The sequence below is a fragment of the Euphorbia lathyris genome, chromosome 9, assembly GCF_963576675.1.
Source record: "Euphorbia lathyris chromosome 9, ddEupLath1.1, whole genome shotgun sequence".
NCBI lineage: Eukaryota > Viridiplantae > Streptophyta > Magnoliopsida > Malpighiales > Euphorbiaceae > Euphorbia > Euphorbia lathyris.
In genome coordinates this window covers 62503923-62576011 of record NC_088918.1, presented here as the reverse complement: position 1 = coordinate 62576011, position 72089 = coordinate 62503923, and the positions used below count along the sequence as shown (strand labels likewise).

General features: G+C 34.6%; 2 non-coding genes and 2 pseudogenes across 2 annotated transcripts; all 4 read right to left on the bottom strand.

Moving 5' to 3' along the window:
* Positions 1–29515: 29515 nt before the first annotated feature.
* LOC136207721 (small nucleolar RNA R71) lies at positions 29516–29622 on the bottom strand. The gene has a single exon (XR_010676850.1). It is a non-coding gene; the product is annotated as a small nucleolar RNA R71 (small nucleolar RNA).
* A 14363-nt stretch (positions 29623–43985) lies between these two features.
* On the bottom strand, positions 43986–44092 carry LOC136207658 (small nucleolar RNA R71). Its single transcript, XR_010676788.1, has one exon. It is a non-coding gene; the product is annotated as a small nucleolar RNA R71 (small nucleolar RNA).
* Positions 44093–45034: 942 nt separating this feature from the next.
* LOC136207390 (receptor-like protein 51) lies at positions 45035–46622 on the bottom strand (annotated as a pseudogene).
* Positions 46623–51082: 4460 nt separating this feature from the next.
* LOC136207389 (uncharacterized) lies at positions 51083–59791 on the bottom strand (annotated as a pseudogene).
* Between the last annotated feature and the right edge of the window lie 12298 nt (positions 59792–72089).

The following is a 72089-nucleotide window of genomic DNA, read 5'->3' as shown; positions in this document are numbered from 1 at the left end:
AAATTTTCTTCTGTTTTATTATTTCTGTAATTTTTTTAACGTACTCAAACTTCTTGCATTTGAAACGTTGAAGTTTTCCTTGTGCCAACAATTTTTTTCTTCGTGACCATGCTTCTCATAATGACCACACTGAGGAATTTTCAATTTTCCTTTTGAAAGTTTGGCAAGGAAAACTCCTTCAACCACTTTCTCATTTTCTGGAAGCCATGGTTGAGTTTTCTTTCAAATACTCACAGATCTCTTAAAGATCAATGAAGCTCTGATACCAATTTTTGGGATTTTTAAGAAAAAATATATAAAAATAAGAGTTAATTACAAAATATTACCATGTGGTTTGGCCGATTTGCGAACCGGTACTTGTGGATTTTTTTTTCAAACATTATCGTCGTTACCAAAATCAAGGCAAATTTTTTAACTCTATTAAATCAGATGGGTAATTTTGAAATATAAAGTTTTTGACCATTTTGATCATTTTTGTTGACTTTTCTTTCTTCTCTCTTCTCCTTCTTCATTTCTTCTCCTCTTTTTCTTTTCGTTTAGCACTGGAATTCCCAGCGCAATTCGGGAATTCTAAAAACTCCAGAATAAAAAGAAAAAGAAAAAAAGATGAGAAGAAGAAGAAAGGAAGGGGAATGATAATTGAAAAAATAATTCCCCATATTGTTGTTTTTAACTCATAATTAAAAATAGTTCCACAAAATTTTTTTTATATATAAAAATATTAATATATTAAATAAATTAAAAATATTTATGTATATATATATTTATAATAAACATTCACTAAAAATTTCATTTGAAAGATTAGATATTAGTTTTTTATTTTCATAAATTAATACGAGTCGTGATTAAATATATATTTAGTCTCTGTTTTTTCACATAACATACTATTTAGTCACTCTATTTTGAGCCTCAGAACAGCAGCACAACTGTTGTCCGCAAGACAGTAGTCGCGAGGCTGCTGTCCCAAGACTTGTCACAAACGACAACAACGTCCTGTGCAACTAACAGTCTACTATGGACGGGACAGGCGCGGGCTGACCGTGGCGAGTCCAAATTCGTTTTAATTTGGATTTAGCAGGACATATTTTATGTTTTAATTTTTTATGGGTATTTTGATAAAATTTCGGCTCATATACCGTTTAATTATTAAACATGTTTTAATTAAAATTAGTCAGTATATTTTGTATTTTACTCTAACAATAATATAATTGTTAATTATTTCGGTTTATGCAATTTGTTCTAAAAGTTTGATCTTTATTTGATTTTTCTTGGTTGAGTAAAAAATTCAGTTAATTTTAATTTATAAAAAAACTAACGGTCTAGAGCTTCTAAAATATAGGAGCTACTTCTGCCTACAAGTAATGGTAATTTCATAATCTTGCTAGTTAGAGTAATTGGATGGAATGAGTAATTCAAAATATAAACGAGTAATGTTATACATAGCCACGATATTATTTTTTTGACAGAATGTCTGAAACTGTACAAGCCACAAAATCTTATTTGCAAGTTTTAAAACCACTGTACCGTGTTTATAAAAAGGTTAAACCTCGGTATTTTTTGTATTTTACTCTAACAATAATATAGTTGGTAACTTTTTCGTTCTCTGTAAATTGTCCTAAAAGTTTGATCTTTATTTATTTGATTTTTCTTGGTTCAATCAAAATTTAATTTTAATTTATAAAAAATAGAATATAAAAGTGGCCCAGGACCTCTAAAATATTGGAGCAGCCCTACATGCCGATAATGTTAATTTCATACCCTTATCCTTTAGGGTTTGAACGAGATAAGTAATTCGAAAAATAAACAGGTAATATCCATTTGATAACCTTACCCATTAGAATAATTGGACGAAATGAGTAATTCAAAAAATAAACGGGTAATATGAATTGCATAATAGATATCCTAAAAAATATAAAATTCATAACATATACTAAATATATAATATAAAAATAATTTTTAATATAAAGTAAAAAAATTTAAAAATTATAATTTATATATATATATATATTATTATTTCCTCCCAAAAAAAGGAGAAGAGTTGGCAGTGGCATCATATGCCACTGCCAACGAATGTAGGATTCCTGCTTTTTGCCTCATTATGGTGCCTACGGTGGATAAAACACCGTAATGGAACTGCTTTTTAATTGGGGTTAAATACAACCCATTTGAAAAAAAAAAAATTTTTAACTATATCTAAATTGGAAATTATTTTTTAAATTAACACCATTTAAGGATTTAACCCGAAGAAGAATGAGGAAGAAGAGGAGGAGGAGGAATAAGAATGAGAAAGAAAAGTCAAAAAATATAAAAAAAAAATAAAAAAAAATTCATTTTTTCCAAAATACCCCTATACCACGTCATCAACTTAACTAATTCCATCAATTTGCCTTGATTTTGGTAACGACAACAACCACAAGATTGTGCTTGCAAAAAAATACCATAGACACCGGCACTACAACAAATGAGATTTTTAGTGGCAATAATTTTGTGGGGAAAATCAATTTGCCACTAAATACAAGCAATTTGTGGCGGACACATAGTTTGCCACAATTGATCTTTTTTTAGTGGCTAATTCGTTATTTGCCACATAAAGTAATGTAATTAGTGTCTGATTTAGAAAATTGCCACTTATAATATAAGATATTGTGGAGAATTTTGATTTTGCCACAAACTAAGTACTTTTTATGGCAAATTGATATTGCCCCCACAAAATTAGTATGAATTTAGAAAATTCAACAAAATGAAAAAAGTACCGCCGAAATTTGGCGTTAGACTAAATACAAATATGAAACTTTTCTAATTTAACTAAAAGAAATATATTATTTAATATTTGACAAACCAAATATCGCATAACAAGAATGAAAACCCTAAACATCTAAAATCCCACCTTTCCCATCCTACGACCTTTGCGATTCTGGTTGCTTCTTTCTCCAAAGACCTACCTTTATGATCATGCATCCTTCTTTCTTTGACTAATTGTTTCTACCTAAATCCTACCCAGAAAAAGACCATCTAAACAAAAATCGCATCCCCAAATCATCGTTCCTGGTGTTTGCTCGACTTGTCTACTGGTTTTCTTTCTCTGAAATCATGTCTCCAACCTTAAAGTAGCCACCAATAACTTCAACTCCAACAAAATTGGTCTTTGAAGGAGTAGAGGAGGACTCGAGTCTTGTCTACAGGATCGTTGGGTAATAGTTGATTGGTCTTTTAAGGTTTATTGAACTAATTAGGTAATAGTTGACTTATATTTAGATGTGAATTTCTGTATTCTTTGTTTATTGAAGTTGTGTGCTATTTATTTATTGAAGTTTTGTGCTCTTTGTTTACTTGGGTTCCTTATCTGATAGGCTGCATTCCGTTTGCATTTTACTGATTTCTAACTTTGAATTACTCTGATTGAAACTTTTTTCATTTTAAAGTAAGAACTTGAAATGTTGAAGATGTCTCTTTTATGTAAGAAGTACCCAATCATTTAGGTTAATCAGTTCTCACGTATTTGTTAACTGCATTCCTTATAACATTAATTATATATATGTTGATTGAAACTGATTTGGGTTCTTTGATGCTTTTAGTACTATTTATTTTGTAAATTTTAATCTATGTTGGGTAATTCTTCTCCATTCAAAAGTGAGAACTCATGAAAAGGAAAAAAATTGGGATAACGTACCAAAATAGGTTTATGGTTTTGGGGGAAGTATCAATTTAGGATCCATGTACAAAATAGCACTCATATAGGCTTAACGTTTGAAAATGGTACGAATTTAGGCCTCAATAACGGAACGAGACATGTCATTGATATTACTTTGTTAAGTTCAATGACGTGTCTCGTTCTGTTATTGAGACCTAAATTGGTACTCTTTTTCAAACCTTAAACCTATATTGGTGCTATTTTGTACGTGGAGCATAAATTGATACCTATAGGTCTATTTTGGTACCTTATCCCAAAAAAATTGGAACCTCCAAAATTATCACATGTCAGGTGGGTTAAGATACTAAAACTGGTTGGACAAGTATGACCCATGACTTGGGAGCTTCTTACCAAGCTTTTCCTACTTTAGGAGGCCAATCTTTATTCTTCAAGCTCACTTCTTACCATTCTAAAGAGCCTATTTTTGCTTGGAATGTTGTTCATGCTAAATAGAATGTTGGCTTCACTTATAAAGCTAATGTTAATTTCCATTGATTTTTAATTACCTTTTAATTTATCATATTTATAGCATGATTATAATTTTTGAAGAACTTTGATTCTCCTAAACTAAACATTGCTTGGTTTATGTCCTTTCTTTTATCTACAAGAATCACTTGTTTGCTTCCACCAGTTTCCCGGTATCACAGAGCAAATCAAACAACACTTTCGATACCAAAATATAAGATTTGAAACCCTTTTCTACCGTGCCATTCCACAGCCATATGGTGCCATCTCAACCTTTTTCATGACTCCTACACAACCTCATCAGAAACATACAAGATTGTGTATTAGGCAAGCAGCCAACACCCTTAATTTTCGTATACTGATTCTCAGAAATTAGGCCATTACCAACTCTCACTAGTGTATCATGACATTTTTCCTATATTCTATCATTGATGTATACTGTTACTTTGTCTGGTGGATGTTAGTTGTCATATTTAAAGTGTAAGTTTTGATAGGAAATGAGTCAGATTTAAGAAGTGCCATTGGACAAGTCCTATTGTAATGTCTGACTGGAATTTACACTCCAATTTTTTCCTGTACTTTTGTTGATGTTTCAATGAATTGAAAATCACTCCATTTGATTGCTTGTATTAATTGAAATGGCGTAATCATTTCCTATTACAGGCATGATATTCGTGAGATCAGAGGCAGGAGTAGAAATTCCTTGCAGTCTCTTTTATGTTGATGAGTATGCTTGAGTTTAATGGATACTTCCATTATCAACATTTGTTTGATTTGTATGTATTCCATTGTATTTTCATTTGTTCATTAGAATAACCTTCTACACAAATTAGTGTTCATGTTAGCCTAAGTTTTCTCTAGTTTTGTTTAGCAACTTCAATGATTTCACTGCCTAAGTTCTTATACTTTCTCTAGGCTAGCTTTGCAAATTATCTCTAGTTCTAAACTTTAAAGTAATGTTCTAAAATTTCTCTAGGTCTTCAAGTATTCATATCAGAAATCTTTTCCTGTTTTAAGCCAGTGATTTTTAGTTAAAATGAAAAAATCACATTTTTTCCCACTAAAATAAATGGCTACTTTGTACATATAATTATTGAATTGAATAACATATAATTTCTCTTCCTTGTTGCTTTCTCTTCCTTGTGATTATTGCATGTTGTTAACCCTATTTTTGCAAAGCCCCTTCACTTGTTAATTTAATTTCTCTGATCATCTATGAAGAGGAAGCACTTAGATATTTCTAAGCATTCCTTTGAAACTCACCCCGTGCTCTATTGAATTTTTTTTCTTCTTTTCTTATTTTTGTTCTCATGATTCTCTAAGACCTTTTTTTTAGTTTTTGATCTATGTTCTTGGATTGAATTTTTCTGTTTTATTCCCAAAAATATTGAGAATTTTATGTGGAATTTCTTACTCTTACTTAATTTTATTGGGAATTTTATGTGGAAATTCTTATTCTTATTCAACTTTCTAGCTGTTCTACTAAGCTTGTGCTTGCTGAGTAATTTAAGTATATGTTCAACTCATGCATGAAGTTTTAACAATCAAGAATGAACACCCAGATGACAGTCAATGTATTGTTTATGATAAAAGCATTTGGTGCATGATTTCTCAAACAGGTATTTGTTAAAGTTCCTTTATGTATATTTTCTTGAGAATCTTCTCAAAATATAGTACACAATGAGAAGAATACAATTTTGTTGTAGTAATGTTTTAAATCTGTTGTTTTGTTTGATGATAATTGCATAACTTACATTGCCAGTTATGTTCAATATTACAATATTGTTTTTCCTTGTTTGTTTTATTGCATATAACATCTTGTAGTAATGTTCTGAAGATCTAGAAAAGTTGCATTGATACGTGATGGATAAAATTACACCATTTTAGACGTTAGGGGTAAAATTGCACCATTTTACACATTAGTGGTAAAATTGCTCTTGGCTGCTAATGTTAGGGATAAAATTGCACCATTTTAGACATTAAGGGTAAAATTGCACCATTTAATTATTAGGGGTAAAATTGCACTATTTTAGAGGTTATGGGTAAAATTGCTCTTGGCGGCCAATGTTAGCGATAAAATTGCACTATTTTAGACATTATCGATAAAATTGCTCTTGGCTGCCAAGGCTAGGGATAAAATTGCACAATTTTAGACATTAGGGGTAAAATTGCCTAGCTGCAAACTTTAAGCATTTTTTTTGCACCTTATCCCATCAAAGAATTGTGGTTAATATTGCTCAATGGAACCAACATAAATAAATAGTCCTTGTTTGTTTGAAACTAGTATGAATAGCAAATATATTAATTTGTAAGATACAAGGAAACAACAAAAAAAGTGACCAAATCTCATAAAATGAGTGTAGAGTGATTTGTCATATGATTTGTCCTATGTAAATTATCTGTTGATGATTTGTCATATGATTTGTCCTATGTAAATTATCTGTTGGTGATTTGTCATATGTAAATTAGTTGTTAATGGTTAGTTATAAGCAGGGTGGTCAAGTTTCGAAACCTTACTGGTTTTTCGCAGATAAAAATATTAATGTTTGTTTCATTTGTTTATCAAGATTTGAATAATTCCACCCGTCCAAAATGGATGATGAACAATGGATGGATTACATCTCCGTTAAAGAGAGAATGAAATCCGAATATCGTGATGGTTGAGTAAATGTCCATCTGGCATTGATCCTGAACAATGGAAGTGGTTGGTGAGCTATTGGGGTTCAGATAAATTCAGAGCAAGTTATTTCTGCTCATCTTTTGTATATATGTCATTGAGAGGCTTGACAACCGTGTTATTCAGAGTAAGTTTTTTTGTTGTCAGGCTGGGATGCTTTGTGTACTTTGTCAAATCCATGTGCCGAATATAGAAGCATATATGAAGCACATGAATGATATCAAACGTGTGTAATTTTAAAAAAATGGAAATGAAGAAATTTTCGACTAGGACATTAGGTGGACGAATCAAATCAGTGACAAGGTATGATTAATTATAGAAATTGTGGCGTTGGTACTTATTATTCATATAATTTCACATACACATACAAAATACTATGCTTTCAAGATAGTTATGCCTTTTTTTTATCCACTAAAGTATCTAAATCGTAACAATTAACTTTTGACAAAAGGATTAAGAAAGAAAAGTGAAAATATAGGCGGCTATTGGCCGGGAAGCTAGATGTTCTTGATTATTACCAAGGTAATGTTTCTTGCTTTTAACCATAAACTTTTACATTCAATTTAACAATTTTATCCTTTAATTGTTAATTATTTTATTATTTTCACAGGTTATCCAAACGACCAACTCTTGAGGAATTGAATTTTGCATGTTAATTATAATATATTATTTTGATTGAGTTAGTAACTCAACATTTTGGACGATACAATTTCTCGTTATGTTGATTGTTTGTAATGGATATAACCTATAACTCATAACATTAGAGCTTAATTTCAAAGTTACATTTAATCTTATAACTTATTTCTTATTATATATTTTCTCAAAATTATATTTAGTCTTAGAGCTTATTTCTACAACAATATATTTTCTACAAAATACATACATATTAATGGGAAATGAAGATATCTCTTAAATAGAATATATAATTGAAATGTATATATAAATAAAATATTATAGTGGCAAAATTTGTACCACGAAAGCCTTATATGGAAACAAAATTGGAAACAACCATGATATAATGACAAATGATTTGCCACAAAATATACTCAAATATATCACAAAAGATTCTCTATTATGGCATTATTTCCTGTCACAAAATTATATACTTTTGTGGCAATATTGCACGCCATAAAATACATGTTTTTGTGGCGTTTATACGTGCCACAAAATACATGCTTTTGTGGAGTATAATTATGCCACAAAATCTATAATTTTGTGGCGTACTATTGCGCCATAAAATACATGCTTTTGGGGCGTAAATTTACGCCACAAAAATACATGTTTTTATGGCGTAACATTCTGCCACAAAAGTACATGTTTTTATGGCGTACCACTGCGCCACAAACTACATGCTTTTGTGGCGTGAGATTCTACCACAATACTTCTATATTGTGGCAATATTTTTTGCAACAAAATAACTTGTATAGTGGCGACAATATAAGGCCACTATAGACAATCATTCGTGGCGTTTTTTAATTCCTCACTATATAATATGGTATTGTGGCAATCAATTTTATTCGCCACTAAAGGCTTTAGTGTCGCGTTCCTAGTGGCTAAAATTATTTTCGCCACAAAAACCATCAGTGGCAAATTTCTAACCTTTTGTGGCAAATAATTTCCCCATAAAAAATTGCTTTTCTTGTAGTGCGGTTCGCAAATTGGCCAAACCACATGGTAGTTATTTATAATTAACCCAAAAAATAATAAGAAAAAATGGTGCTAAGGATTTTATTGAATCTGTCAATATTTTACACACTTAAAAAGTATAAATTAATGGCCTTTTTAAAAGCTTATAATGCAACAAGAAAATAGATTTTAGATGAAACAATAAAATCTTATTTGTTATCCACTAATATTTCACTAACAAAATAAAATACTTATTTTCAGGAACAGTAAACTAGACTTGTTAAAAAAAAAAACTTTAAATCAAAAAATCAAAATCTTAACAAAAACCACATATTGTGGGGGAAAGTGTTATGAGATGTTGTGAATGAAAGTGACGTGAGAAAAAACTAATAAGTGTTTAGTAAGTGTGTGATAAAAAAAATTAAAAGTTAAGAAATAATATATACAGTAAAACCTTTGTATAAGAATACTCTATATAGGAATAACCTCTATTTTGTTATAAAAAAACTCGATCCCAACTTGGGCCAATTATAAATAGGAATAACCTCCCAAACGTTATTTGTTATACACTTTTCAAGTCCCACCTTTAGAAACTATGCCTCTATATATATATATATAAAGAATTCAAACTAAATTATAAAATATTAAAATTATCTATGAGTTGGAAACACAAACTACAACTTGAAATTATAAATATTTAGTATTCTCATTGATGTTTACATTTTTTCCCATAAAACTCTTCAAATTATCGATATATTAAAAACCTAAACTCTAAATTGAAATTCTAAATTTTTAATTTGTTCCATTAATGTCTATTGCTATACATTATATATAAACCATGCATGTCTATGATAACAATTTAAAATTTTATATGTTGACAAATTTTATTATACCAAACTCTATTTAGTAATAACCTCCCAATTATTATACAAATCACCCAGTCCCAAGTGTATTCTTATATAGAGGTTTTACTGTATATTGAAAGTTGGAGCCATTTTTATATAAAAAAATATCATATTTTTTGGATAAGTTGTGAAAACTATTTTCCCAAAAATTATGATATCACATTGTACTACTAATTCAAATTTGGGGCTTTGAAATAATGCATGGATAGCACATATTGGGATTCTGAATAAACATTTAGTTTACTTAAGAATGAAAAAGTAGGTCCCTAATAGGAAAATTTTGAATTAATTCCTAAATATGTCAAGTTACATATACTAACAAACAACTCAATAATAATAATAATAGTAATAAATTATTTATCCAACAAGGTTAATATCATTAGAGCACCTTTAGTGGATGTTATAAGAGCACTATATAAGGTCATCTCCAACCCATTACGCTATCTCTATCTCCATTTTCTATTTTCTAAACATCAAATCTTATTTTTTCTCCAACCCACTACACCATTTATTACACTAAAACAATATTCTCCACTCTATTCTATTTTACATAACACTTTTATTACTTTTTACATATATTATTATTATCATCAATAATCTATATTAAAAAAATTAATTCAAAAATTAATTTAAAATAAGAAAATAATATTATTTAATTTTAAATCATTAATAATATATTTAACTATAAAATATAAAATGAAAAAAAATTAAATAATATTTAACTAAATTAAATAATTCATAAAACATAATTTGAATTAAAATAATAAATATAATAAATAAATATATTTATATTAAATTATTAATTTCCACCAAAATAAATTTTGGTGGAAAGCAAAATCAACCAAATTAATTGATTTTGCATTTCTATGCCAAAATGGCATAGAAATTTAGTGGTGGTTGGAGAAGCCAACCACACTAAAAAGGCATTTCCAACCCTCATTTGGTGAGGGTTGGAGATGCTCTAAGAGCATCCATATAATGGGAAGCTTTTAGTTGTAACTTTTTTCTAATTGGTGGTAACTAACCACTATTTAATATGTTATCAATTGTAGTGAGTAACCAAATTTGATAACAAACAAAATTGTCTCTTTAGAGCATCCTTAATGGTTGGGTACTCAAAAACCCTCCACATCATCAAATAACACTATTACAAAACAACCTCCGTATTAAAACACTATCTTCAAAATATATTCTAATGGTTAGATACTTTCTCCTACTTTAATGGGTCTCACACGTCATAACATATTATTATTTTTGTTTTAATCCATTTTTTATATTATTAATGTTTATTAATATTAAATATTATTTTAGTAAATATAAATGATTTGATTAATCTATTTAATTGATTTAAAAAATATTAAATTCGAGTTTTTTGAGATGCCATACGATTTTTTTTATTTAAAAAATATTTAAGTTCTTTTTTTTTGGTAGGATAGGAAAAGAAAAAACAAACAAACAAAAGCTGCTTAACCCGGGATCAGCCTGGGAAAACTGACCCCCACCACGTCCTCCAAGATCATAGATGAAATGAAGACCGGAGGAGAAGAAAAGATAGAGAGCCCCAACATTCTTGAATGCCCTTCCACCGCAAGACGGTCCGCTACCCGATTTTGCTCCCTATAAATATGAGCAAAGCTAAAAATATTTAAGTTCTGATATGCCATACGATTTTTTATTATTATTTTACATGTAGGACCCACCAATATATATTTGAGGTCAGTATCTAAATTTGGATACTCACCAAATTCAGATACAATAATTTCTTCCCTATGTAGTGGTTAGACACCCACTTTATATTTTTTCTTTTTACAGATTAGTTCTTTTCAAGAACCACTAGAGGTGCTCTTATGTGTGATTGTCAGATTTTATCGTATTCAGTAGTCATTTTTTTTTTATCTTTTCCTACCAGCTCATCTACTATTTATTTTCTTTTATATAAAAACAAGAACTATTTTTTTTATCCGTTGGTGCAGTGCATAGTAGAAAAGTCACTTTTATACTTTACAGTAATTGTTTCAAACGGTAATATTACTGTTTGATACATAAAAAATTTTCAAAAAAACCCCATTAATTTTATGAATTTTACAATGAACATCTCAACTTTTAAATTTATCAAATTGTTCTATAAAAGCCACTTAATTCTTCATTTATCCTTACCAAAAATTTTATATTCTCCCTAATATTTCATTCTTTTATCTTAGTTTTTAATGGAGAACAATCAAGATTATTTTAGCCAGTATTATTCTCAGGTTCCAAACACCCAAAATCCCGAATCGCAAAATTCTCAATCACTGAACCCAAATACACCAACCAAAAGGTCTCCTATTAGACCAACTCCACGACTATTTTATGATCTGTACATGCATTATCTCCCGAACCCCCAAAAATTATTCAGTCTCGAATTCCCTCACCCGTATATGAATATACCGGGAAATTATCAAGGGAGGCCGATGTATTACCCCCGTGGGCCTTTTGCTATTGATCCGTATACGGGTCAAGATTATACAAGACGGGAGCATTCCGGTCAAGTTCCAATTAGTGTCGAATCTCTAAAGACGGATTCTATTGATGAGTGCGTTGAAGTAACGGAACATCAAGCACAAGCCGTTGGCGGGTCAATGTTATCATCGTAATTTATAGCATTTTTAGTATTTAATTACTAGTTATTTTGTACCATTTTAATAAATTTTAATAAAGATTTTTGTATATTTTCTTCATTTTATGTATCTAAGCCAATTTGTGTGTTTTCTAGGCACTTTCGCAAGGTTTTCGGCACACAAATAACCAAGTCAGGGCTTAAGGTGGCAATTCAGGAGTAAAAGGGACCAGAAAAAAGGAGTTTTAGTGACACCCAGCATGCACTTCGTCACGGATAGGTGCTGTAAGATAAAAGTCTAATTGTTCACACTAGGACAGATTTGACACATTTTTGTATTTTCAACTAATCTCCCTCATACGAACTCGGATTGAGGCGATTCAAAATGCGTTGGAAAGCTAAGAGAAAGATGAACAAATGACTAATAATAATAATCTCCAAATTCGAAGTGTATCGGGCCCAGGAAATTATCCAAAGTTGATGAATATGTTGAAGCCTAAGATTCCTTTCACGCCTTTACACATTTCAACTCCTAAATTATTAAAATCTTCCACCATGCTCTCTTAAATGCTAAATTCAGAAGATAAGGAAGTGGGAGGCCATAAGGAGACTTGGTCTTTGGACTTATGTGTGTCATTTTACTATAAAAGGAGACCTTGGGTGCCATTTGAAGACACACCAAGCTAATGCTTAATTTCTCCCTCTATAATGTTGTTTTGCTGATTTTTTTCTCTTCAAAAATCAATTGTTTGTGTTGTTGTAATTGTTGTTATTATGCTCAAGTTGTTGTTTGTGCAAGAGTTCATTCAATAAAAGTAAGTTTTAAGTTATCGAAGAAGTTCATTCGACAATCGTCATTGCGGTTTCTTCTAAACTTTAATCTCTTTTATTACTATGAACTCCATTATCTATCTTTTTAAGGTGTGTTTTAATCTAACCATGGGCTAAAACCTCCTTAACTAAGGCTAAAGGCGGATCTTAACCTTAATTATGTGGTAATTATGTTTAACCTATTTAATTGTGTTTATCATTTTTTAAAAACTAACTTATGATTCTTAATGCTTGTAGGAGATGGGCCAACTCTCTACTTGAATATAATTAATCGTTTATATTGGCCGTGATGAAATTGATTAATCGAAATTCATAAGTTGGACCTAATGACCATTTATTGTGGCTTATTGGTTTTCCAAGGTTTTTTCATGAATCTTATTGCAAATCTTAGATTTATTACTTGAGCCGGACCAAGGGAAAGTAATAAATCGAAGGTTTGGAACTAAGAAAACTTAATGCTTCTTTGGATTAATTACTTGAGCCGGACCAAGGGAAACTAATTAATCAAAAGTTTAGAATTAATTACTCGAGCGGTTTTTCTTGAATCTTAAGTAATCACTTTAGCCGGACCAAGGTAAAGTAGGTTAAAAAGGTTTAGATTAATAAAACTTAATGCTTCTCTTGATTAATTACTTGAGCCGAACCAAGGGAAAGTAATTAATCGAGAGTTTAGAACCAATCTCGAGAACTATTAGTTAATAAGAAAAATCGCCATCTTAAAAAGGATAAAACAAAGCAAAGAGGTTAAGTGAAGCTAGAAGCCTTGGTTTCTTTCATTATAAATATTCTCTTATCTAATTTTCATTTCACTTGTTTATTAAGTCTTAACTTGGTGCCCACCAAACTCTACCTTTCGATTGTTTAAATAATAGTTAGTGAGCAAAAAGATTTAGTACTTATAATCACCATCCTCGTGGGAATGATACTCTACGTTCACTTTATTACTTGATACACGACTAAGGTACACTTGCCTTCAAATGCACGTATACGTAAAACATGCATCAGTCAATAACGAGGTTTAAGTGGAATAATACACTTGAGAAATTTTTATGTACAAGTTGGTTGACAATCGCAAATGATTCAATTGTGGGTACGGATCAAAGGATGCAGGATTTTTGGAAGACAATCATCAATCACTACAACATATACAAGCCCGAAGGTCTTTCTTTAATAAAGGAGAATACGGCTTCAACAAAATTTTACAAAATGAGTAAAACAATTAGTGATTTTGTCGGGTGTTATTCCGACATTGTCCAGTTGAAACCGAGTGGGCATTCAGATTTACAAATTATTGAGAACGCCGAAGAATTGTATGCCCAGAGGCATGGCTCCAAATTTCAATTTCTTCATTGTTGGTAGATAATGAAACACGAACCCAAATGGCTCACTTTTAAAGAAAAACACAACGTCGGAATTTCTTCAAACAGGACGAAGCTTTCATCAACTGGAGAATACAGTTCAACGAATGAATCAATGAACGGTGTACAATCGTTTCCTCAACGTCCAATAGGATAGAAGACCGCTAAAAAAGCTGCTAAAGGAAAACAAAAGGCGGGTGCATCTTCTAATTTGGTAGAAAAAGAATTTTTTATGGAATTACAAAAGTAAAAAAATTAGAACAAACCAACTATTATTTGATCAAGGAGTAACATTTCTTCGTAATCAGACCGAAGAGATTAGGGCTAAAGATTTCGATTTTCTCGCGAAAGATACGTCTGATATGGATCCAACAATGAAGGCACAACACGAGAAAATGTGCGCATATATTTTTATCTAAGTATGATTGCTTTAAGTAATCGTTATTCTATTTGTAATTTAGTTGTTTATTTATAGTATGTGTAAGTTTTTGTTTTGATAATTAAGTATTCTGTTTATTTAGTATATGTAAGTTTTTGCCAATGCATTAAATGATAATTCAACCAAACCCAAAAATATTCAACTAAACCCAATAAATTCAAGCAAACATAATAAATTCCACCAAACATAATAAATTCAACAACCAACTTTTTCTATATATTCGGATACTTCACATTTGATCAACCAAATCAAAAATCAAATTTCTCTCTATATATTTCATTCCTTCAACTTTTTCTATATATCATATACTTCAAATTTCAAAAAATAATGTCAAGTTCAGACCGTAACAATTTTTACCAAGCGAGCGTAGATGTTATTAGAAATATATGGGACGAAGCAGATGAGCAAATGGAACGTGAGTTCTTGCAAAAAATAGAAGAACCATCTGCACCACCTCGATGTAGAAAATATGTGGATCGAAATCGTGAAGAAGGTGCAGAACGTTTATATAAAGATTATTTTGCTGACGAACCAGTATACAATGACAACTGTTTTCGAAGAAGGTTTCACATGAGTAAACCATTGTTCCTACATATTGTGGAGGCCTTAGGGAATCACACAGTATATTTCCAACAGAGGGTTGATGCAATAAAGAAGAAAGGATTTACGCCACTTCAAAAATGCACATCCATATGGAGAAGCTGCTGACCGTGAAGATGAGTACATTAGAATTGCTGAGTGTACAACATTTGAATGTCTTGAAATTTTTTGTCGTGCTATTATCGAGGTGTTCGGAGCAGTCTATATGCGAAAGCCTAATGCTGTTGATGTCCATCGCTTATTTAAAATGCACGAGAAAACTCATGGGTTCCCTGGGATGCTCAGAAGTCTTGATTGCATGCATTAGGCTTGGAAAAATTATCATGTTGGGTGGAAAGGACAATACACTAGAGGCGATCATGAGGTTCCTACAATCATGCTTGAAGCAGTCACTTTACAGGATCTATGGATTTGGCATGCATTTTTTGGTGTTGTTGGGTCGAACAACGACCTCAATGTATTGAACATGTCACATTTATTTCGAGACAAATTACAAGGAGTAGCTCCAGAAGAGCAATACACTGTCAACAACAAAGTGTACAAGATGGGATACTACCTAACAGATGGTATATATCCCGACTGCATTTTGTGAAAAGCTTTCCACATACGGTTGAACCTAAGAAAGTCACTTTCAAACGGAAGCACGAGAGTGCAAGGAAGGATATAGAACGAGCATTTGGGGTACTACAAGCCCGCTTTGTAATTGTTCGTGGACCAGCTAGGCTTTGGGACCAAAGTAAAATGCATGATATTATGGAAGCTTGTATTATATTGCATAACATGATTGTCGAAGATGAGCGACACCTTTACTCCAGAAGTTATCTTGTAGAAGTATATCAACCAGTCGGTATTGAAGACCTTCGACAAATACCTGCTCCTGATTTTGCGGCTTACCTCGCACGGGATTTACAGCTCCGCAGTAGAGTCACTCATATGAATCTAAAACTCGATCTAGTTGAACATATATGGCAACATTTCGAAGTCACCGACCTTAATGTATGATTCTCGTAAAAATTATGTTATTTTGTCGTATGTAACCCGTATATTAATCAATTAAAATAAGATTTATTCCAAAAGTGTTTTTTCATTTAATAAATAATTAGTCACACAATAGTTTTAATTTATTTCATAATAATTAATTAATTATTAATTTTATTAAAATAATAATGCATATTGAATTAATTATTATCTTAGATTAATATTTTTTGTATTAATTATTAATTATATGTTAATTGAGTAAATATAAAGTGTTTTATGACAAGTGAAGTCTACTAAAATTTGAAGTAATAAAGTGTTTTAATGGTATGTAATTTTAGAGTGTTGTTTTTGATGAGGTGGAGGTCCAAAGTAACAAAGTTTATAACTTTGGACTAAGGATGCTCTAAGGTTGTTACTTATAACACCCAACCATTAGAGGTGTTGTTTCATTGGTGTGATGTAGATTGAAGTCGGGTGAAGGTTTTAATCGTAAACCAACAAAGATTACAAACTTCTCTAGCTAAACTAGAAGGTTGAATAAACCCACAAGGATAAACCTTGGTGCTCCAATGGAGGCTTTCAAATTCAATATTATCAAAAGTTGCCCAACATTACAAAAGGAGAGGCTTAAATACTTCCTCTAAACATGTGACAAAAGACTAAAAACCCTTGAATAGGGGTTCTTAGCAAAACATGGGAACAAGGGTAAGATGGGGAGGCTAGGAAATAATGGTAGTCTAGTAAATAGTGAGTCATGGCAAAACAGTAATTATTAAGAGTAGAAATGGTCCTCCCCATGGTGAGAACTTGGAGGAGAAGCATTCTCCAGCGTAGTACGCCCCGCGTCCTTGGAGTCACGCCCCGCATGTTTGAGTCTCTGATCTTGGTGGCGCTCGTTGAGGGTCTTTACGTGTGGCGTCTTCGGGACTACGCCCCACGTAGCTGAGCTCCTAGACTTGGTGGCCCTGTTGGTTGGGATCTACACGGGGCGTCCTAGGCGTATGCCCCGCGTACTTGACCTCTTGGGATGATTCACGTTTGAAACTATTATCCACGCCCCGTGTACTAGTTGGGACGCCCTGCGTGGATGAGTCGCTGGGCTTTCCTTCGGAAATAGGGGTCTCCACACTCCGTGCGCTTTGAGACACGCCCCGCGTGCTTGGTTGATTGCCGTTGCCCTTGCTTTCCTCCAATGGTTCTTCTCGTGTCTCATTTTTAGTATCCGGGTTCATGTTTGCGGACAAGATGCCCTCATTATTCTCCCGTTCTTTGAAAGAGTCGGACTCCATCTCAGACCCCTTGGTTGGTAACGGCCCATCCGCCTTCCACAAGCTCAAATCCTGCACATTAAAAGAAGAAGACATCTTCCCAAGTCAATTGGGGAGGGTTAGTTGGTATGCATTGGCACTAATTTTCTTCGTGATTCGGTAGGGACCATACTTCCTTGGCCTCAACTTGCTATTTGGGGCATGCATGAGCCGCTCCTTTCCCAAGTACACCATCACCTCATCCCTAACCTCAAACTGTACATCTCTCCGGTGTTCATCAACTTTGGCCTTGATCTTGCAATTTTTCTCCTCAATGCTGTGTCAGACTTCTTGGTGCATTCTATGATAGTCGTTGGCTAAGTTGTGGGCAGCTACACTCTTCTTCTCCCCCTTGGGAATCTCCCCCAAATCAAGTGAATGGTTGGGTGCCTTAATGTACACGATCTCGAAAGGAGACTTCCCGGTAGTAGAACTCACTGCGGAGTTGTAGGCAAACTCGGCTTGGGAGAGCACATAATCCCACATCTTGGGTTTGTCTCGACACTTACTTCTTAATAAATTTCCCAAAGTCCGGTTTACCGCTTCAGTTTGTCCATCCGTTTGGGGGTGAGCCGTGGTGCTAAACTTCAACGTGGTTCCGAGGATGGTCCAAAGAGTCCGCCAAAAGTGGCTAATGAACTTCGTGTCCCTATCCGACACTATACTCTTTGGAACCCCATGTAGCTTCACCACCTCTCGGAAGAACAGTTTGGCAATGGCGGTGGCGTCATTCATTTTTCTACACGGAATAAAGTGAGCCATTTTTAAGAACCGGTCCACCACTACGAAAATGGAATCCATCCCCCGTTGTGTCCTTGGTAGCCCCAATACAAAGTCCATGGAGAGATCCTCCCAAATGGTTTCGGGTATTGGGAGATGCATGCGTAATCCGGCATTAGTAGCATGCCCCTTGGATGTTTGGCACGTCTCACATTGCTCCACGATGTATGCCACGTCTCTCCTCATCCTAGGCCAAAAGTAACGGGAACTAACCGCTTCAAAGGTCTTGTCCCTTCCAAAGTGTCCCCCTAACACCCCTCCGTGTAGCTCTCGGATCACCCTTTCTCGTATAGACATACTCGGAAGGCACAATTGGCTACCCCTCATGAGAAACCCGTCCACTAACTGATACTCGCCTCCGTCGGCACTGCTCTTACACTTTTTCCACACACTTCCAAAGTCCGGATCCTTATCATACTCTCCTTTGATATGCTCAAAATCCACTAACTCCAAGGCTATAGTTTTCAAAAGAGCTACCCTCCGGCTCAAGGCATCCTCCACCTTGTTTTGTTGACCCGCTTTGTGGAGAAGCTTATAAGGGAACTTATCCACAAAAGCGGACCATCTAGCATGCATGGAACTTCAGATTTGCTTTTGACTTCCCAAGTACTTGAGGGCTTGGTGGTCGGTATACAACATAAACTCTTTTCCAATGAGATAGTGCTCACACGTCTTGAGAGCCCGCACTACCGCATAGAACTCCTTGTCATAGGTGGCCCACTTTTGTCTCGAGTCACACAACTTCTCACTGAAATACGCAATGGGCCTCCTCTCTTGCATCAATACTCCCCCAACTCCTACTCCACTCGCATCACACTCAACTTCGAAAAGCTTATCAAAATCTGGAAACGCTAGAACCGGAGCGGTGCTTAGCTTTTCCTTTATCAAGGCAAAACTGCTCTCTTGTTCATCTCCCCACTTGAAGCCTCTACCCTTCTTCAAACACTCTGTCATAGGAGCCACAATAGCGCTGAAATTCCGGATGAACCTTCTATAAAAAGTAGCCAACCCATGGAAGCTTCTAATATCCGCAACGGTCTTCGGAGTCGGCCACTCCCGAATAGCTCTAACTTTCTCTTCATTAAACCGGATTCCCTTCCCACTGACCACATACCCGAGAAACACCAAACTCTCCATCACAAAGTCACACTTCTTAGTATTGGCAAAGAGTTGATTCTCCCGGAGTAAGGTTAATACGGTCCTCAAGTGCTCCACATGCTCTTCCAACATCTTACTATGGATGAGAATATCATCGAAGTAAACCACTACAAACTTCCCGATCACCGGACGCAAGACTTGGTTCATCAACCTCATGAAAGTGCTCGGTGCATTGGTCATCCCGAATGGCATCACTAGCCATTCATACAATCCATCACACGTCTTAAACACCGTCTTCCACTCATCTCCCGCCTTGATCCGAATTTGGTGGTACCCACTCCTCAAGTCAATCTTCGAAAAGACCTTGGACCCACTCAATTGGTCAAGCATGTCGTCAAGTCAGGGAATTGGAAATTTGTACCGAATGGTGATCTTGTTGATGGCTCAGCTATCCACACACATTCTCCACGAACCATCTTTCTTAGGTGTCAACAAAGTCGGCACCGCACATGGACTCATGCTCTCTCTAACATACCCCATACTTAGCAACTCGTCCACTTTCTCCTTCATCACTTCACTCTCCTTGGGACTCATCCGGTAGTGAGGAAGACTAGGCAAGCTAGCTCCCGACACAAGATCAATGTGGTGTTGGATGTCCCATAGGGGTGGTAGTCTATATGGTAACTCATCCGGGAACACATCACGGAACTCATTGAGAAAATTTCCCACTTCTTCTGGAACTTCTTCACCTTCGCTACCTACCCTTTCCGACGGTGTACTAGATTTCACCATCACTACATAGACCGTTTGACTTTCCTCACACTCATTAATAAACACCTTGTGAGTTGGGTAAACGATCAAAGTAGATTTTCCTTTGGCTTTGGACTCCCCTATAAGAGGTGTGAGCACATAACAAACCCCATCCTTCATAAACCGATAGGTGTTCTTTCTTCCGGAATGGGTAGCATCCCTATCAAATTGCCACGGACGTACCAACAATAGGTGGCAAGCATCCATCTCCATAATGTCACAATAAACCTCGTCCCGGTACTCCCCTATCTCAAGAGGTACCCTACACCTTTGGGTGACTTTCATCTCTCCTACATTCTTGATCCACCCCACACTATACGGACTAGGATGTGCTTCAATCACCAACCCAAACCTCTTAGCCGCGGTGTCGCTAATGATGTTCTCTTGGTTGCCACTGTCGATGATCATATTGCATTTCACGCCTTGCACTAGACATCGGATTCGGAACAATTGATGTCTTTGGTCCGTTTCCACTCTACTTGAGATCAAGAGTCTTCTCACAACATGTATGTCTTGCCCACCTTCATACTCTCCTTCATAATCATCATCAATCGGGTCACAACAAACATTCCCTTCATCATCGTACTCCTCATCATCGTCATATCGCTCAACCATGTTGGCACTTCTTCTCTTGGGACACTCATTAGAACGGTGACCCAGCACATTGCATCGGAAACATTTAAAAGGAGCTGGTCTCGCATAGGGGTTGTTTCCCTTAGGGGGTTGTGTTGCCTTAAAAGGCCTCACGTCCCCATTAGGTGCCTTTCCCGCACTTGGCGCCTTGGAATCACTTGAACTTGAAATTCCCTTGCCCTTATCAATCACCTTGGGAGCTCCTCTCCCTCCATAAGTACTGTCAACCCCCGCTCTCCTATAGCCATCACGTCCCCTCACACTCAACTGTGACTCTGCCTTCAAGGCTAAATTACGGGCGTCTTACACCCGAATTACCATTTGCGTTCCGATCCGGTCTTGGATGTTGTACCTCAATCCTTCAAGATACCTTGAAGTCTTTTGGCTTTCAATTTTCGATAAGTTAGCCCTTACCGAAAGCCGCAAGAACTCCGAGGTGTACTCGTACACACTCCTTGCACGTTGAGAGAAATTCCGATAAGAACTGTAAATGTATTGCTCATAATCGGGTGGTAGAAACCTCTCCCTCAACACCGACTTCATTCTAAGCCAATATCTAATCGGCTCCCTTCCTCCTCTTCTTCTCCCTTCTTTCATGTTATCCCACCAAACTGAAGCTCCTCATTTCAACCGATAAGCTACTAAACGGACTTTCCGATCCTCCGGTATTCCCACATAATCAAAGAACCGTTCCACCTCTAGCAACCAATCAAGAAAACCATCTATGTCGAGTTCTCCCCCAAATGTTGGTAAATCCACTTTTAATTTGAAGGCGTCATCCCTCTCAAAGTTTCCCCCATAGGCCATTCTCAAATTCGGCTCGCCTCTATCATTACCTCGACCCCCATACGGGTCATTCAACCTAACATTCTCCCTCTCATAACCACCTACAACATTATCATGCACAATATCCATATTCCCGGCACGCACATACGCGGGACCAACAACATCATTCACATGCATATTATCCATATGCCTATCATTCAAAACATCATCATCCATTCTAATCCCCATATTCATAGCAATCATAGACATCTCAAAATCATCAAATAGATCTCCATCGCTATCACTATCAACATTTCTAATGATCACGGGGTTAGTTCGTCTTACCTCTTGAACCCGAGGGTCGATTGGTTGTGGTGCATGATTTCTTCTAGGGGGTGGTGTTGGTTGTCGTTCAAGTTGGGGGCAGATTTGTTCCTCGTGTTGCCGGTGAGGTTCTCTAGTGAGGAGAGCTTGGTTGTTTCGACCCTCAAGTTTTAGCCCTTCAATGGCGAGAAGGATATCTTGGGTACTCGTGGCATATTTCTCCTCCAACGCCCTTAGAGATTCTGTTAGATGCTCCACCTTGCCATCTAGCGCATTTACTCATTGCTCCATGGATCCGGTGGCTTCGTTTGTGATACATGGTTGAACCATTTCCGAGAAGAAGTCTTCGGGAAGGAAAACGACTCGGCTCTGATACCAACTGATGTAGATTGAAGTCGGGTGAAGGTTTTAATCATAAACCAACAAAGATTACAAACTTCTCTAGCTAAACTAGAAGGTTGAATAAACCCACAAGGATAAACCTTGGTGCTCCAATGGAGGCTTTCAAATTCAATATTATCAAAAGTTGCTATCAAACCCGACCTACGGACGTGACAGTTGCCCAACATTACAAAAGGAGAGGCTTAAATACTTCCTCTAAACATATGACAAAAGACTAAAAACCCTTGAATAGGGTTTCTTAGCAAAACATGGGAACAAGGGTAAGATGGGGAGGCTAGGAATTAATGGTAGTCTAGTAAATAGTGAGTCATGGCACAACTATAATTATCAAGAGTAGAAATGGTCCCCCCCCATGATGAGAACTTGGAGGAGAAGCATTCTCCAGCGTAGTACGCCCCGCGTCCTTGGAGTCACGCCCCGCGTGTTTGAGTCTCTGATCTTGGTGGCGCTCGTTGAGGGTCTTTACGCATAGCGTCTTCGGGACTACGCCCCGTGTAGTTGAGCTCCTGGACTTGGTGGCCTTGTTGGTTGGGATTTACACGTGGCGTCCTAGGCGTTCGCCCCGCGTACTTGACCTCTTGGGATGATTCACGTTCGAAACTGTTATCCACGCCCCGCGTACTAGTTGGGACACCGCGCGTGGATGAGTCGCTGGGCTTTCCTTCGGAAATAGGGGTCTCCATGCTCCACGCGCTTTGAGACACGCCCCGCGTGCTTGGTTGATTGTCGTTGCCCTTGCTTTCCTTCAATGGTTCTTCTCGTGTCTCGTTTTTAGTATCCGGGTTCATGTTTGCGGACAAGATGCCCTCATCATGGTGTTACTTTTTTTTTAAGTTATCCAAATATGTAACAAAAAATCATTAATGATGTGAGTCTTATTGACTTTTTTTTTATCATATATTTATAGTGTGGCCCTACTACTTTTTTTGTTTATTCTTACTTCTAATAATACAATGTTTTCTTAGAATATTATAATACAACGTTAACTTGAAGTAACAATTGAGTATATTGAGGTGTTTTTTATAGGTGTTATATATGCTTAGGTGTCACCTCTTTGAAACTTTAGTGTGTTGCAACCACTAATGTTGCTCTTAGATAAACGATATGTTCAAATGCACCTCCATCGTATTCTTGTTTGTCAAATCTCCATATGAAACTTTAAGTTCTTTGTATCCCTCAACACTGAACAACAAGCACCATCAACATTACACGAGAAAATAAGAAATCCATATATATCTAATATGTTCCCATCATAAGGAAAGGAACTTTAACTAGTCACACAATATCAAGTTGAAATCTCCAAATTTTTAATAATATAAAAGTGTATTAAAAATATGTCAATAAGTTAGTCTCTTTCTGCTTAACTATAGCCAAATATCACTACTGATCAAACCATAACTGATAATTCAAGCCCAAAACACACAAGACAAGAAGAAAGAAAACTGACACTTCATGATCTTGTTATTAGTATTTGTAACTGTATTGTTTTAGTTGGCAACTTATGTCTCATAGATTCATGTTCTTTTGCTAATCAGAACACAAGCATATCATTTGAGGCTTTCATTGTGCTAGATTTCATAAATGAAACCAATCAACTTTGTTTTTTCTTTGGTTTAATATCCAATCTTTGGTTTAATATCCAATGTATGAAATGAAAAGGAAACATTGAACATAACACTTTAGTACGCAAACAAATATGAGCAGCTCCATCTTTTACTTCAAATTATCGATTCCATCAAATCCCCCACTAGTATACTCCAATCAACTTTTGTATATTTACATTCTTTTTAGTATAAGTTGCTAGGTATAATCGGTTCGCTTGTTAATTCTAACTAAAATTTGGATTTTCGGCTTTATATGAACTCAATTGTTAGCTTTAATTAGAGTTAGATTAATTTTCCAAATTCAGAACTTGGTGAAGTCCACTAATTTTTCTAATTTGGGTTTATCTAACTCATATGGATTTGATTTTTTTTTTTATTTTTACGTATTTTGGTACGAATAGATATGAACTTTCACATAATAGTTTTTCCTTGAAGTTGGAGACATATTGGAGAAGATAATTAAAGAGGTATTGAAACATTATACTTACAATGAAGTTTATTTTAATTATAAATCATGTCATTTCATGATTACCATTCTAAGTTTCTTTCTCATTTTTTAGTAATGGATTCTACATTAATATTATCAAGAAGTTAAGTTTTTTTGCCCAATCATTTAGACATAGAGATTTTAAGTGTCCAATACAATTGATAAGATGTTTATTCTTAAAGAAATTTGGATTATGTCAGATATGAACTCAAAATGAAGGTAAATAAAAATAATTTTTAATGCTCAAAATCCTAAAATGTACATTAATTATGTGATATTGAGACAATTGTTTTTGCAGCACTGAATTTTATAGTTATTATGGTTTGTACAAAATTATTAGTATTTCAAGAGTTTTTATTAGTCATCTTTATGTAAGATTTATTAAATAATATTATGCATCCCATGCAACGCACAGGTCTTCGACTAGTATAGTATAGATAGATTAGATGACTTTTACACAAAAGAAAACTGCATATACTATATGCCCTCATTTTAAAACTAAAACTTTTTTTCTTTTTAGCTTTTGTATAAATGCTGAAACATATATCTTTTTAGAATAGTGACACGTCAGCATAAAAGCTTACGTGTCATTACATATTTTTTTTCATTCTCTCTCCTACAATTTATTTATTAATTACTTTTAAATCTCAAAACTCATTTATCTTCTCGGTTTTCCTCATATTTTATCTACCTCCTATTTATAGTCCAAACCCAAAGCACCAATTTAAAAGAAATCATGTTCTTTTTATCGCAAACTTCTGATCGATTTTCTTAACTTTATATAATATGATGGATTAGTGATAAGTTTTTTTTATTGTTGATATCTATTATGTTTATATTGTATGTTCTTGATAATCTTGCTTTGATTTTAAACACATTGATTAATTGTTTTCGTTTTGTCTATGCAGAGGGTTGGCATTAGAGTTCTTGAATTCTCAAGTCAATTTGATTTCTTTTTCTAGAATATCAATTTTAGACTAATCTCATTGGAACCTATATAGGAGGTTTCGACAACATAAATTGGTAAATACAAATTTCCTAAACAAACACTGCGATGAACCAATGAGTAGAGAGAAAGGTTTTTTACATCTTTAATCGTAATTGAAAAAGCCAGTTAAATCGTGACGTTTGATTTTCATATTTATAGGCTGATGTGGGTATCCATATATATCTTCTTCAAAGTCAGTTCGTTCTAATTGGCTTTTATTTTGTTAATTTCTTGCTAAGCAGATTTATCTAAGAAGCTGTCAACATTAGAAAATAAAAATGAGACTATAATGAAAGAATTCCAAATAAGAGCTTAACAATTTCTTTTACTTGTTTATTCTACTTTTAATTTTACATACTTACTACCGTTGTGTTAAAGAGAATAAAAAATCTGAAATAATGATGATGTGTCAAAAAAAATTAAAAATAACCAAAAACTAATTGATATAGATCGGTGACGAACGAGTTTTTTTTTTGAAGATAAAGAGAATTTTCTTAATGAATAGAAAATAAATCAGCAATAAAAGGAGGGGGAACAGACTCCCAGCTCCTAAGCTCAGGCAAGGAACCCACCGCCCGCGCAAGAGTATGTGCGGTAGAGTTCGCTGAACGGGGCACAAAATGAATTGAGCAAGACTCAATGTTATGTAAGAGGGTTTTATGTTCCTCGATAATTAGATTAAAGTACGAACAGGAACCAATGGAGGGTCCAGAGAGTGCTTTGACCACCACTTGACAATCCATTTCAACCACTACGACACTCCATCCTTTGATTAGTATCCATCATAGAGCTTCTCGACAGGCCATGGCTTCCGCTAATAGTGCATCCATCGGGAAATTTATTGGACCATTCCGTCCTGCAATAAAATTACCATTCATGTCTCGAACAATAACTCCAAGACCAGCAGCCTCTTCCTCCACAAAAACAGCCGCATCTATATTAACCCTGACTACCATGGCCGCCAGGTCTTTCGGAGATGCAAGGGGCAGCCGTCGGGGCTGAACAGCACCCTTCGAACGTGCCTGGATCCATCTTGATAGGAAAGTCGTGGCCCTGCTGAAGACCACATATGTTGATTCATCGTGTTGTCGCTAGACAACCTCATTGCACGCATTCTAGATGGCCCAGCACAAAACATCAGCTTGTTCACTCTTTTTAGGATCCGTCTGAGCTGCTACAAAGCCCTAGAAAGCCGAGATGTCTGAACATTGTGAGCTTACATCTCCAATTAGCGAAAAGTGCCAAACTTCCTTGGCTTTGACACAACCAAATAAAGCATGATACGAGGTCTCTAGTGCAAGTTTGCACCTCGGATAGGCGACATCAACTGGAACAAAGCGAGCCTGCAGTTTCTGCATCATAGGGAGGCAATCCGCAGTAGCCCGCCACACCAGATCCTGCATCAACAAATGAAACCCCTCAATCACAACCAAGACATCTTATACATGCTCAATCCAACTTAACTTCTAGTTCATTACCGACTGGGTTAGCGGCTACCTTGACATCTCAAATAAATAGTGATACTTCACCACAAAATGTTGCAGCAGATTCAACCATAACAACACCAACAGATACGAGTGTTAGTATTTTCAATATGTTTATTTTATAATTTATTTTATATTGAAAAAATAAATGAATTTAAATATGTACATGTTTTCTTGTTTATTTGGCAGCCGTAGTTGAAAAGAAGAGAGGGCGCGAAAAGGCAAGAGGTTTTGAGGTGAAAAGGAGAATGAAGGAAGGTAAAACAATTGATGGAGTGACTATTGTTAAAGACAAGTATTTGCCTATTAGTCCCGCAGAAAAGATTTTCAAGATGGAAATTGGAATTATCACTCGAATTCTAGCACCTTTAGGTGTGTTTTTTTTATTGGAAACACATGTCTGAGGATAAGAAACATCCACTTTTTGCGAGGCTTCAGGTAATTTTGAATATTATAAATCTTTTTTGTTAAGGTTATTTATTAATTATGGTACCAAATGATTTGTTTTGTCATCATTTGGCAGAGTGTTAAGCACAAAATATACCTAAAATATCATAAATAAATACGTTAAATTTACATTGAAATCGTGCTCATTATATTCATTTAGAGTACTTTTACGTCTTTATATACTTCTTTGATGCAAGGTACTTAATTATTTGGTTAAATCCAAATAGGAGCTAAAACGGAGCTAAAACGAGGGAAAAACCTAAGTTACGTGCCAAAAATACGTATTAATCAGAAGACCGACTCAAGGAGACAAGAAGCAGCCGAGAGACGGGGAAACCTCTGTCGTGACTGAGATTTTCAGAATCTCAGTTGAGACAGCGAAGAATTCTGCACAATTTTCACGTGTTTAAATCCAAAAAATGCGTCTGTTCGTTTGGATAAAAGCGACCCTTCACCAGCGGACACGACCCTTCAATTACAACCCTTCACCAACTATAAATAAGTGATCCATTTCAGAAATCAATGTTGGAAAAAGTTAGAGAAATTAGAGAGTTGTTATTATGTTGAAGAAACTCTGATTCAGAAAGAGTTAGAAAGTTAGATTTCATTTCTGTACAAACAAACTTGATGTACACAAGTTGTTATTAGATTAGTTATAAACACAGTAGTATTAGTTTAGTTTCAAAGGTTGATCAGAGACAAGTTTTCATTCTGGTAGTAGACCTAGCGGTCTCTATTCCGAAGATTCAGCGAGAAGAACTAACGGCTGAAGCGCAAAAGGGTCTGACAAACCTACGGAGTTTGAGGGAAAGATTGACAACCCGGATCTCAAAGATTTCGTCAAAATGCTATCCATGTTTCTTTCTCCCTGTTAACTTGTGAAGATTAACAATTCACTAATAATACATTTATTTTATTCAATACATTCTTCCTGTTGTTATTTTGATATTGTTCTGACAAAATGATTTTCAAAATGATAAATTGGTGTTTTTATTAAAACGTTTTATACAATCATATTTACAAAGAAACTTTGTTGAACACTTGAAAGAATTGGTTTTTATGGATGATATGATCGTGATCGCGGCTTATCGGATATAAAATACTCATTTGATTAAGGTAGAAATCTGCTCCGATCCAGAGAGATTTCTACGGTTCAAAGCCATTTAATTGCATAAATTCTTGTATTATTCCATGTTCATAATCTTACCAAAGTTATAGTTGTTTTCTTTGCTTAATGAAAATAAGTTTTATACCTTTGATTTATTCCAAATACGAAAGCGTCTGTCTTGTAATCAAAATCTCAAGACAGAATTGTTCTCTAAGTTCAATATAATATTCTCATCTAATCCTAATTAATCCGAACCAATACAATTAATTAAACGATTTTCTTTACGTTAAACCTAAAGATGTGAATAAAACTGAATTAAAATAAGTTCTACTTAAAAAGCGTTCCCTGTGGGTTCGATATCTTTTATTACTACAAGCGTATACCATGCACTTGCGGAAATCGCTCAACAAGTTTTTGGCGCCGTTGCTGGGGAACGCCAAAATTTTTAACAAAAATTTAGATTTTTCGTGTTTTATTTCGAATCTAGGTTTATACATACTTATTTTAATTTTTGTAATTTATTAATTTTCATTTACTAACATATTTATTTTTCAAATTCTGTTTTGAAGGTAGTTTCGGTTCGTGCAAGATTTCAGGTTCATGCGCAGTTCTCGAAGTTCAGGCATTGTACCAGACCCTATAGACCTAGAAATTGAAAAAACCATTAGAAAGAACAAGAAAAACAAGAAAAACAAAAACAAAACTCCATTAAAGACAAACACCGAGCCAGATATTATGGCAGACCCACAACACTTATGGATTACGCTAGGCCAGGTGTGGCCGGTGTAACCAATAGTATCGTTAGACCCAGAATTACCGCAAACCAATTTGAAATTAAGCCAGCATTGCTTAATATGTTGCAAAATAATGTAACATTTTACGGGTTACCTAACGAAAATCCTAACACCCATTTGACAAATTTCCTTGAAATTTGTGACACTTTTAAAATCCCAGATGTGACTGCCGAAGCAATCAAACTTCGCCTTTTTCCTATCACTTTGAAGGATAGAGCCAAAGAGTGGTTAACTTCGATGCCAGGCGCAACGTTTGCAACTTGGGAACAATTAGCCCAAACTTTTTTATCAAAATATTTTCCTTTAGCAAAAACCGCAAGAGTCATAAAAGAGTTAACATCTTTTTCTCAAAATGATAATGAAACTCTTTATGAGACTTGGTAACGTTTTAAAGAACTTCAACGTTTATGCCCACACCACCAATTGCCCGCTGAACTTCTAATGCAAACATTTTATAATGGACTAAATCCTACAACTAGAGGCTCATTAGATGCTATGTCGGGAGGGATATTTATGAAGAAAACATCAGCCCAAGCAAGAGAACTTTTGGAGGAAATGGCAATCAACAGCAGTATGTGGCCCGCGGAACGTGGACATATACTGGTGGCAAAACCATCAACCTCAACCACATCATCGGTTAAAGGTATAGTGAACCTTGATCCAGTCGCGATGTTACAAGCCCAATTTTCTGCCGTATCGCACAAAATTGACAGGTTTATGGCATCGTGCGATACCAATGGTAATCCAATCCAAACGGATTTGGATTATGAAAATATGAGTGAGATCGAACATGTAAATTTTGTCCAAGGGCAAAACCAAACTAATAATCCTTATTCTACTACTTATAATTCTGGATGGAGGAATCATCCTAACTTTAACTGGAAAGATAACAATAATAATGCAAGTGCTAATCAAAATCGTACCAATAATTATCAAAATCGTAACAATAATAATGCAAGTGCTAATAATGCAAGTGTATCATATTATATAAAATTGAACAAATGATATTTGAAGTTTTATTGTGGATTTATTGGTGATGGAATTGACTAGGTTGAAGCTTAGAGTTACTAAGAGTTCTATTTAAATGATTGTTATAGAGACGTCGATATTGATAAATGACGAAGTTAATGGGTGAAATGTTAGGATTTATGGTCTCATGATGATTATGACTAATCTTAGTGAATTTGAAGTAAATTTGTGATCTTGGAGATTATTTGAGGAAGATAATTACGATATTAGAAAATATGAATTTCGAGGACGAAATTCTTTAAGGTGGAGAGAAATGTCACATCCGTGTCCCTAATTTTAGTTATTATACCCAAATATCAGGTTATATTATAGTTATTTATTGATTGAGGAGTTAATTGGGTATTATGGATATAGTTTGGAGGCCAATTTCATGATTTTAGAAGAAATTAAAAGTTTAGGATAAATTTTAAAAGAAGCTAAAGTTTAGAGGGACCCAAATGGATATTTTTCCTTATTGGGAACATAAATTCACATTTTTCATACATATATTTCGGATATCAAAGTAGTTGAACAATTAAAATTAGAATTTGAAATTATCATTTCTTTATCTCTTTCATTTTCCTCTCCATTAATCCAAACCCACATAGATTCAATCATACCTTGATATCTAGAGATTGAACCATTGGATCGAGCTCATTTTTTTTACAGTAGGTTCTAGACATCCTAATACACATTGTGGTCGGTGTGATTTGGATTTGGAGATTTGTAGCTTGGGTTCGACCTAGGCAGATTAGAGGGATAAATTTGAGGTTTAGTGTATTATTTCTCTCAATTATGGCTAAGGTAAGTAATTATCAACTACCATTTTAAGTTTTTATGTATATATATGTATATATAACTCTATATTTTCCAGAAAATTGAATTTTTATGGTGATTTTTGACATGCATTTGATTAATTTGAGTTTTTATGAATTAGTTTTTAACATGAGCTTAGAGTTAAGTTCAAGTGATTATATATGTATTTGCATGTCAATTTCAACCTATAATATATGTTTATGTATACATGATTTGAGTTTGGTTTTGTTGAACTTTGTATATTTGATTAATATTTGTGTAAGATTTGATATTTTGAAGAGTTGAATTTAAAGAAAGGAAGTGTATTGAGAAATTCTATTGATTTATGAACAAATGTATATGTATATATATTAATTGATTTTCTATAAATTTACTTCTTAAAATAAATTTTAGTTTTTGATTAAAGATTGTTAAAATAGTAACTTTGATGAAATTATGGTTTATTGAAATAAGTTAGTATTGATAAGTATATCAATAAATCATTTATTGGTGATTTTGGTCCAATAATGAAGTATAATTTAATATTTTGAAAATTGATTGATTAAAGGTATTGAGGAAATTTATGATGTTGATTTATGAGTTTTTATATATATATTTACATATATATATATATATATATATATATATATATATATATATATATTTCTGATTTTAAATTATATTATGAAATTGTAATATTTTTAGTATCCATCAAGAGTAATCCGGATAGATGGCTTTAATTAAAGTCCGTATTTAGTGAGAAATACGGCCTGTGTACACAGTTGAAAGACCTATCGGGTATGGCAAAGAAGTGTTGAGTAAGACCATGCGGGATAGGCAAATCATGAGATATCTCGATTCTATTATATTGTGGGGATTGATACATATAGGGATTATCTCTCGGATGGATACGGTCTATAAAGTACTTTATTGAGATACAGTTTATACAGTATTTTATTGAGATATAGTTTATGAAATATTTATTGAGATACAGTTTATGAAGTATTTATCGAATACGATTTATGAAGTATTCATCGAAATACGATTGATTTGAGTAAATGGTATTTTGAGAAATGATAGCAAGCTCGATATTTTAAATTGCATATTTGGTTAAATGTACTATTTTGAGTATTTTATTATGGTTTAATCCATAAAATGTTTGTTTTTTAAGAACATGAATTTTATATGATGCATTTTTAAAAATTAAACTATATATATATATATATATATATATATATATATATATATATATATATATATATATATATATTGAGTATAAGTATTTTATGTAGTTGATAATTGTTTACTGAGATTTCTGTCTCACCTTTTAAAATGTTTTAATGTTTTTAGGTGAGAAAGTGCAAGATATAGAGAAGATTACCGACTGATTGGGCGAGAATTGGAAGTTGCCGCTTATTGTTAGAATTATCATTAGAACTTTGGTATTGTAATATAGTGAAGTTGGTAAATATATTGAGGTTCTTGAGTGACTAATGTAGTAGGAATGTGGATTTATTTTTAATATATCAAAGAAGAATCTTGAAAAGTGTGAAATTTATGATATTTGGATGATTTGAAGTCTCTTAAGGGTTGATTGTGATCTTTCTATTTCACGTCCGATGCCGATTGAGGTCGTTTTGGGGTCGGGTGTGACATTTTCCGCACAAAGTCCGAAATAAGGACTATGACAAACAACTTTTAATATTTTTGGATAAACTTAAAAATTTGCATATTAATTTAACATTTATGGATGCAATTATACAAATTCCTAACTATGGTAAGTTCTTAAAGGACTTAATTTCGAAGAAAATTAGTTGGGAAGGAATTTCATCTATTTCGCTAACTGAGGACTGTAGTTTAATAGTGTCAAGTACTTTGCCCACTAAACTCAAAGATCCCGGATGTTTTACTATTCCGTGTAAGTTGGGAGATATTGAATTCCCAAGTTGTCTTTGTGATTTAGGAGCAAGTATAAACTTAATGCCGTTGTCTATTTTTAACAAGTTAGGTTTAGAAGAAGATATCAAACGTACCAATATGGTTTTACAATTAGCGGATCAAACCACTAAGAGACCATATGGTATAATTGAGGATGTTTTAGTTAAAGTCGACAAATTTATTTTTCCTACCGATTTTGTTATATTAGATTTTGCATATGACGTTAATTGTCCACTAATTTTTGGTAGACCGTTTATGAACACAGGACGTGCTCTAGTTGATGTGTAGGAAGGGAAAGTAGTTTTAAGGATAGGAGAAGATAAGATCGAGTTTAATATGAACAAAGCGATGAAATATCCTATGGAGGAATTCGCCTGTATGAAACTTGACTTAGTTGAAGAATGTGTCAATGACGTTATTCAAAATGACGAAATAATAGAACCTATAATGGGTGAAGAATTACAAGATAAGGACCCAGATCCTTTGATTCGAGAAGATGGACCAGTTCCGCCTTCGATTGTAATACCCCCTAAATTAGAACTTAAAGAATTACCCAGTCATTTGAGGTACGCTTTCTTAGGCGAAGGCGATTCTCTACCTATAATTATCTCTAACAAGTTAACAAATGATCAAGAAGAAAAATTGAAAGAGGTTGTTAGAAATAGGATAGGAAGTATGGGATGGCAAATTTCAGACTTAAAAGGAATTAATCCTAGTATCGTAATGCACAGAATTCACTTAGAAGAAGATAAGCCCCCTAAAGCGGATAGGCAAAGACGCTTAAATCCAAACATGAAAGAAGTAGTCGAAAATGAGATTACTAAACTTTTAGACAATGGAATCATTTATCCGATCTCGGATAGTGAATGGGTTAGTCCAATCCATTGTGTACCTAAAAAGGGAGGCATAACTGTTGTAAGGAATGACGAAGGTGAATTAATACCTACGCGAACCACCACCGGTTGGAGGGTTTGTATAGACTATAGGAACCTTAACAAAGCAACTAGGAAAGATAATTTTCCCCTACCTTTCATTGATCAAATGATTGAAAGGATAGCCGGTCATGCATTTTATTGTTTCCTAGACGGTTATTCCGGATTCTTTCAAATTTACATTTACCCGGATGACCAAGACAAAACAACCTTCACATGTCCTTATGGAACATTTGCATATAGGAGAATGCCTTTTGGTCTATGTAATGCACCAGCAACATTTCAACGTTGTATGACATCAATATTTAATGATTTCATTGAAGATATAATGGAAGTTTTCATGGATAACTTTTCAGTTTATGGAGATTCTTTCGATGCATGTTTACATAACTTAGATAAAGTATTATCTAGATGTGAAGAAACGAATTTAGTATTAAATTGGGAAAAATGTCATTTCATGGTAGACGAAGGAATTGTTTTAGGTCATAAGATATCTGAAAAAGGTTTAAAAGTGGATAGAGCAAAGACTTCAGTTATAGAAAAATTACCCCCACCAACTACTGTTAAGGGAGTAAGGTCATTTTTAGGTCATGCAGGTTTTTACAGGAGATTTATAAAGAACTTCTCTGTAATTTCCAAACCACTTACTAATTTGCTTATGAAAGATTCAACTTTTGATTTCAATGAGGATTGTTTACAAGCTTTCAATACATTGAAAACAGCTTTAGTCAGTACACCTATAATATCGAAACCCGATTGGAATTTACCTTTCGAAATTATGTGCGATGCAAGTGATTTAGCTGTAGGATGTGTATTAGGTCAAAGGAAGGATAAGAAACTTCATGTTATATATTATGCGAGTCACACATTATCAGGTGCACAGTTAAATTACACCACAACTGAAAAAGAAATGTTAGCGCGCGGTAGTGTTTGCATGTGATAAGTTTAGGTCGTACCTGCTAGGATCTAAAGTCATCATTTATACAGATCATGCAGCTTTGAGATATTTATTTGCTAAGAAAGATGCAAAACCGCGTCTTATTAGATGGGTCCTGTTATTACAAGAATTTGACATAGAAATTAAAGATAAAAAGGGAATTGAAAACCTTGTCGCCGATCATCTATCAAGACTTGAAGATGAAAACGGTCCCATCGGTGAAACATTAGGCATTCGAGATGATTTCCCCGATGAATATCTCATGCAAGTAAAAAGTGTCATAGCACCATGGTATGCGGATATAGCCAATTACTTAGCTGCTCATGTTGTACCAGATGGACTAAATTCTCTGCAAAAGAATAAATTCTTTTCGGAAGTTAAGAGATATTTTTAGGAAGATCCATTTTTGTTCAAAACATGCGGCGATGGAATGCTTAGGAGATGTGTTAGTGAGTTTGAATATGACTCTATAATGTTGGAATGTCATGCAAGCGCTTATGGAGGTCATAACATCATAAGCAAAAACAGTAACTAGAATATTAGAATGTGGATTCTTTTGGCGTACTCTGTTTAAAGACGTCCGTTCATTTATTATCCGTTGTGATAAATGTCAAAGAACCGGGAATTTAGGAAGGAAAGATGAGATGCCTCTCACAAACATGTTGGAAGTTGAAATCTTCGACGTGTGGGGAATCGATTTCATGGGTCCTTTTCCTTCTTCTTTTGGCAAAAAATATATATTAGTAGCCGTAGACTATGTTTCAAAGTGGGTTGAAGCAATTTCAACCCCAACAAATGATTCTAAGGTAGTTGTCAAGTTTTTAAATGAAATATTTTGCCGATTTGGTGTCCCTAGAGTTATGGTAAGCGATGGAGGTACTCATTTCATAAATAGAAGCTTTGAGTCGCTTATGAGAAAATACGAAGTACACCACCGTGTATCTATGCCATACCATCCTCAAACGAATGGTCAAGCAGAAATATCAAATAGAGAACTCAAATGGATACTTGAGAAAACAGTTTCGTCTTCTAGAAGAGACTGGGCATATAAACTTAACGATGCGTTATGGGCATACCGTACTGCATTTAAAACACCTATAGGAATGACACCTTATAGACTAATCTATGGTAAAGCTTGTCATTTACCAGTAGAGTTAGAACATAAAGCCTATTTGCAAAGCGCAGGAAAAAAGCGTTTGTTCGACTTAAACGAGTTGGATGAATTATGCTATTTATCTTACGAAAATGCAAGGGTTTATAAGGAAAAAGTTAAAAAATGGCATGATGCCAGAATTAAAGTTAAAAGCTTTAATGTTGGAGATAAAGTTTTACTTTTTAATTCCAGATTAAAGTTATTTCCAGGTAAGCTCAAGTCTAGATGGAATGGACCATTTTTGGTTGTTAAAACATTTGATTATGGAGCCTTAGAGCTAGAAAATTCCAAAGGCGATCGATTTAAGGTTAACGGTAATCGATGCAAACTTTATCACGAAGGAGCTCCAATTCAAGCAATTGAATTCGTGGACGAATTCTATGAAAATTAATTTATTTAGTTTTCATATTTTTAATTTTTAGTTTTTCTTATTATATGTTCATAATTTTTATTTTTCTTTCTTTTTAATTCATCTATTTTTATTTTTATTTGTTTTAGGTTAATTTATTTTTGTTTTTATTTTTATTTTTATTTATTTTTATTTTTGAATTTGTGTACAAATAAGGTTTTGTAAAATTAAATTCTAATCTAGTCATGTTTTGAAAATTTTCATAAAGTGTTAAGTGTTTCTGAGAAAAATATATATCTAGAAATCTCAGTTGAGATTCTCCATGTTTCAGGATTTGGGAATTCTCAGTTGAGATTCCGGAAATCTCAGTTGAGATTTTTAGTATTTTTAACATTTTGAAATTAACTGTAAGAAATTACAGACATCTCATTTCAAAAATTCAGTCAGTTAAATCCAAAAGGTATCAGTTAGACATCTTTTATTCTTAACAGACACAACCTTTCACTTATGTAACCTATATATTCCTGTAGGTTCAGAATTCTTTCATTTCATTTCATCTCTTCCAGATTTTCTTTCTTAAATTCTAAATCCTACAAACACCATCTTATTTCACAAACATGACCAAATCTCTGAAAAATGCTAGGAAGAACACTTCTGCTCGAAGCAAGAGAGTTGATATCTCTTCACGCTATGGAGCATGGTTTCCAATCTACAATCATGTTGAGGGGAAACGATATTTGCAGTTTAGATATGCACAATTTTGTGGCATGTTGTATCTGGACAAGTTCCTGAACGAAGAACTCGGGATAAGCGATGACATGAATCGCTATCTGACAAATTTGGGATGGACCAAGTTTGCTTCCATAAGAGTTTCTGTCTACCGTTCGTTTCATCAATAAGAGGCGTGTTCGTCTCAGTTTTCGATGTGAGGGTAAGATGTTCACTTTTGGATACCCTGAACTTCATTCTTGGTTTGGTTTTCCGCCACGGGACACCACTCCGCATCCTCCTGGTAGAGATATGACTTCTACAGATATCTGGAGAATGTTGACGGGATTTTGGAGATTCAATCCACGTCTTGCCTACAACAAATCAATAACTTCTAACTCCATGCTGTTTTTGCACAAATTTCTCTGTCATAGCCTATTTGGTCGAGTCAGAAGCAGTGTCGTCCATGATACCGATTTGTATGTGCTAGGTGATATTTTCCAAGGTAACACAGTTAATTCCTCAAAGATTTTGATGGAGGGATTAGTTGACGCTTCCCGTTCGAAGAATCAGACAATAGGGTTTGGGAATATTATATGTGGAATAATCCTAGGAACCAAGGGATCAGTCTCTGTTCCTTGGACGGATAAGGAACCATTTCCTGTTCTTAATTACGAGTATCTGGAAAATGAGGGACTTGTAAAGAGAGAGTTTCGTTCTGGTCCAAAATTTCTTTCTCCTACAGAAAGGGAAATCTTCATTCAAGCGAAGATTGACAGGGCCACTGTATGTCGTATTCCAATTCATAGGGATACTATTTGAGTTTATGTTGTTTGTTTGTAAATAGTGTACATATGATTGATGTTTTAATGCATTGATGTTTTTATGTATATATGTAATAAGATATTTTATTGTATTTCTTTTCCTAATGATTAATAAAGTGCATTAATTCCTTCCTTAATTTCTTTTATTTAAGGAACAACCTTTGGTTTTCCTTCAATTTAATGTTTCAATTTTGTTTATTTCAGTTTCAAGAATTAAAACTTAGCATTAATGTCACTTAATTACAAGAGGAGTTGAATTAATCATGTTGATATTGTCAAAAAATGTCCAGTTTTTAGCCAGCAGTTCCGGAATCTCGGTTGAGATTCTGAAATCTCGGTTGAAATAGCACAAGGAGCAATTTTCAGGAGCAATCAGCCCCCTGGCATGCTTGCTGTCGTGACTGAGATTTTGAAAATCTCAGTCGCGACACGCGACTGCTATGACAGGAATGGGGCTGATTTTTGCATTTAATCCTATTCATACTCTAATTACATACCTATTAATCTATCCTAATCAATACCTTTACCTTACACCTATATAAATCACCTCTATTTACACCAATCAATCATCTTTTACTCTTCCCAATACCAAGATTCACTCACCTTCCCAATATATCTTTACCCTATTCATCTTCTTCTTCCCTAAATCACCACCATTATCTTTACTCCACCATTTATCTCTTTCAAATTTCTTCATCTCTTTCACCAAATTTCACAAAAAATGCCTAGACAAAAGACAGTTGCTAACAAAACCAAAGCCACTGAAGTCAATAGATTACGGGTTCAATATGGAGCACCGTTCGATATTGCGACGGAGGCCGAAGGACGTAAATTTTGCCACTTTTCACATACCTAAATTGAGTTCGTCGACATGCCTTTTCTTGATACTGACACGGTAAACGTATTTTCTTTTACCGAACGTATTGATGAATTTTTATCCGTTCTTGGTTGGTCAAGATTTGCTAGTATGCGTTTTCCTAGTAATAAATCGCATATTAGAGAATTTTTGGTCACTCTAACTTATGATAAGAAGAGAGGTATTATTTCTTTTCGAAATAATGGTGTTTGTTTTGAAGTCGGGTATGCGGCGATGGGCCGTTGGTTTGGTTTTCCTACTAAAGATTTTTATTATAAACCAAAGAAGTTTGATGCACACACAGTTTGGCAATCTTTGACCGACCTAGATGTTTTTCATCCGAAGAACACTTCTAGCAAATTAATTAAGGATAATTGTATCTTTTTCTTTCACAAATTTTTATCCTTTTCTTTATTTGGTCGGGTTGAGAGTTCAAAGGTGCAAATACGTGACTTGTTTGTGCTAGATTGTATTTTTAAGAATTTGACCATTGATAGTATTGGAATGATATTTACTAATTTGGTCCGAGCTTCCGCTTCACGCAATAAGCAAGTGCCAATGGGTAATTTAATTACCGGCATTGTTTTGGGTGCTCGGGGTGAATTAGCGGATTATCAAAATATGCCTCATGTTGGTTTGCTTTCCTTGGATATTACGACATCTCATACGAGGATCGTACAAGACGTGTTTTTGCTACTTTGGGTGGTGAAGCTTCAAGTTCTCAAAGATTAGGTGCCCAAGAAGATGATGAGGAGCATGATGAGGAATATGAAGAGGAGGAGGAGGAGCATGTTGATGTTAATGCCCACGAGCAAGCAAATGAGGAACCAAATATTAAAGACCAAGTTGGATGGCAACGTGTTTTGACACAAATGAACGAGCACAACCGTCACATGAATTTGCGGTTAGATGACGTCGTTGCCAACAATACCGAAATGAGTTCGCGGATAAACACGGTGGATGCTAATATCACGACTTTGAGACGTGAGCACAAATCTACTCATCGCCGGTTGCTATCTTTCTTCCGACGCTAAGGAGTTGAGACTACGCCTTCACCACCGAGTTCACCTTGATAGGTTTTATCATTTCTATCTTTAACTCATTTTCATTATTATTAACATGTTTTGTTAAGTTTGGTACAATATTTCTACTTATGTTTGGTACAATTATCTTTATTTTTAAGTTTGAATGTTATCGTACCATATTTTTAATTCCCATTCGTACGATTTACCTTCGTACTATTTTTCGTGTTTTATCAATTTTTGCACCAATGAGGACATGGTCCAAATTAAGTGTGGGGGGAGATATTTCATATTCATTTTAATTTTAAGTACGAATGAATGCAACGAATGAGAATGAATGCTATATATTTAAGTATAAATGCATGTTGTTATTAATGTTTAAGTAAAGTATATAATGCAACATTTTCAAAACAAGAAATGCAACATTTTTTATATAATGTGCAACATTTTTCAAAAGTAATGACAATTTTTCATAAACGTAAATTTTTTGTCAAAAATATTTTTCTTATGTTTCAAACAATTCTACTTTCAAAATAATGTTAAGCATATTTTAAGATTATCATTATTGTTAGAAATGATATTTCTATACGGGCCATATTTTACACATATTTTTACAAATCTCCGAAACGCTTTTTATCAAAACGTCTCGAGTAAATGTGTATAAATAAAATTGCTTTAGTTTCAAATCTCTATTTTATATCATAAATTCATGATAAATATAAATCTTATTTTCAATTAGGTTTATTGGCATCAGCTTTGGGTTGAGTCAGACTCCATGTACGTAGTTAATCTGCTTCGACATCGTTCCATGGATGTTCCTTGGAGTATTCGACAAGAGTGGCTGCATTGTCTCAGTATTTGCTCTAGGATGAACATTCTTTTTACACACATCTTTAGGGAAGGAAATAGAGTTGCTGATGCACTGGCAAAGTTTGGAGTCTCTTCCTCAGTGATTAATTGGTGGCCTTCAGCTCCTGCTTTTTGCCACAGGTTTATTAATGATGACATTTGTAATATTTCTCACTTGAGTTTTTCTTGATCTTTCCTAAACTTTTCTCCTTCCCCTTTCTTTTTGTTTGTTCTCCTTCCTCTTCTCTTGTTCAAACACTCACCTTTTCTTTTTTAATATATTGCGGGTTTGACAGTTCTTGGGTTTTGGGTGCTCACCCCTCTCAAGTTCTGTCTCGTCCCAATTTCTATCAAAAAAAAAACTTTAGCTTTTTAGCTCGGTATGATTTTCGTCTTACATTAAAAACCAATTGAAGTTTTTAAGGAAACTTTAGCCATAATACATGTTGAATTTCAAGTCAATATAGGATGAATGTGCTATTTTTCTTTTCCCAATTTTTCATTTTTCATTTTTATAACTTGTGTTAATTAAATCAAATAGTCGTATTCTTAACTTTTGGCCACGATTGAGACCAACCTTATCACAATCGAGGTATGAAAGGGAAGAACATTAAGTACCGTTTACTTTTGGCCACGATTGCGACCACCCTTATCACGGTCGAGGTATGAAAGGAAAGTTAGAAATTAAAGCAAAGTTAAACGTGTTTAAAGTTTTAAATAACGATTGCGTCCACCCATGGCATAGTCGGTACCTCTTAAACGAACACAAAAGCAAATTAATTCATATAAAGTCATGGACGAGACCACCCTTATCACGGGCGTGACTAAGTAAATATATTAAACCTAAGTCCTTAATAAATCTATATTTGTAATAGTTTAGGTTTGGGAAAGGAAATTTTGTGCTTTGAAATTCCTTGAGACGAAATATTCAAAAACATGCGTGCTTACACCGTCCCGAATGCTTCAATATAAAAATTGAGATACAAGACGAATGATATATCTCTTTTACACAAGCTAGTTTGATACTTTGCGTATAAATTTACCATGAAAAGTTTTTCTTTCCGTTTAACTAATTTAAAGAGGAATATATGGATATATGTTCTATTTATAAAGAGATTGATTAAAGAATAAATTCAGTGAAATTTTGCTCGAGACTAGCAAAAGCTTAAGTGTGGGAGTTTGTTAAGCCCAAAATATACCTAAAATATCATATATAAATACGTTAAATTTACATTAAAATCGTGCTAATTATATTCATTTAGAGTACTTTTACGTCTTTATATACTTATTTGATGCAAGGTACTTAATTATTTGGTTAAATCCAAATAGGAGCTAAAACGGAGCTAAAACGAGGGAAAACCCTAAGTTACGTGCCAAAAATACGTATTAATCAGAAGACCGACTCAAGGAGACAAGAAGCAGCTGAGAGACGGGTAAGAATACCCCTATCACGACTGAGATTTTCAGAATCTCAGTTGCGACCCGTTGATGCCAGTCACTGAGAAATCGAAATTTTCAGCCTTCTTCCGTGCCCCCTGTCGCGACTGAGATTTTCAGAATCTCAGTTGAGACAACGAAGAATTCTGCACAGTTTTCACATGTTTAAATCCAAAAAATGCGTCTGTTCGTTTGGATAGAAGCGACCCTTCACCAGCAGACACGACCCTTCAATTACAACCCTTCACCAACTATAAATAAGTGATCCATTTCAGAAATCAATGTTGGAAAAAGTTAGAGAAATTAGAGAGTTGTTATTATGTTGAAGAAACTCTGATTCAGAAAGAGTTAGAAAGTTAGATTTCATTTCTGTACAAACAAACTTGATGTACACAAGTTGTTATTAGATTAGTTATAAACACAGTAGTATTAGTTTAGTTTCAAAGGTTGATCAGAGACAAGTTTTCATTCTGGTAGTGGACCTAGCGGTCTCTATTCCGAAGATTCAGCGAGAAGAACCAACGGCTGAAGCGCAAAAGGGTCTGACAAACCTACGGAGTTTGAGGGAAAGATTGACAACCCGGATCTCAAAGATTTCGTCAAAATGCTATCCATGTTTCTTCCTCTCTGTTAACTTGTGAAGATTAACAATTCACTAATAATACATTTATTTTATTCAATACATTCTTCCTGTTGTTATTTTGATATTGTTCTGACAAAATGATTTTCAAAATGATAAATTGGTGTTTTTATTAAAACGTTTTATACAATCATATTTACAAAGAAACTTTGTTGAACATTTGAAAGAATTGGTTTTTACGGATGATATGATCGTGATCGCGGCTTATCGGATATAAAATACTGATTTGATTAAGGTAGAAATCTGCTGCGATCTAGAGAGATTTCTACGGTTCAAAGCCATTTAATTGCATAAATTCTTGTATTATTCCATGTTCATAATCTTACCAAAGTTATAGTTGTTTTCTTTGCTTAATGAAAATAAGTTTTATACCTTTGATTTATTCCAAATACGAAAGCGTCTGTCTTGTAATCAAAATCTCAAGACAGAATTATTCTCTAAGTTCAATATAATATTCTCATCTAATCCTAATTAATCCGAACCAATACAATTAATTAAACGATTTTCTTTACGTTAAACCTAAAGATGTGAATAAAACTGAATTAAAATAAGTTCTAGTTAAAAAGCGTTCCTTGTGGGTTCGATATCTTTTATTACTACAAGCGTATACCGTGCACTTGCGGAAATCGCTCAACAAGTTTTTGGCGCCGTTGCCGGGGAACGCCAAAATTTTTAACAAAAATTTAGATTTTTCGTGTTTTATTTCGAATCTAGGTTTATACATACTTATTTTAATTTTTGTAATTTATTAATTTTCATTTACTAACATATTTATTTTTCAAATTCTGTTTTGAAGGTAGTTTCGGTTCGTGCAAGATTTCAGGTTCATGCGCAGTTCTCGAAGTTCAGGCATTGTACCAGACCATATAGACCCAGAAATTGAAAAAACCATTAGAAAGAACAAGAAAAACAAGAAAAACAAAAACAAAACTCCATTAAAGACAAACACCGAGCCAGATATTATGGCAGACCCACCAACACTTATGGATTACGCTAGGCCAGGTGTGGCCGGTGTAACCAATAGTATCGTTAGACCCAGAATTACCGCAAACCAATTTGAAATTAAGCCAACATTGCTTAATATGTTGCAAAATAATGTAACATTTTACGGGTTACCTAACGAAAATCCTAACACCCATTTGACAAATTTCCTTGAAATTTGTGACACTTTTAAAATCCCAGATGTGACTGCCGAAGCAATCAAACTTCGCCTTTTTCCTTTCACTTTGAAGGATAGAGCCAAAGAGTGGTTAACTTCGATGCCAGGCGCAACGTTTGCAACTTGGGAACAATTAGCCCAAACTTTTTTATCAAAATATTTTCCTTTAGCAAAAACCGCAAGAGTCATAAAAGAGTTAACATCTTTTTCTCAAAATGATAATGAAACTCTTTATGAGACTTGGGAACGTTTTAAAGAACTTCAACGTTTATGCCCACACCACCAATTGCCTGCTGAACTTCTAATGCAAACATTTTATAATGGACTAAATCCTACAACTAGAGGCTCATTAGATGCTATGTCGGGAGGGCTATTTATGAAGAAAACATCAGCCCAAGCAAGAGAATTTTTGGAGGAAATGGCAATCAACAGCAGTATGTGGCCCGCGGAACGTGGACATATACTGGTGGCAAAACCATCAACCTCAACCACATCATCGGTTAAAGGTATAGTGAACCTTGATCCAGTCGCGATGTTACAAGCCCAATTTTCTACCTTATCGCACAAAATTGACAGGTTTATCGCACAAAATTTTCGGTGTCACATTTTCAATGCAAAAATGCTGACATGTTTGCGGGGTAAATTTCACTCGTGGTGTACAAACTTTACCCTAAATCACACTTTGGTGTACAACCTTCAATTTGTCACACTAATATATACGTTGTTTCAAAAACAAAATATATATATATATATACGTACTTAGGGGTGACCTCCCACTACGGTATACAGCCGGTGAAAATGACCGGTCAATACTCAATCAACGTGCCACCTCAGCTTTGACCGTCAAAAATTCAAAAAAATTTAACCACTAATATAAAATTACAAATGTACCCTCTTTTTCTTTCTTCTTTCTTTCCCTTCCACTTCTCCTCTCCCTTTCTCTCACTAACTCTCTCTCTAATTTTCTCTCTCTATATGTCTCCAATGGATCTTCGTTGTTTGCCGACTCATGAAGAACTGATTTTAAAATCAAAAGATTTCCGATTGTTGAAGCTTTGGTCATCGTAGCTTCGATGAACTGTGAGATTGACTAATCTCTCCCTCATATTCTCTCTTTGTTTTGCTGTGGAAATCTCCAGCTTTAAGTTCAAATTCTTCTATCCTTTCTACATGTTTCACTTAATGAGCAGAAGAACGCTTCTTCTCAATTGCAAATTCATTCCTCCCGATTCAATTTCCACCGGAATGCTTATCACAAGGAGATATTCCAAGTTTCAATTTTGATGACAAAATTGTATGGTTGTAACATAAATTGTTGTTTCCTCCCACCTTGAACACATTCAATCTCTTAAAAAAAAAGTAACATTGAAAGGAGAAACCCCATGGAACTCATTATTGGCAAGATTCAAGTACCTTAATTGCTTCATTTCTGCAAAAAATCTTGGTATTGTTCCATTGAACTGGTTTGAACTCAGATCAACATGAACCAGACCTAGAATTACTGACATTGAATCAGGAATTGAACCAGATAGTGAATTAGACCTCAAAGATACATTCTTTAACGAGATCAAGTCACCAAAATTTATGGGTATTTCACTAGTAAGAGCATTGGAGGATGAGCCTTTCAAGGTTTTCAAGGATTGAAATAGAACTGAGTATTCTTCCTTTAAGCTCATTACCAGAAAAATCCACATAGGCAAGATTAAGAGGCAGATGTTTGGGTATATATCCAGTGACATTAGCATTAGAGATAGTAGCGGACTTGAGCTTGTGCATATTACCAAACACAACATAAAGACCACTAGCATTAACAGGCACATTACTTACAGTAAGATCGGTGAGATTGACAAAATGAGAGAGCTGGACACCAGTTAGGAAGGTAAAGAGAGTGAAGGTTACCGGTGAGAGCCAGTTGAGGGTGAAGGAGTTGGAGAGAAAGGAGAAGAAATTACCGGCTGTGGATAATTGGACTGAACTCACATTAGTCTAAATTGGTGGTGCGGTGGTGTTAAGAGAGAGATGTGAGGATATTGTGAAAGGTGAACAACAGAAATAAAATTTTGAGATTTAAATCTGATCTATATTTTTTTTATGAAGTTTTGAGATCATAATGAGAGAAATAAGATGGAGAGAGTTAGTGAGAGAAAGGGAGAGGAGAAGGGGAAGGAAAAGGAAGAAGAAAGAAGGGTATAATAGGAATTTTATATTAGTGGTTGAATTTTTTTGACTTTTTGACCGGTCAAAATTGAGGTGGCGCGTTGACTAAGCATTGACCGGTCATTTTAACCGGCCATATGTCTTAGTGAGAGGTCACCCCTAAGTACGTATATATTAGTGTGACAAATTGAAGTCTGTACACCAAAGTGTGATTTAGGGTAAAGTTTGTACACCACGAGTGAAATTTATCCCATGTTTGCGTGTTATACTGCACCTTTATTGCTCTTGTAAAAGATTAATTATTTGGCACATGAGTTTGTATGTTCTGCTTGTGCAGTATGAGTTTATATACAGTCCTCTTTTGGAAAATAGTGTATATAAAAATTTGTTCTCATCAAAGTGTCTTGGTAATTCTTGGTTTGCTTTTAGGACATTGTTCTATGCAGCTTTACTTACTATCTTCTGTTCCTTGTAATGCTCATCTACTTGTAATCAAGTTCGAACATTCAATTGAAATTATAATTATTCTATTTCCTTATGCTTATGGTTATTCCAATTATTATTATTGTGAACTGGTGAATAATTTGACCGTTCTTTCATGTTCTTTACATTACATAACAGTTAACATGATGAATAATGTATTTTTACTCTTGGCATCCATTGTTAAACATATAACCTTTAAAGTACTTGAATATACATGATGTTCTTTACTATGTTCTGTTTGTTTACCATATTTTTGTACTCTTTTGGAGCATCCTAATTATTCTTTTATGCTATTTTGTTTATAAGTCGGATCCTTGTTCTCTGCTTGAGGCTTCATCACATAGAGCCCTACATTCCTAGTTCTATTTTCATTTTCTGTTTTAGTTTTCCCAGTTTACATAGTTCTTTTTTCTTTCATGATTTTAGCAGAATTGACATTAACATTTCCATTCTAACATGCTATGTAGTTTTATTATTGTCAATTAGTTATTCATGAATTTTCCCTTTTCATGTAGGACCTCTCAAGTGAACTTTGATGAACCACCTGAATTGAAGTTATACTTCGATATGCATCATAACAAAGATGGAACATGGTTCAATCCAGAAACTCAAGAAAATTATGTAATGATACTCATTCAAACTCTAAAAGTACTTTATTACATTTGATGGCACTTAATGAATATTATAATGTTTGTTTTATAGGAAAAAATGATTGCAGAGTTTCAAAAGTCTAAGGAAGAGGAGGTTCAGTTATCCGGACAATAGATTGTTGAAAATTTTTTGAAACCCAAAAGCGGTTACTCTCGTGGGTTAGGTTATGGGGCAAAGCCAAGTTCAAGTAGAATCTTCAAACTCAAGATGAGAAGATCAAAAGTCAAGAAGAAACAATTGCAAACTTACAAGCATCACATGATGAGCTTAAAACTCTTTTTATGTCGGCACTTAATCGTAATGGAACCCAAACTTCTTCATCATCTCCTTCTCAAGATTAATGGTATTTTTTTTAATAGTATTAGATATTAATAAATTATATTGGATTTAGTGATTGCTTCTAAATTCTTTCCTTTATTTTTTAAAATGCAGATAAAGCTTGGATTTGGCATTTGTTCAACGGTCTCAAAGTTGAAGATTATTTTCATATTTAGTGTTGTTTTTAAACGTCTTGTCTTGAATTGATTTTATTAACTTAGTAGCTTGAGTTTTATTATTGTTGGGACATCTTACATTTCTACCGTGGATTACAAAATATTGGATTGGTGTATGTTTGTTCTTAAATGATTTATATATAAGGTATTTTTGTTACAATTGTTTGGCATCACTTATACAGGTTTGACAAATCAGAGTTATAATGACTTTCTCACAATTACACATGAATTTCTTAATACTATCTTTTCCTCACAATTAAGTTTCAAATTTATGACTAATGTAAGCAATAAGATATGTTGTCACAATAAATTAATTATATCATGACGGATTTAGTTTGACAAAATATCATTTGTTACAATAAGTTAATTGCAGCAAAAATTAAAATTGTCATAACAAATTACTCAGATAATTGTAACAAATATTACATTCGTCACAATATAGTAAATCAATTAATTGTGACAAACATACTTAGTCACGTTAATTTATTTCGTCACAATAAGTATCTAATATTTGTCAAATTTTCTTACGTTTTGGGACTAATATAGGCCCTGTTTGGGAATTAGCTGTTAGCTATTAGCTGATTACATTAGCTGTTAGCTGATTACATTAGCTGATTTGACTAGCTGTTTGTGTAGACCTGTTTGGTAAAAATTAGCTGATTGATAATAGCGGTTTGTGCAAAAAGACGAATAAGAGCATTTCTTTTTTTAATACATAAAAATATATTTAGAATAATTTAAAGTATTTTCATGTCTATGTATTGAAATTTAAAATTTCTATCATTACACCATATGATCAATAAGAAGAGAATTTTATTCAAGCAAACAAAAATTAATCAACTAACCTCCTTGATGAAGAGCTTCTTCAAAAAAAAAAAAAATTTCTTCTGCAACAAACAGATTCTCAGATTTCTTCCTAAGGTCGCAAGAAGCAAAAAATTGAAGAAAAGCGCAGGAGAAGATGAGAGGATCGAATGAAACGTTTATTTGGCTGGAGGAGGAGTCTATCTATTAGGGTTAAAGAAGTCTATTAATTTTAATATTGCAAAACGCTAATTGAAAAAGCTCCTAAAATGAGCTTTTTCTAAATTAGCGTTTTCATCCCAAAACTCTCTCCACCAAACACTCCAATCAGCGGTTTCAGTGGTCAAACCGCTAAAGTTGGTCAAAACCGCTCTTTTTATCCCAAAATGCTCTTTACCAAACAGGGCCATAGACTTGTAGCAACCAAATGTAATGTTTGTATTGATAAATTAATAGTCATGTTTGTATTGATAAATTAATAGTCACAATATATAATGTAAACATGACAAACGGAATTTTGTCACAATATCATATTGCAAAACAAGACAAACAATAATTTCGTCACAAAAAACTTCTTGATACGAGCTTATTTCTACGAAGCTTATGATGAATTTTTTTGTCACCATAAGTATGTTGTGACGAAATATGAATATATTATGATGAATTTTTTGGTCACAAAAATGGGTTTTTTTGTAGTGTTAGGAGGAGCTTTAATTTTCCATATGAACGCCCAGTGAGGAGATAGTTCGTTCCTTATGTTCTGCACTTCCCCAACAGTCTGTATTTAAGCCGTTTTAACCTTGAAACTCTCACTCCTCTCGTGGCGAACAAGTTGATTTTGATCTTAAATCAACAAAGATGTTCTTTACTAGCTAAAACTAGAAGCAGTGAATCCTATTCACGAGTAAATCTGTATGAATTATAAAATCCTCATTGTTAAAGGGATGAACCCTAACAAAAACTCTCCAAGAGAAAATTAATTTGATTGATAAAAAATTACTTGAAAGAGATGAATTTATATCATTTTTAAACTTAATTCATAAAAGCCAAATTATTAAAGGGGCAAGGTTAAGGGTAAAATTGGGTAAGAGTAGAGGGGTGACAAACTTGTAAATAGGGTGATGACATGTGTTGTAAATAAGGGGTGATAAAGTTGTAATTAGAAGGAAGTTTGAGTGAGGGACAAGACTAATTTGTAAGGCTACACAACATGTGGGACTAGCCACATAGCGTGCGGGCTTTATATTTGAAATATGGCTGGTGATTTTTGTAGTTCACACGGCGTGTGAATTATAAAATGAGAAGCAAAAACTCTTCATTAGATCCATAATTTGTGTGGGGTTTCCACACAACGTATGCGCTGTGTTCTATTCTCTTTTTTTCGGTATGTTGCCCCTTTGACTCGGTTTCTTCCACCACTCGTCTTCCCTCGTTTAATCGACTGGATACCCCCATCATTAATATTACGTTATTTTCTCTCTAGAAAATTAATTTTCAATTTGACTTATTAATTCTCTAAGTAATTTTTTCCTCTCCTACTTTGAAGCGTAATGTCGATGAAGTTGTCTTTAACGATGTTGGAGTTTGTGGTTTGGGGTGTGTTTTACACAATAGTGGAAGTGTGTTTGTTGCTTGCACAAGTTCTATCACAGAAGGTATTCATGAAGCTAGAATGGTCGAAGCCTTTGCTCTTGGTAAAGGTCTAACTTGGATTACTTCTCTTGGATTATCGAGAGTTGAGTTTGAAATGAACGCTCTTGGTAAAGGTCTAACTTGGACTGCTTCTCTTGAATTATCGAGAGTTGAGTTTGAAATGAACGCCAATGAGGCAATTGACAATGTCCTCTCGAATCAGATGGATATATTGAAGTTTTCGTTGCGTGATAAAAAAAAGCAGCAGAAATGTTCTCTTTTATAATACAAAATTTTCTCTATCTTTTGTTCATCGTTTGTCAAATCAAGTTGCTGCCCATATTGTTACTATGCAAGTTGTTCAAATGCTAGCTATATTAGTATTTTTCCTATTCTTAGATGGCTTTTTTCATGTAATTTAAAAGGATTCATTTTTTATTAGTTAATCGAAAGTTAATGTTTCTCTTAAAAATATATACATATATAAGTTATCCAAGATGCTTATCAAATTTGCAGAGTTTCGGCGTGAAACTCAATGAAACTATATATAAATATTTATATATATGATCGGTTTGATCAGAGCTTCACCAACGTGAAATCCACAATAAAACTTGGATTCACATTAATGGAACTCTATAAAACTGAGTTTCACATTGATAAAACTCTGTATAACTTATATCCAGAAATTCACAATATTTATGTGGTATATTACCAATATATTTATATTTGAAATAAATATGCATTAAATGTATTCATATTAGAATTTAAAACTCGATTATTTAGATCTATTAAAAAAAATCTTGATTATTTAGGTGGTTTTTAGCAGTACTTGTAATCTATTTAAAACAAATTCGGTATAACAAATGTCCTAACAGCCAATCGTAACAAATGTCCTAACAGCCAATGGGGTGCAGCTTAATTGATACACACGAAGTGAAGATTTAGAAGTCTTTTAAACCCTACATCTTCAATCCCCTACACGTTGATAGGTAAAAACCAGATTGGCAGCTCAATGTTATCGGACAATACCATGTTCACAAGCAAATCTGAAAATCTGTACCTTCAAATTGTAGGATTAAATTTATGTTATGAAGATTCATAAACCTCACCAACAATTATAAAGTAGCCATTGATTATTCTACAATGTCAGAGAAGAAAAACTAATAGTCATGAATTAATGTTGCTCATGTCATGTTACCATCTTTCTTCTCTCAACCGGTCCATTGTAACACTTACAGGTGCTCAGATCTCACCATCCCATAGTTCCTCCACGGTCTTATACGGGCCGTATGTCTCGTGGACAAATGAAGTCCCTTTGAGCAATCTTGCCTGTAAAACCGGATAACAAAGCGAATCTCCATGAGCAAAATTACAAATTCATAATGGGAGATAATATTCAAAGCTTGTATTTATAGTTAATTCATCCATTCTAGATTACTTGAAGCCATTTACTCCAATAGCAGTGGTATGGGAGATTTAGTTATTACTTGCCTGCTCAATTTCAGAAAACCTTGCAAATAAGTCATCTGGAATAGACCATTGAAAGACATCATGATTCTCCTTGATCCTTGCTTCATTTATACTCTTTGGAAGCACGCTATGGCCCATTTGCAGGCCCCAGCGCAGTGCAACTTGAGCTGGAGTTTTCCCCAATTTAGCGGCAATCATATTCAGGATTGAGTTCTGAAGGACATCACTCTTCAGCCATGAGGTGCCAGGGGATCCTAAAGGTGAATATCCCTGAAAGAATATATATGAAGTGTATAAGAACAAGAAAAAACAGAAGGGTCTGACTCGGTCATACCTTTAATTGGTCATATCTTTAAATTGCTGAAGGCATTCTAATCAATACAAAGTGCCGAAAGTTAGCCTACTCACAGATAGATGAACTTTCTTGGATTGACAGAATGCACGTAATTTTTCTTGCTGCCATGATGGATGACATTCCACCTGATTCACAGCAGGTGGAACACGTGCCACCTCTAACAAATCCTCCAACTTCTTTGAAGAGAAGTTACTTACGCCAATAGCACGAGTCTTGCCAGAATCATAGAGTGTTTCCATTGCGCTCCATGTGCTAGGAATATCAGTTTGCTCAAAGAGCTCAGGCATGAAGCCAGCTGACCCCTTTTTCATTTTTACTGGCCAATGGATCTGCAAAATTCAGCATTTGCACTTAGTTTTTTGATTCTGTAATTTCAAGCAAACTACAATATTCTAGGTTAGATTGATGCAGAAGTAACTAGTTAGATTGATGCAGAAGTAACTATATTCAACCAAAAGTGTATTCTATTTGATGACTTTGCTTCTTTGATTTTATCTGGTATCAGGCACAACTGACCTTGAAGGTAGGAGAGCAGTATTTAACACATGCATGCAGTCATAACTAAGACATAATAACACACACAAAAAAAAGCTCCAGCTAAACAATTAGGAATCGGCTTTGTTCAGATAATACATACTAGGTACAGATCAAGATAATCCAGCTGCAGATCCTGCAAAGTTCCTTCCAATGCCTGAATCACATCTTCTGGTTCATGATTATTGCACCTGCACGGATGATTTTAGTTTTAGATATCAAAACGAAAAGGACAAAGTCTCAGCAACGACGCAGAGAATGCATTGATGAACCATAACCTAGAGGAAAGGAATAACAAATGCACAGCCTTTTCCAGGTATCAAATGGAAATAGAACAAACCAGAGTTTGGAGGTAATAAACAAATCCTCACGCTTTACTACACCATCTTCAAATAGCTTCTTCAATACCAAGCCAATCTACAAGAAGCAAAGATTAAATTCAATCTTTCTGTTTCATTTTATAGACACAATATGCATATGCTTGCAATGCTATATGCTTGTAATGCTACATGCTTAGCAATTCCCTTATAAATTCCCCTGTTCCTAAGCAAATTTCTCATTTAAAGGCATAGTTCGAAAAAGGCTTTGTAAAACCTCTTCCTAACTCAAATTTGAACATTAGGCATACTTTTAGTTAAGGGTGTGGCATAGCATATTTGATCAAAAGCAATCATGACGGATGACAGATGCAGTAATGAAATAAAGTGTTTATCATATCAAGCACAGAAATGTTGAGGCAAGATCATCTTTCTTTACTCATCCTGTTACGTTGGAGATCAGGAAAATGTTACTTTGAAAGAGTAAAAAAATTCTTAATGTGCAAAAAGCTCATTTCCAAATATCAAAATTTTCAGGCCTAGATATCAGTAATGTTAGAACACAAACACAAAATCATTCGAAATACACATAAAAGAAAAAAGAAAAAGTGAAAAACAAAAACGGATGGATTATCAACATAAAAGTAAAAGACGATAATCGGAAAAATGCAAGAACAACAAGATTAATAAGAATTACCTCCTTCTCGTTTTTATAGGCTTGAGCACAATCAATATGGCGGTAACCAATCTGCATTGAAAATAAATGAGGAAGCGGTAACCAAATTAGTATAAATGCAAAATTTCATTGAAAAGGAAAAGGAAAAAACCTTGATGGCTGCGGCAACGGAAGCTCCGACGAGACCAGGTTCGGCCTGCCACGTCCCGAGGCCAACCGACGGAATCTTAGCTCCGGTATTGAGTTCGAAAAATAGAATATCATTTGCCATATTCGAAAATGCAACAGGGAAGAGAATTCAAGAGTGCAGATGTTGTTGGTTGGGGAATGAGGAGGCTTAAGAGCAGTAAGAACAGTACGGCAGAGATACCGCTTTCTGTTTTATAATGGGAAAGAGAATCAGTAGGATGGGGAGCCACCTATTATTTTTAATATTTTTGATGTGAATCCAACGGTCTTAATTTAGTCAATACCAATATGTATACCCCACATAAATAATAAAATAAATTGTTTTATTTTCATGAAAAACAAAATCAATTGATTATTTATTTACTACCCAATGGTGTTGAGAATGTCCCATTCGTGATCTAAAAAAGACTAGCCTATCATTTGCTTTCTCTTTCATTTATGAAATATATTCAGCCATTGCTTTGCAATTGCCGGATATGAATCCGTGCTGGTGCTGGGTAGCATAATTTCAAGGAATAAGGAACCAAAATACAAAACACAACCAAGTATCAATTTGGATTTCATTTATAAAATAGCACAATATATGTCTAACATTTTAAAAATGATATTAATTTAGGTATCATAATATAAATACCGTTGGGGCGTTCCCTACTCAGCGACGCGCTGCACTTCCTAGACCCGGGTGTAGTGATAAATGTGCAAGGGTTGCTAGGTCGTCGCCCCGAAGCGGCGCGCCACCCCAGGACCCGGGGGTGGTGTCAAATATGCAAGGGTTGCGGGTAAATAAGCTAGTCCACGGTAATGGTAGGGGTAGGGGTAAGGGTAGTAGGTTACGCTTTGGGACATGGAACATAGGTTCTTTGACAGGAAGATTAGCTGAAATTGTAGATGTTATGAAGAGGAGGAGAATAAATATATTATGCCTACAAGAAACCAAGTGGGTTGGAGCCAAGGCTAGAGAGATAGCTCCTTGGGGTTATAAGCTTTGGTACTCAGGAAAGGATAAGGGTAGAAATGGAGTAGGTATTCTTATTGATAGGGAGTATATTGATGAGGTAGTAGCGGTGTCTAGGAAGAGCGATAGAATTATGAGTGTTAAGCTAGTGATAGGGGATGAGGTTGTGAATGTCATTAGTGCATATGCGCCACAAATAGGATTAGATGTGTCTATAAGACAAGCTTTTTGGGATGACTTAGAGGAAGTGGTGCAACAGGTTCCTAGGGATGAAAAAATGGTACTAGGGGGTGATCTCAATGGACACGTGGGTTCTAGGCGAGATGGGTTTGAGAGTGTTCATGGAGGGTATGGCTTTGGAGATAAGAATGAAGCAGGAAATGATATTTTGGAATTCGCATCAGCCTATGACTTGAGTATCATGAACACATGGTTTATAAAGAGAACATCCCACTTAGTGACTTATCGGAGTGGCGGTAATGCGAGCCAAATTGACTTCTTCTTAGTAAGGAGTGCTTGGAGAAAGAGTTATATTGATTGTAAGGTGATCCCTGGTGAGAGTACGACAACCCAACATAGAGTAGTGGTGCTAGATTTTCGAAGTAGGAAATGTATAAGAAAACAAACACCTCAAGTAGAGACTAAGATTAAGTGGTGGAAATTGCAAGGGGAGAATCAACAAAAATTTGTGGATGAGATGACCAAAAAAGATATTTGGACTTGCAATATGGATTCAGATATAGATTCGATATGGAATAAGATGGAGCATAGTATAAGGGAAGTAGCGAAGGAAGTTCTAGGGGAATCTAAAGGTAGCATGCCACCGGGTAAGGACACATCTTGGTGGACAGAAGAAGTACGACAAGCAGTAAAGAGTAAGAGAGAATCCTATAAACTATTGGGGAAATGTAGGAGTGACGAGAACTACGAAAAATACAAAGAGGCTAAAAGGGAAGTAAAGAAGGTCATACGAGATGCTAGAGCAAAGGTGAATCGGGATCTGTATACAAGATTGGATACGAAAGAAGGGGAAAGAGACATATATAGAATTGCTCGGATGAGAGATAGGAAGACGCGAGATCTCGGAAAAGTTAAATGTGTGAAGGATGTGGACCAGAAAGTCCTAGTTGGAGATAAGGATATCAAGGAACGATGGAGGTCCTATTTTGATGACTTATTTAATGGAGATCGCCAACAAGATGTTGGAGATATAAGTATCCATCACGATATGATAAATCATGAATGCCTGCGGAGAATTCAAAAGGGTGAAGTCAAAATGACATTAAGTAAGATGAAGTTGAAGAAAGCAGTAGGACCTGATGGCATCCCTATTGAGATTTGGAGATGTTTGGGAGAAAGAGGAATCGAATGGTTGACGACGTTCTTCAACAAAATTTGGAGAAACAATAAGATGCCATCAGAATGGAGGAAAAGTACCTTAATCCCTTTGTATAAGAACAAAGGCGATGTCCAAGATTGTGCCAACTATCGGGGAATCAAATTAATGAGTCACACTATGAAACTTTGGGAGCGAGTGATTGAACAAAGGCTAAGGAGGACGGTGAAGATCTCGGAAAACCAGTTTGGCTTTATGCCGGGAAGATCAACTATGGAAGCCATCCATCTAATGAGACAATTAATGGAGCACTATCGAAATAAGAAGAAAGACTTGCATATGGTTTTCATTGACTTGGAGAAAGCATATGATAAGGTACCAAGGGAAGTACTTTGGTGGGCCTTGACAAGGAAAGGCATTTCGCGGAAATATATTGACATCATAAAGGACATGTATGAGGGAGTATGCACGAGTGTACGTACTAGTGTTGGGAAGACTGAAGAGTTTCCTATTACGATTGGAGTGCATCAAGGTTCCGCACTAAGCCCGTTTCTTTTTGCCATCGTTATGGATGAACTAACAAGTTCACTTCAAGATGGTATACCATGGTGCATGCTGTTTGCAGATGATATTGTGTTGGTTGATGAGACGAAAGAAGGAGTGGAGATGAAGTTGGAACTATGGAGGCAAACTCTAGAATCTAGAGGCTTTAAGTTGAGTCGAAGTAAGACAGAATATTTGGAGTGTAAGTTTAGCGGCCGTAGGAGTAGGGAGGTAGGGACAATCACCCTAGATGGGAGAGTTGTTCAGGCCTCGGATTGCTTCCGGTATTTAGGATCTATTATCCAAACGAATGGAGAAGTAGATGGAGATGTTGCTCATAGGATTAAAGCTGGTTGGTCGAAGTGGAAGAGTGCTACGGGTTTCCTTTGTGATCCCGGCATGCCTAATAGATTGAAGGGAAAATTCTACCGGACGGCAATTAGACCAGCATTGTTATATGGTACGGAGTGTTGGCCAGTGAAACACTGCCACATCCATAAGATGTCGGTGGCGGAGATGCGTATGTTGAGATGGATGTGTGGTCACACGAGAAAGGACCGGGTGCGTAATGAAATAATTAGGACAAAAATAGGGGTCACATCTATTGAGAATAAAATGAGAGAAAACCGACTAAGGTGGTTTGGCCATGTGAGACGTAGAGCGCTTGATGCGCCGGTTAGGAGAACCGAAGAGTGGCAAAGGGATGTAGTGGTGAGGGGTAGGGGAAGACCTAAGCAAACTTGGAGGAGGGTGATCGAGAGTGATATGAGTTTATTGGGAATTGAGGAAAATATGGTAGTGGATAGGACGGAGTGGAGGGAGCGAATCTGTGTCGCTGACACGACTTGATTTTCACGGTTTTATATGATGGTTCATGTTAGCCGACCCCGAATCATTTCGGGACTAAGGCTTTGTTGTTGTTGTTGTTGTATTAATTTAGGTATTGATTACGGATTGGATACGTCATTGATATTACTCTGTTAAGTTCTGATTTCTCCCTCCACATACAATTGACAGAACTTAAGAGTAATATCAATGACGTGTCTCATTCCGTTATCGATGTCTAAATTGGTACATTTTTAAAACGTTAAGCCTATATTGGTGCTATTTTGTACGTAGAGCTTAAATTGATACTTTCCCGAAAACCATAGGCCTATTTTGATACCTTATCCCTCATTTTAATCACACTATTATTTAAAGTATTTCGCTTCTTAAAAATGATATATTTAAAAATAATTTGGGTTTAAGAGTTTTTCAATTAGTTTATTGCTCTATTTTCTTTGAATGACATTTTTAATCATAATTACTATAATTTAACTCCAAATAAAAGGTTACCATATCCTTATTTATTATTTTATACAAACAACTATCGATCAATTAAGTTTTACCAAACAAGTTTACAGAAAATCAGCTAAATGTAACCAGCTGACACGTATTTACCAAACAAGACCATAGTAATTAAAAAACAATCGAATATGTTGTAAGGAAGTTCGGGCTTGACTCATTAACGATCCGAGCTCGGCCCAGGAAAACAGAATATATTTTCAACATTTACTATAAACTCAGCAGCAACTGTAACAATATTCTGGTAGACGTCAAATGATAACCATAAAAAGTATGATGATTCATATTCTAAATTCCTATGGTATAACTATCTGTTTATTGATATGAGAGCAACAACTGAAATTCGATTACACCAAAAGGAAAGGAACATTAGTTTAGTGTCATCTCAGAGTTCACCATCCCAAAGTTCTTCCAGTGTCTTGTAGTAACCATAAGTTTCATGAACGAAAGCAGTGCCTCCAATTAGCCTCGACTGCATAATTAAACAATCGTGTTAATCATCTAAAATAAAACATAAGCAATGAAGTTTAGGGAAAATGAACACTACTTGCCTGTTCAATTTCAGAAAACTTGGTCAACAAATCTTCAGGAATAGACCAGTCAAAAACATCAAAGTTCTCCTTGATTCTTGCCTCATTAGTGCTCTTTGGAAGTACACTCTGACCCATCTGCAGTCCCCAACGAAGAGCTACTTGGGCAGGAGTCTTGCCTAATTTCTCAGCAACCATATTCAGAACCGGATTCTTGAGTACCTGAATCTGGATTGTTCCTGTTCCAGGAGAACCTAAAGGCGAATATGCCTGCAGAAAAAAACATATATAACACCAAACTTTCAATTCTAATTTTGATGAACATTGAAAAAACCGATCTGTCAACATATATAACTCTGTTTTGATTACTCACGGTTAAATGAATTCCCTTGGATTTACAAAATTCATGAAGCTTTGGCTGCTGCCAAACAGGGTGACACTCCACTTGGTCAACAGCAGGAGGAACGCGAGCAACTGCTAGAAGATCCTGCAGCTTCTTTGAAGAGAAATTACTAACACCAATAGCTCGACTGAATCATAAAGTGCTTCCATTGCTTTCCATGTGCTGGGAATATTTGGGGTTGAAAGGTACTCAACCTTAAACCCAACCGAACCCCTCTTCATGCTTACTGGCCAGTGGATCTTCATTTAAACAAAAGGAAGACAAACATCTCAAAACCCGTACCAGCAAAAAATCTAATTCAAACTTGAAGAAAGTAACTAAGGTTTAATTGCAATAAATGTACCAAGTAAAGATCTAGATAATCAAGCTGCAAGTCCTGCAAAGTTCTGTTCAATGCAACTGGTACATCTTCTGGATGATGATCAGAACACCTGCAGGTAATTTAGATTGATTTCTCAAACATATAAAGCCTAAATGATAATCAATCCTTCACTTAATTTTAATTTTATTACTGATAATCTCAAGTTTATTATTGTTAAGTGCTAATGTCTAGAATTAAAACAAATCAATCAACAAGTTACCAGAGTTTGGAAGTGATCCACATCTCTTCACGCTTCACTACGCCGTCATCAAACAATTTCTTCAATGAACAACCAATCTGCAAAAAGGAATACTTAAGTAGATAAATATAAACAGCAAGATGCAAAGAACCATAGAAAAACATCATCGGTTAGAAGCAATACCTCCTTCTCATTGCCATATATTGCAGCGCAATCAATGTGTCTATAGCCGGCCTGAATTCATCCATTAAGAACTGTAATTAGCTCAGAATACAACAAATACATAGAAGTATAATCAAAATAAAAGAGCAAAAATACCTTAATAGCAGCAGTAACAGCAGTAGCAACAACGCCAGGGTCAGATTGCCAAGTGCCCAGCCCAACCGAAGGGATTTTAGCTCCGGTGTTCAACTGAAAGAATGGAATTGCTTTTGCCATTTTTAGTCGGAGAAAAATTAAGTTTCAGGATTTGAATTTGAGGAATTTAGTGATCAATTTATAGATTGGGAGACGAGAGTTGGGTTTACTTTGAAGAAGAAAAATAAGGCAAACACGATTTAAATTCATTTTGAAAATGGCAATCCTAACTGACCCTACTTCGCTCGTATAGGGCCCAGAAGGTTCAAGAAAAAGGAAAAAAAGATGTTTGATTCTCTTATTTGACTTCCTATTGCGCCCGCATATCTGGACTCAACTTCCATTTAAGTTTAGAGCGGAAACAGAGTTGGTTAATACTGCTCTGCTCTTTTGTAGAAATTTTATCATACGACAATTCAAATAATAAAATCTTACCGTCCTCTCTCCGTCTGGACACGTGGATTAACAAGAAGGACTCCCGAATCCAGAAGGTGACAATCTCTATATTCACTTGTGATTATGTGATAGACAACTTTAAGTGACAAATCTTACAGGCCTACCTTGACAACACATGTCTTGACTTTCTTTTATGGCATATAAACTGTCAAATTATCAAGGCTATCTTAAAAGTAGTTGAACGGAAAAATGTACATTATCACAAAATTCTAGAATTTCATCTCCTTCCTCAAAGTTTTGGGTAAATTACATACGTGGTGTACAATCTTTATCTTAAATCACATTATGGTGTACAACCAAAATTTTATCATACTAAACCGTACGAGCTTCAGATGACCTCTCACTAAAATGTACATCCGGTTTTTGTGACCGGTCAACGCTGATCAGCGTTGCCACGTCATCAATTTGACTATTCTAAAAGTCAAGAATTGACATGCCTATTGTGAAATTACTAAAATGTTCTCATTCCCTTCCTCTCTCACTCTTTCCCTTTCTCTCCTTCCCTCCTCATGGAAATGAAATATGTTACAATGCCCTTCATCTTTGGTAAGTTAGTTTATTCTTCAATTAACTCTAAATTAATTAAGTTGTTTATATGTTACACTTTTTGGTGCACGAAATGAAATATGTGAGAAACTAGCAGTAGTGGGTTTTAACGCAAACATGATAAGTTACTTAACAACACAACTTCATATGCCATTAACAAAAGCAGCTAATACTCTCACTAACTTCGGCGACACTTCTAGCTTGACTCCTCTTCTCGGTGCTTTCTTTGCCGACCGCTTCTAGACCATTACAATTGCTTCCTTTATCTACCAAATTGTATGTATTCATTTTGAACTTTCTTTATATATATATGCTTTTCTCTTTCCATGCCCAGCCAAGCCAGCCTAACACTTTCAGCCACACTTCCAAATCTAAGGCCACCTCCATGTAAATTAGGATCTGAAGTAAGCCAAGAAGCATATACTGGCCAAATAGCAATCCTCTATGTATCTCTCTTGTTAGGGGCTTTAGGGTCAGGAGGGATCTGACCTTGTGTGGTTGCATTCGGGGCAGACCAGTTCGATGAAATAGACCCAAACCAAACAACGAAGACATGGAAATATTTCAATTGGTACTTTGTAATGGGGGTATCAAATCAGCGATTGATTGATACAAATCAGCGATTAATTATGTGTTTTGGTCTATTGTTATTGCTCATTAATGGTAGAGAGAGGAGAGAGAGAAATGGTATAGAGAAAGAAGAGTTGAAGGAGAGAGGATTAAGGAGTGAGGGAGAGAAAGGAAAAGAGTGAGAGGTGAGCTGATAACAATCGTACAATCGTTACAGGGAAGGAGAGAGGAGTGAGGGAGAGAAAGGAAAAGAGTGAGAGAAGAAGGGAATGAGGACATTTTAGTAATTTCACAATAGGTATATCAATTTTTGACTTTTAGAATAGTCAAATTGATGACGTGGCAACGTTGACCAGCGTTGACCGGTCACAAAAACCGGTTGTCCACTTTAGTGGGAGGTCACCTGAAGCTCGTACGGTTTAGTGTGACAAAATTTTGGTTATACACCAAAGTGTGATTTAGGGTAAAGGTTGTACACCACGTATGTAATTTACCCCGAAAGCTCTAGTAACTTGAATATCAGAGTAAGATCGTCGGATCATGTCTCGTCCTTTCATCATTTTTTTGGTCTTATTTCAGGAAGTTACCCTCTAGGTGGGAAAGCTTGAGGAGAAGATCTAAAGAGATGGACGTAGTTCGCATAAGGACCGAAGTCACCTCTCTAGGTCAATTTTTCTACCTTCCAGTGATAGCAGTTGGAAAGATGTTCCCCTCCTATTAAATGACAACAACTAAACTAAGCAAAAAGGTTAATAAGTTTAGCTCTTGAAGTACCGAACCTTTGGATCTTTTGATCCTTAGATCAACTTGGAATAAACGCACATGAGAAGAACGTATTTGATGATGATTCACATGAACAAGTAACAAAGGGTGATAACTGTGAAACCAAAAAAGGATTTTGACCATGCAAAAGCATTTTGGTGTATGATTTTTGTGTTATGGAAGAAATCATAAAACTCTAACTCACTAATAGTGTTGGTCGAAATTCTATGTGCGGTATGTGGTATTTACATTGTTATCAATCCTTCATAGAATGACTAAAGGGTCAAATTGGCCCTTCAAATTGACATAAATGGTTAATTTAGCTCAAATCAATCTTTGGGTATTAATTCAACCCTTAAAGTTATCGTGAATGGTCAATTAATACATGATCAAATCAGCTCTGAAAGTATAATATATTTTTAATACATGAACTTTATCATGTTTACACATGTTTACATTTTGATACCTAAAATCTGTTTTTATGCTTAAAAACTATTATATTTTGCGCAACTGCATAACATTTTGGTGTCGGTGCATTACTTTACTCGTATTTAAATTTTAATATATTGCTATCATGTAAAATTTTATATTAACATTGAAAATTATTAACAAAGTATCTTAGTAATAAAAACAAAGTAACCATAGCCTAACCCATAAAAACATTATAGTTTTATTTTATAATATTTTAAATAAAATATTTAAAATATTAAACTTACATTTGTATTAAATTAGATAGGAGAAAAATTAAAAATAAATATATAATTAAGTGTATTTAAAATAATTAGTATTCTTAAATATAAATTGTAAAAATATTATAATTTAAATATTATAGATATAGTTTACTCTCAATAAGTAAGAGAAAATTATTTAAAAAAATAAAACCTAAAATTTTACAGACTAGAGTAATTTGATCCTTAATGTTGCGAATCCAGAACAATTTTACCCGTATTATTGACAAATTGGGTCAATTTGAGAAATAATTCATCAAAATGTCTTTTCGTTTATGAATCTTGTCATCTATATTTATGATTAGACCGTCTTTTGTATGAATTGGACAAAAAAGTTCAAATATTTTCAATTCTATTATTAAATCATAAAAAATTTGATTTTTTTTTAGAATCAACTGATATGCAAATAATGCAGAATAATGAACAAAATATTCTAATTTTTTATAATAATATCCGAAATTAATCAAATTTATCAATGTTATAAATAAAATTGCTTATGACTACCAATATTAGAGTTAAAATTGCATAATTTTAGACGTTATTGATAAAATATACATCCTACTGTAAACGTTATGAGTATTTTACAAAATAAATTCTTAGAATGTTTGACACGAGAAAATTAGAGGAAGAAGAAAGGAAATTATTTAGTCTAAATATATATTTGGAAGTGTGCAATTTTTATCATCACTCCCAATCCTTATTATGAGAATGGAATTTTTCTAATGATCTTTCTTCCTTTTCATCCGACTTGTGCTTGTCCCCATTTTAGTCCGTATATAAATTACACAGAAACATTTATCTTTTTATGTTTATTCTATATATATATATATATTATATAATTAAAAAAATAAAATTAAACTAAAATTATACCTATAATTATCACTTGAAAATTTTCATTTGCTTTCTATTCTACGATATCACATAATTTAAATTAAAAAAATAAAATAAAAATTTAGACACGAGAGAGACACACTGTGCCCCGGCGTGACCGCTTTCATCCTGACCCTAGCAGGAATTGATGTTAGGATGCCTTTGGGTTGACTGGTTCCACCCTGACCTTAGATTGCGTCCTCCATGACGTTTCTTTAGACTTTTAGACTTTAGTGTTGAACATTTTATTCATAAAGTCTTTCGTTTTTAGGTGCTAATTAAATCATCCCAACTTGAGTTCCATTTTCTCTTCTATCTTTTTTGGGTAAGATTTCTTCCGAATAATATGCCAAAAACAAATTATCTCTTCTATTTGGGAGTTTTCATGTCACTTAGAAGACTTCCAATTTACATTTGGATACGTGTATTGTAACATCGCGGTCTAATACCATGTAGATATTGTCCGCTTTAGCCCAAATCTAACACCTTGGGCCGCACGGCTTTAAAACGCATCTGCATGTATTGGATTCTCATCTTACTAATAAGCCTCAATCACTCCCTCTCCGTTTTCGATGTGGGATTCAGTTCATTCCTGCCTCCATCATCATCCCTTAGGGCAGCTCCTTGCTCAGGCCTTCTACCCCGGCGCCACGCACTCCGGACCGGGTCGTTACAGGCCCACCAGCTTCCGTCTGGTTCGTCCCCGAACCACACATCGTACGTGGAGAGTCGGCTCTGATACCAATTGTAACATCTCGGTCCAATACCATGTAGATATTGTCCGCTTTGGCCCAAATCCAACACCTTAGGCTGCACGACTTTAAAACGTGTCTGCATGTATTGGATTCTCATCTTACTAATAAGCCCCAATCACTCCCTCTCCGTTTCCGATGTGAGATTCAGTTCATTCCTGCCCCCATCGCCATCCCCTAGGGCCGCTCCTTGCTCAGGCCTTCTACCTTGGCGCCACCCACTCCGGACCGGGTCGTTACATGTATTGTGGTCCATTTAATAATTAAAATAGTAGAATCTCTTGTAATATGTGTAGATCTATGTTACACATAACAAAATATGTATTGAAGGTCCTCCATTTAATAGAACATGATGATTCTAATAATTTCCTCATGTTTGCAGCATAACTAATTTCGAGTTTCTCCATATTTTTAAGGGCAATTTCTAAATATAAGAGCGTATCTAAGAGAATGTTTTGTTGGGCTTTTCAATTAAAATTGGAGGAATTTGGGTTACAAACTAACTCCAATAGATTCTTAGGTACTCCCTAAATCACTAATTTCATTTCTATTATTGACGAACCTACCTCTCTCCACTTTCAGTCAACAGTTTATTTCATTTTTTTGTTAATAATTTATTATTGAGTCTCTCTCTTCTTTCTATTGATGAATATAGCAATACATACTAATTTTAATGATAAAAAATAAATAAGAAATAAGTACGATGAGTATTATTGGAGATTATATGTATTAGGGGTGTTTGCTCATTTTCATGCTCATTTTTGCCTTTTCATTTCAAAAGGGAGAGTTTTAAGTATTTAGTTAGTGATCTCCTATTTGCCTTTTACATCTGAAAAGCAACATTAGGTGTTTGGTTAGTGATCTCCTGTTTGCCTTTTACACTCGAAAAACATTCTTTTACAAAAGCAGAAAATCTCTGCTTTTTGAAAAAGCAGCTTTTTCAAACAGCAAACAACAAACTGTAACAGGAACAACAAACCGTAACAGCAAACAGCAAACCGTAACAGCAAACAGTAGGTAAAACAAACAGGCCCTAGTCACTTTTCAATTCACTAAAAGTCAACTGCTTATATTATTTTGGGATAATGTGCGTGTTAGGTAAAACAACAGCAAACCGTAACAACAACAGCAAACAGCAAACCGTAACAGCAAACAGCAAACAGTAGGTAAAACAAACAGGCCCTAGTCACTTTTCAATTCACTAAAAGTCAACTGCTTATATTATTTTGGGATAATGTGCGTGTTAGGTTTCATTCAAAGTTTAATAATTAGTTATTTTGATTTAGTGGTTACGAAAAGATATTTAGGGCCTGTTTGTTTTACATACTGTTTGTTGTTGCTGTTTACTGTTACGTTTGTTGTTTAATGTTGGAAAAAACTGCTTTTCCAAAAAGCAGAGATTCTCTGCTTTTGCAAAATGCTACTTTTCAGATGTAAAAGGCAAACATAAGATCACTAACCAAACACATAAAACTCTTCATTTTAAAGTGAAAATGCAAACAAGAGCATTAAAAGTAGTAACCAAACACCCTCTTAATATATTTTAATTAGTAGAGTTACTAAAATTAATATGTAATAAATAAGTTAAAGATTACTAAAATTAATAGCTAATAAATAGGTTAGTGGTTTACTAAATATGGAGTATATTTTATTGGCGGGTAAATTTCATACATGGTGTACAACGTTTACCCCATTTCACACTTTGGTGTATATCCTTCATTTTGTCACACTAAAATGTATCACCTTATAGGTAACCACTCATTATGGTGTATAGAAGGTAAAAATGACTGATCAACCCAAAGTCAAACGCGCCACATCAGTATTTTTCATCGTATTCATTAATAAAAGTGGGACCCACAAATTATAAAAAAATTACTCCCTCCATCTAATGCGAAGCATCTCCCTTAAGGGTCGAGTCCGGACAAGGGAAGTCAGAGGAGGAACGAGGCACGGACGATCAAGCGAGAAAATGGACCAAAACAATCCATACGGCGTCCAATCATTCCACACGTCGTGTGACATATGATCTGATCCGGGAGAGTGGCACAAGGAGCTGACACAAAGAAATCTCACTCTTGGAGTCAGAAACTGACCTACACGTCATGCCAATCATTCCACACATTGCGTGGAGTATGATCTGATCCCGGGGAGTGGAACGAGGAGCTAGCACAAAGAAAAAACACTATAGAGTCAGAAACTGAACCGCACAGCGTGCCACTTAAGTGACACGGCGTGTGGGCATGGTCCTACTAAAAATGATTGATTTCTGAGCTCTCTGCGGCAACTGCTCCATCTTTAGTGACGACGCGATTTTTGTCGACAACGGAATATTGATTTTCAGCGACAGAATATTGATCTTGAGCGATGATGAATCGACTTTTAGATCAAGAAGAAAAGACATCCAAGGTTAAGGGACAAGGAGACCAATGCTGCCACAACTTCTTACATCCTTTAGTTACCATTGTGCCATTTTAATCCAATTGTTTGTACTTTTCTCTTAATTGCTTAAATGCCATTTTCGCATTACTTTCCCATTCTACCTCTTAGCACTCTTGTTTATTAGTAACCCTAATTAGGCTTTTTAGTCTTTTGCCTTTTATTTTGTTGAGCTATATAAGCTCCTATTATTGTAAGAATATGCAACTTTTATCAAATTATCATCTTCTTCATTGAAGCTTTGTTAAGGTTTCTAACCTTCAACAATGAGGAATCTTTGATTTTCTATGAATTTAGACCGTAAAACCAGGAATTCACTCCTTCGAGTTTAGCTAGAGAAGAACATGTTTGTTAGTTTACGATTAAAACTAACACGTCCTGAAACCGATACATAACACCATCCCATGAATATAAACATAAATTCATCTTTTTGACGTTTCATAAAATAGACACATAACTAAATTTAATTTATTAACCTACTAATATACCCTTAATTGTGAGATTTAAATATAATGAATAATTATTTTGATATTAGAATATTTACTTTTCCAAGACAATGGAACATCCATATATTTAAAATTAATCCATGTATTTAATCAAACTTTCCTTCAATATATGCACATAGGCTTAGGAAATCATAATGGAGTATTTTATTTTTTTAGAAATAAGGTTTAGGTTGGGATTAACAATGTGTTATTAATGTAAGAGTATTTATAGTTTTAAAAAAGAGAAAGGTAAATTGGAGAAAATAGACCAAAACGTGTTATTTCAATAAAATTAACTAACTTTTCTTATTCAGTGTGCATATATCTTTTTTTTCCTATATTCATGGGATGAAGGAGTAATTTTATATGTAACATTCCAGACAAATTAGAGTTATATAATTGATTGAGAATAACTATTAATTAGGAATGTAAAATATAGTTAATGTAGATAAATTAACAAGGGTAAATTCCAAAAAAATCCCATGTGGTTTCATGTATTTCAAAAGAAAAAAAAACTCATGTGATTTGTTTTTTTAAAAAAAAAAGAACTGTGTTATACGCCGTTACCCGAAAAACGGAAAATGGCTTAACATCGTTAGTTTGGATGACGTGGCAAAGGGTAAAATGGGAAAAACCTATTTTTTATTTTTCTTTTTTCTTCTTCTTCCTTTCTTCTTCTTCTTCTTCTTCTTCTTCTTCTTCTTCTTCTTCTTCTTCTTCCTCCTCTCCTCTCTTCTTCTTTTTTTCTTCTTCTATTTTTTTTTTTAATTTTGAAATTTCCAGAATTCTATCTGGAAATTTCCGAACGTCTGAAATCCAGACGTTCATCATGTCTGGATTTTCCAGACATTGAACGTCTGGAAAATCCAGACGTTTTTCAGAATTCTGGAAATTTTCCAGAATTCTGGAAATTAAAAAAAAATAGAAGAAAAGAAGAAGAAGAAGAGAAGAGAGAGGAAGAAGAAGAGGAAGAAGAAAAGAAAGGAGGAAGAAGAAGAAAAAAGGAAGAAGAAGAAGAGAAGAGAGGAGGAAGAAGAAGATGAAGAAAAAAGGAAGAAGAAGAAGAAGTAGAAGAAACACAGAATAGAAGAGAAGAAGAAAAACCATGGATGAAGAAAAACCATGGAAGAAGGAGAGAGACGAAAGATGGAGAAAGAAAAATAATTTATTCTCCTTATTAATGGAAGAAGAAGAAGAAGAAGAAGAAGAAGAGAGAGAGAGAGAAATAAAAAAATTGGTTTTTCCCGTTTTACCCCTTGCCACATCATCCAAACTAACGATGTTAAGCCATTTTCCGTTTTTTGGATAACGGCGTATAAAACAGTATTTTTAAAAAAAAACAAACCACATGATTTTTTTTTTGAAATACATGAAACCACGAGGATTTTTTTAGAATTTACCAAATTAACAATGAAGATATTAATTAAGTGGACCAAACTAAATATATTTTTGAAACTGACAGTATTCATTATTTATGGATAGACCAATAGTGCATCCCAATAAATAATATAAATAAAAAAACACAAGAAAAGAAAGAAAAGAGAAAAGAGAAACGAAAGAAACCTTATTAGACTATTATCTTTGGGTTAATACACATATTTGCCCTCGTGTTTTCTCGGAAAAACACATATGCCCCTGTGTCAAATAAACCCACTAAAATCTCCTTGTACTTGTCACAACCCTACAGATATACCCCACACTAACGGAATGATGATTTGGCACAAACGCCGTTCCACGTGGAACGCCACGTCATGCCACGTCAACTGCCAACAAATTAAAATGAATCCTACGTGGCAAAGTAAAAAAGGGTTAATACACATATTTGCCCTCGTGTTTTCTCGGAAAAACACATATGCCCCTGTATCAAATAAACCCACTAAAATCTCTTTGTACTTGTTAATAAGTTATCAGCATTTGAAATGTAGATGTCGCTTTGGAAATGGTAAAAAGGCTGAAAATTGGTGGTGCTGCTGCTGAAGAATTGGAAGAGGAAGCAGTGCAAAAATTTGCCCTAAAGCCTCTAAATCGTCCTGGATTTATAAGCATAATATTTCATCCATGTTAGTTCTCAATTCTCTATTTGCTTATAACAACTTTTTCAAATGTAGCAACTGCTGTAATATTTTCATAAATCCAAGGAGAAGAAGATAGGGTTTCGCACTCGTTTTTCATAAATCCACTGTTCACTCCACTGCAGAGTAACTATTCACTCTCCATTGCGTCGAATAAACCAGAAGAAGATAGGGTTTCACACTCGTTTTTTTGTCAATCCATGAGAAGAAGAAGCGCTGCGATAGAGAGAGAGGAGTCGAAGGGTTCTTTTAGTTCTCCTAGGAAGTCGAAAGAACGAGAGAGAGTCGAAAGAAAGAGAGAGAGAGTCATTCTAATTTCTGCTACTTATATGAACTGCCATGTAGACATATTTTTAATTATTTAAATTTTTAAAAAAGGGACGTGGCATGATAACTTATTAACAAGTACAAGGAGATTTTAGTGGATTTATTTAATACAGGGGCATATGTGTTTTTCCGAGAAAACACGAGGGCAAATATGTGTATTAACCCTTTTTACTTTGCCACGTAGGATTCATTTTAATTTGTTGGCAGTTGACGTGGCATGACGTGGCGTTCCACGTGGAACGGCGTTTGTGCCAAATCATCATTCCGTTAGTGTGGGGTATATCTGTAGGGTTGTGACAAGTACAAGGAGATTTTAGTGGGTTTATTTGACACAGGGGCATATGTGTTTTTCCGAGAAAACACGAGGGCAAATATGTGTATTAACCCATTATCTTTTGCAGCAGCCGTCAATCTTCCACCAGGTATAGACCTTATTGTTTTATGCAATTAATCATCTATTAATAGAGTTTTTTTCTTCTTCAATGTCTATGTTTTAATATAATCTCTCTATATATAAATTTATGGTATGCTAGATGAAGTCTTTTGAATTTGTTTATGGATATTTCTAGATTGTTGGTTCCAAGTAATTATTACCATCCTCTTTGACCTAATTTTTATTAAAAAAAGTATTAAGATATTTATGATTGTATTTTAGATTAAATAGACTTAATGTATTAGATTAGTTCTATCCCTTAAAAATAGAATCTAGAAGTTACTTGTAAATGTGTATATAAGGACATCTTATAATCGATAAAAGTAAGTTAAGTTTTACCAAATTATATTGTTGAACATGGACGTTGTTCAACAACTCAGTCAATTTATGCATAGTCCTTGTTCACACCACATGGACGCAATCTTATACCTACTTCGATACCTTAAAGGTTCGATACATTATGGTTTGTTTTATAGTTCTGTTAACATTTTTAAGTTAACTGGCTTTTGTGACGCCGATTGGGGGCTTTGTAAAGAAAGTCGACGATCTATTAGCGGTTATTGCATCTTTTTAGGAGATTCTCTTATTTCATGGAAGCCAAAAAGCAACAAACTGTTAGTTGATCATCGGCGAAGGCTGAGTATCGTAGTATGGCTAGTACCACTTGCGAGCTCAAATGGATATCTTATTTATTAAATGTTTTTCACATTCCTATTTCTTATCCAATTCCACTTCATTGTGATAATGAAGCCGCCATACATATTGCTTCAAATCCGGGTTTTCACGAGCGCACCAAACATTTGGACATAGATTGCCATCTTGTTCGTGAGCACCTTTTATCAGGTTTACTTTCTACTCCTCACATATCTACCAAGCTTCAACTAGCCGAAGCCTTCACCAAACCTTTATCTGCACCGCAACTTACTACTTTTCTTTCCAAGATGGGATTAGTTGTTTCACAATGAAGAGGGGGCGTTAAGATATTTATGATTGTATTTTAGATTAAATATACTCAATGTATTGGATTAGTTCTATCCTTTAAAAACAGGATCTAATCCCTTAAAAATAGGATCTAAAGTTACTTGTAAATGTGTATATAAGGACATCTTATAATCAATAAAAGTAACTTAAGTTTTACCAAATTATATTGTTGAACAAAAAGAAATATATATGCCGTTACCCAGTGGTTTAAATGTTTTTATAGATAGTCATCTTTATATAATTATTTCCTATTTTGGATTACTTTTTAGGTGAGGTGAGTTTTGGTTACTGCATCAATTTTTTTTTCTTATATTCCAGTTATATGGAAAATAATCTGTCTAGATGGATATAGATTGTTGTGTCCAATTGATCAAATAAGATTCTACAGAAATTAGTCTAAACCATTGGACGCATATATTTAGTTAAGAAAAGAAATATTCATAATCTAACAACTATATCTATTATGGTAAATAACAATTTGATAATACATAAAAGGTTACAATATTGATAGTATCTATTTGGCGATTTGTAAGAAGTAGACATTTAACGGTCGGTTGGGACTTAGTGTTTCATTGGGGTTACGTGGATTCCAGGTAAGTGATAGTCGATATATATTTATTTGATTATTGTGTTCTTATACATTTTTTTTTAGTATTTAATTAACATTGATGAATACAATGATCTTGAAATTGAATGGACTCCGACGTGTTGTGTTAATTGATTGTTTAAGATTTTTATGATGTTGGTGTGAGCCGATATATGAATTATGAATATTATGGACATGTGTAATAATACGGTGCTTGGTTGTCTGATATTGATTGTGCTGGGGGAAGAACATGATGAATAGAGAACAATGGTTAATTAATAGCTTGTCATAGTGGATTTATACCCAATGGTCATTTTGTGATGTTGGTATATATGATTGAATTGTGATACAATTGCTAGGCACTTGCCCTTGAGGCTAGTATCGGAGTATCTTAGGATGCAAGATACTTTGTGCTGATTTTGCTACGCACTGAGGTGGTGCGAGAATACCTGGCGGGGAGTGGTATCATGTGTTGTCGATATATATTGTGA